Source organism: Canis lupus, chromosome 38, assembly GCF_011100685.1.
Source record: "Canis lupus familiaris isolate Mischka breed German Shepherd chromosome 38, alternate assembly UU_Cfam_GSD_1.0, whole genome shotgun sequence".
Lineage (NCBI taxonomy): Eukaryota > Metazoa > Chordata > Mammalia > Carnivora > Canidae > Canis > Canis lupus.
This window is the reverse complement of record NC_049259.1, coordinates 20,947,765-21,000,987: the sequence shown is the minus strand read 5'-3', so window position 1 is coordinate 21,000,987 and position 53,223 is coordinate 20,947,765. Positions and strand designations below refer to the sequence as shown.

Genomic DNA, 53,223 nt, shown 5'->3' with positions numbered 1-53,223 from the left:
GCAGCCACTCTGGAAAACTGTGTGGAAGTTCCTCAAAGAGTTAAAAATAGATCTGCCCTACGACCCAGCAATGCAGTGAAACACCAGGACACCTGCACCCCGATGTTTAGAGCAGCAATGTCCACAATAGCCAAACTGTGGAAGGAGCCTCGGTGTCCATCGAAAGATGAATGGATAAAGAAGATGTGGTTTATGTATACAATGGAATATTCCTCAGCCATTAGAAATGACAAATACCCACCATTTGCTTCGACGTGGATGAAACTGGAGGGTATTATGCTGAGTGAAATAAGTCAATCGGAGAAGGACAAACATTATATGGTCTCGTTCATTTGGGGAATATAAATAATAGTGAAAGGGAATAGAGGGGAAGGGAGAAGAAATGGGTAGGAAATATCAGAAAGGGAGACAGAACATGGAAGACTCCTAACTCTGGGAAACGAACTAGGGGTGGTGGAAGGGGAGGTGGGTGGGGGGTGGGGGTGACTGGGTGGTGGCCACTGAGGGAGGCACTTGACGGGATGAGCACTGGGTGTTATTCTGTATGTTGGCAAATTGAACACCAATAAAAAATAAATTTATTATTAAAAAAATGGGAAAGGCACCTGAATAGACATTCTTCCAAAGAATATATACAAATGGCCAACAGGTACATGAAAGGGTGCTTAACATCACTAAACATCGGGGAAATGTCCATCAAAACCACAACAAGGTGTCACCTCACACCCATTAAAAGGGCCATCATCAAGACACATGATGACAAATGCTGGTGAGTATGTGGAAAAAAGGGAATCCTTGTGCACCATCGGTGGGAATGCAAATTGGTGCAACCACTCTGGAAAAGAGTATGGAGTTCCCCAGAAAGCTGAAAGTAGAACTACCATATGATCCAACAATTCTACTTCTGGGTATATGTCTGAGGGAGATCAGTATATTGAAGAGACATCTGCACCCCCATGTTCACTGCAGCCTTATTTACAGTACCCAAGACATGAAAAGAACATAGGTGTCCGTCAAGAGATGGCTAGAGAAGATGTGATATACATACACATTGGAATATTGTTCAGCCATGAAAAAGAATGAAATCTTAACATTTGCAACAACGTGGGGTATTTGAGGGCATTATGCTGAGTGAAATGAGTTAGGCAGAGAAAGATAAATATTGTACGATTTCACTTATATATGGAATCTAAGAAAAAAGCCTCGCCCAAAAGATCAGATTTCTGCTTACCAAAAGTAAGGGGTGGAGGAATTGGATGAAGGTGATCGAAAGGCACAAACTTCCAACTACAAGATAAGTAAGCACTGGGGATGTGACATATATAATATGGTGACCGTAGCTAACACTGATGTATGGTATATAGGAAAGAGTAGATCCTAAAAGTTCTCATCACAAGGAAAAAAATTTTTTTCTTTTTGTTTTTCTTTTCTTTTCTTTTTTTTTTTTTTTTGTATCTACGAGATGGTGGATATTAACTAGACTTACAATATATGTAAGTTAAGTCGTTATGCTGCACACCTTAAACTCTCACAGTGCTGCGTGTCAATTATGTATCTCAATAAAATTCTTCCAGTAAAATTAGAAGAAAACAGAGAGAGACAGTCCTACTTAGGTTCTCTATGAATTCTCATTTCCTGGGTCCAGTGATTTCTTAGGTGGGACTACTCTCTTGCTTTTGGGCTTTTTGTCATTTTTTAAAAGATATTTTATTTATTTATGTGATAGAAAGAGAGAGGGCACAAGCAAGGAGTGGCAGTGGCAGAGGCAGAGGGAGAAGCAGACTCACCACTAGCAGGGAGGCCTACTTGGGGCTTGATCCCAGGACCCTGAGATCATGACCTGAGCCACCCAGGTGCCCCGCTTGTCATTTTTTTAAAATTTTATTTAAATTCCAGTTAGTTAACATACAGTGTAATATTAGTTCCAGGTGTACAGTATAGCGATTCAACGCTTCCATATAACACCTGGTGCTTATCAAGACAAGGGCACTCCTTCATCCCCATCACTTGTTTCACCCAGCTCCCCACCTACCTCCCCTCTGGTAGCCAGGGTTAGGTTAACTAGTTAACTAGACTTAAGAGTTGGTTTCTTGGTTTGCCTCTCTCTTTCTTGGGCTTTTTGTCATTTTTAAAATTTCCTTTTTTTTAAAGATTTTATCTATTTATTCATGAGAGACAGAGAGAGAGAGAGCGAGAGAGAGATTGAGAGAGAGAGGCAGAGACACAGGCAGAGAGAAAAGCAGGCTCCATGCAGGGACCCCAATGCGGGACTCGATCCCGGGACTCTAGGGTCACACCCTGAGCCAAAGGCAGATGATCAACCGCTGAGCCACCCAGGCATCCCATTAAAACATTTTCCTTTTGTCATCAACTAACTGGCATCTGTTTTTACTTTCTACTAAAGATGTCAAACAGATCCAGCCACACAGGCAAGATTCTGATGTCAAGCCCAAGAGAACATGAAGCTAACATGAGTTACATAGTTACATGAATGCGTAGCCAGCCATATGGAAACTGGACGTCGGTGTCAAGGCCAGAGGATCCAGGTCATCATTGACCATAGCAGCATGGCACGTGCTTGTATCGTGCTTATCACATGATGCCTGGCTTGGGCAGACGGTGTAGGGCCTTCCTCTCAGGTCATGCCTGGTATCTTATTTTAGAACATAGCGCTCTGTCTCCTCCAATAGCTAACCCATCGCACCAGCATTATACTGAATGTGCTCTAAGGGGAATCCTAGTATTTCTGAACTCTCCCTGACTTTAAAGGCAGAACCAGCTATGTGAGAGACACATACTCCACGATGCCACATTTCTAGAAAATAAGGATGACTATTACGATATCTATCATATAGGGTTGTTGATGGGATTAAATGAAGATAAACACATAATGTGCCTGGCACATAGTTAGGGCTCAGTTGGCTATTATTGTTTGTATCTAAAAAATTCCAGACAAGACTGTTCATTCTTTTGTCTGGTATGTGTCTGGATGGGATGCCTGGACCTTTGGCAATCATCCTGGGACCATAGGAGTCAGGCTGCCTGCTGAGAAGGGCAGAGTGGAGAAAGAGAGAATATAGGTCCTTGACAATTGCACGGACTTGCTTTATCAACTAACTCAAGAGTTAGTGGACCTCCTCCTGTGGACCTTCAGTGGGGTAAGAGAATAAATTTCCTTTCTGTTTAAGCATTTGAGTTGGGACTCACTGTTGCAGCAAAAGGGATCCTAATACGCTGATGTATGGACATTAGATTTTTTAATTAGTATGAATACTTTCTCCATTGATTTGGGGATTATAATTATTTGTCTCTAATTGTAATTAATTACCCACTGGGATATAATTACTCCGTCTACTAATAGTGTGTCAACATTTCCACAACAATGTTGAGCTTCCACTACTTTTTGATGTCCTCAAACCTTGGCTTATCATCCTTCCTGCAGTCCCCCTACCGCAGATTACCCCTCATTCCTCCTCCCATCAATCTTTAAATAAGTTTTTACTGCCTGTGTCTCTGCCTCTCTATCTCTCTCTGTCTCTCTGTTACTATCATAAAAATAAATTTTAAAAAATTAAATAAGTTTTTAAAAGCCGTGTTATAACTATTGACTATTAAAAATAACAGCTTGGTATTAAATTAATATAAACACACCTGTAATGCACAGGTAAACTTCTGAGCCATTTAATAGGTGAATACAGGGGGTCCACTTGACCCTTGCACTACATGGGTTTGAACTGTGCTGGTCTGCATACACACACAATTTTTTTATTGTCAAAACAGTACAATGCTATAAATCAATGTATCTTTGCTTATGATTTTCTTAATAACATTTTCTTTCCTCTAGTTTACTTTATTGTAAGAATATCATATACAATACATACAACATACAAAGTATGTGTTAATTGGTTGTTTGTATTATAGGTAAGGCTTCTGGTCAACCATAGGCTATTAGTAATCAAGTTTTGAGGGAGCCAAAATCTATGTGGAGATTTTGACTGCATAGGGGAGTGTCAGTACCCCTAACTCTTGTGTTGTTCAATTGTCAACTGTATATTTGCATCTCAATGCTTTAACTCTTTTATATGTCAGAAAATCATTTTTGTATGCATCGCTTTATTTTAAAATTGCAATATTCAGGAGTAAACAAAGAGAAAAAGAAATCCCTAAGAAGTGCAAACAAAAATCTCAAAAGGGTAAATCTCAAATATAAAGAGTAAACTTGGGGCACCTGAGTGGCTCAGTGGTTGAGCGTCTGCCTTCGGCTCAGGGCGTGACCCAGGGTCCTGGGATCGAGTCCCACATCGAGCTCCCCACAGGGAGCCTGCTTCTCCCTCTGCCTGTGTCTCTGCCTCTCTCTGTGTCTCTCATGAATAAATAAATGAAATCTGTAAAAAAAAAAAAAAGGTAAACTTGGTGATTATAAATTTTAGGAGAAGATATGATTAGGAAGTTTGCTCATTAGGCAAGTAAACATTAGGTAGCTTTATTTTTCTTCCCCATGCAGTTTGCTTTAAGTGAACAAGCTTGAGTCTTGTTAAAACCACATGAAAGAAACTGAGGTTAAAATCCTTTTCCTGCAACAAGGCTTTGTTGCTGGGCTAATTCGCAGTAAAGAAGTTTGAACTTTCCAATGTAAAGGCAGGTGAGTGGAGAGAGAAAAGTTTAGGGTATCTACTTCACCATCCACAGGAGAAACCTGGTTTTACTTCCCGAGGGAACCAGACTTGTTAGGTGTATTGGTTTCTCATTGCTGCTATCACAACCACCAACTCAATGGCTTAAAACAACACAAATTCATTATCCCAGTCTCCTTAGGTCAGAAATCTGGCAGGCTTGATTGGGTCTCTGCTTAGCTTTTCATAAGACCAAAATCAAGGAGCGCCTGGGTGGCTCAGTTGTTTGAGCATCTGCCTTCCGCTCAGGTCGTGATCCCAGGGTCCTAGATCCCGCTGCCTGCTCAGCGGGAGCCTGCTTCTCACTCTCTCCCTGCTCATGCTCACTCTCACTATCTCTCTCTCCGTCTCAAATAAATAAATAAAATCTTAAAAGAAAAAAAGACTAAAATCAAGATATCAGCCTGTGTTCCTTCTTGGAGGCTCTGGGAGGGAAGTCTATATTCCTTCTCATCCAGATTGTTGTGGAGTTCGGTTTCGTGCAGTTGTAGACCTGGCAACCCACTTCCTTGTTGGCTGTCATTGAGGACTATTCCCAGATTCTAGAGTTTTTCCACATGTCCTGGCTTGTGACCTCTTTCCTCCATCCTCACCATCAGCAATGGCGGCTCTAGTCTCTCCCACACTTCAAACACTCCCCCCTGCCTTTCTCCTCTGATCTTTAACCACCAACTGTGTTCTACTTTAATGAATCGCTGGGACTCCTTTGGATCCATCCAACAGTCCAGGATAACCTCCTTTTTTTAAGGTCAACTGATCAACGATCACTCTTCATTCCATCTGGAAAGTTCCTTTTGTCAAGTAACGTAACATATGCACAGGATCCAGGACTTAGGAGGGTTGTTAATTCAGTTTCCCCATTCGGGATGTGGGAAGGAAAAGCTAGAATTGAAAGAAGTTTCCAAGGCAAATGTCGGTGACCACGAGAAGAAAAAAACAAAACGATGGTGGTTAAGTGGTCAGCCTGAGGAAATGGCAGATCTCTGCCTTGCTGCCCAGGCATGTGACAGGGTATTGTCTCCTCTGTCACCTTTTCAGTCGTGTTTCCTGGCTCAGCCCCTGAGATGGGGAGCAGTGATGCACCCCCAGAGAAATCTCAGCAGGAAGGCAGTTATAATTATTGGCCATAGAGGCCATATAATTATGGCCTAGAGAGGCCCCCGTTTGTTCTTCTCATTTCCAGCTCTGGCCACAGCACACAGCTGTGAGTGCTGGTGTCTGCCTGACATTGCTCAGGGATGGGGTGTGTGTAGCAGCAAGAGATGGTCTTGCCAAAGTTTATCTTCTGTGTTTACAAGACACATAATTTCACAAACGGAAGCCCTCCTGCCGTCAACGGGAGTCTGCGGGAGCCAACATCTCTTCCCCAAAGGCTCCTGCAGGAGAGTTGGTTAATAAATACCGTTACTTCTCGAGATTTCTCTCTCTTACTCTCATCAGACCAAAAGAAAAAAAGCAGGAAACTTCAGCCTGAGTGATAATGAAAGAGCGTGGACCTCAGTTCTGCTTTGTCCAGCACAGAATTCTAATTGTGTTAAAAGGGCTCGCATCACTCTATAGCCCTCTTTCATTTCACTCTGGGGGGGGGGGGGGCATAAGAGACATTAGTGACGACAAGCTTGGGGACTGGATGACTCTTATGAAAACGGCCCCTCCGTTTCACTGACATGGCCAGTAGGGCCAGAATGCTTCCTGCATAGACTTCTCGTTTCCTCCCTATATTCATTTCTTAGGGCTACTGTGAGAAAGCACCAGAAACTGGGTAGCTGAAAGCAGCAGAGATTTATTTTCTCGCAGAAGCTAGAAGGCTGAAACCAAGGTATTGTCAGGACCACGATCCCTCTGAAACCCATAAGAAGGGTCCTTCCGTGTTTCTTCTAGCTTCTGGTATTTGCCAGAAATCCTTATCAGTCCCTGGCTTATAGACACGTCACTCCAAGCTCTGCTTGTCATCCACGAGGTTCTCCCTGTGTGTTTTCACACGGCATTCAGCGCCCTGTGTCCCTTCTCTTCTCCCTGTAGGGACTCCAGTCATGTTGGCTTAAGGACCCATCTTACCCTACTATGACTTCATGTTAATTAATGGCATCTGCCGTGACCTTAGTTCTACATAAGGTCACATTCTGAAGTTGCACCCCAGATATGAATTTTACTTCCCTCCCTCCAATTCTTTCACCTCCTTCTTCCTCTTCTAAACCTCCAGCTGACTTGAGATGAGCTCGAAATAAAAACTGCAGCAGTGAATCCCGAGGCCCCCAGAGAAACTCCAGAGCAGAGAAGGGATTCATCTCAGTGACGAAAACCCACGTACAGATGGATCCTGGCTGATGGCTGAGCGACTTCAGATAGATGACCTGTTTTTCCCTTTAGTTTCTCAGGGGCTGGAATTAGAAGAGTCTGCAGAACTGTCTGGAATCTTTACTGTTTTCTTTTCCCTTCATTTCTATTTCCTCTTTTTATGGGATGGCCTAGAGAGGCCCCTGTTTGTTCTTCTCATTTTCGAGACACTATTGCCTCCCACAGGTTGGCTAATAGGGCCTCCAGTTACACTGGAATCCACCATCTTTGTGAACAGGGCCTTAGTGTTATCCTAGAGGGTCTTTGAAGGAGGGAGGAGGGTGGTCTGTGTCCTGGGAGGGGTCCGTCCTCAGTGACTCCTCAGTCTCTGCAACCTGCACCAGGCTCACACCTGCACAGCCTTAAACCCTAAAGACAATAATATGTCCCGTCATCCCGGCCTGGCAGCTTTGTGCAGGTAACTGCCCCTTCTAGCATCTCCTGGACCCCTGAGAGAAATGCTCTGAGAAAGCATGGAGAGTGTGGAGAAGGGGAGACACACACACACACACACACACACACACACACACACACTCTGCAGGAGTGCTCTGACTTCACCCCAGCACATGCGCACACGCACACGCGTATATCCACCCTCATACATGAGTGCTCTGCGGTCTCTCTGCTTTCTTTCAGATTTTAAGGCACTTGCAGGTACCCACAGCCCAACGATGTGGATTCTCCTGGGAAAAGTGCTTTTATTCCTTGTGATCCTGGGTGTCTTAGGAATTTGGCACACCCAAGTGTGATGCTGTTTGAAAATGTAGTGTATTAACAGAAGAGCGAGATTCAGTAAGGCTCATAGATCGGAAGATGATTGCAGTTGAAAAAAGTTGATCACTTACAGTTCCTGAGGAGGGGTCATGCCACTCCACGGGAGACAGAGAAGGGGACACATGGAAAAGCACTGTGGTAGGTTATGGGGTGGGAGAAAGAGAGGAACCCCAGGCCAGAGCCTTTATTGTGGTTTCTTTGGGAAGGGACAGGCCAGGCAGGACAGCAGGTTTGGGATTGGTTAGTTTGAGTAATGTCAGCGGCTCTGAGGCAGAAGGGTTGTCAAGAGTTGCCTGATACCTGGTCCTGGGGTGATTAGAGCTGAGGTGAGATCAAGGAGGGTGTTGGGGGTGTGGGTTATGGATTGGTTGGTTTGCATTTGAAAAGCAAGGCAAGCAGTTGACTACCTCTAGGAATTGGCTAGTCCTGGGAGGGGCAGTCACTCCAGGATCAGAGAAGCCCCTAGTGTCAAAATATCAGAATACAGAAAATGAAAAGACATGCTTAATGCAGGTGTTCACCAAATCTGCTTGATTGACGGGAGGCAACAAGTGATCAGCGAGATGAGTTCTAAGAGGTCTCCTGGATATGAGGCCATTGCCTAATTTAGTTAGTTACTCAATCTACCCAAATGTACTAATAATAGTAGGAGGCTAAGGGGTTTCTCCCACGTGTAAAATGATGTTTTTCTTGGGGGACTTTGAGAACAATGTAGCTGCCTGATTGGCTGACATAGGAGTAAGTGGAGTGCTGTGGAGTGTGACACAGCTTCCAGTGGACCCCACCCCAGTACCTGAAACTTGGGTGGAATGACCTCATTTCTGCAAGTCCATGCCTGGAAGTAACTCCTGTAATGATTCTGTAAATTCTTAGGGACTTACTTTCTCTCAATCCCCTTGGTCTTTAAACTCTCAGTCGGTGCTCCCCATCCTTCCCCAGCCCTGCCTGACATGGCCCCAGAAAATGACCTGCAATGCGTTTGCCAATGCCCTTCCCTGCTGAAATCAAAACTCACTCAAAGAAGGGATTAGTGAACAAGGTCAAATTTACTGAAGATTTGGCAGAGGAGGTGGAGGAGGAGATCTTTGCATCACATACTCCACAAGTAACAGAAACCCATTTAGATGTTCTGATTCCCCAGAGTGCCTCTCCCCCAGCCCAGCCCTCAGGCACTCTCTGACCCCCCTTCCTTATGCCCAGTGATATGCAAATCGATAATTAACAAACAAGCAAAGAAAAACGGGAGAGAAAGGAGACGAGGAAACTCAAAAAAGATGACATTGTTGGAGCACCTGGGTGGCTCAGTTGGCTGAGCATCTGCCTTTGGCTCAGGACATGATCCTGGGGTCCTGGGATTAAGCGCTGCTTCCTCTCTCTCCTCCCCACTTGTGCTCTCTCTCACTATAGTCTGTCTTAAATAAATAAATAAAATCTTTAAAAAAAGAGAGAAAAAGATGACATTGTTGAGGTGCACATGAAATGCGGCGAGGATATATTTAATATTTTGAATAGTGCAAATTAAAAACAGGGTGGCATGAATGACTACTCTCTAAAACTTCAATCAGGGAAATCCCCCTAAATTAGAAAGATTTATCAAGAGTTGGATAATTGCAACGCTGGTGAATATGAATTATAAACCCGCTCATGCCAGCGCCGTGTTGTGGCATTCCATTAGCCAGTACATTAAAATATCAGCCATCACTTGCCAGTAGCCATACTTTGTCATCCCCCTGTCTTGGTTCTGTACGGCTGCTATAACAAAAATGCCATGGACTGGATGACTTAAACAATAAACATTTTTTAAAAAAGCAATACACATTTATTTCTCACAGATCTGGAGGCTGGAAGTCTAAGATCAAGGTGCTGGCACATTCAGTGTCTGGTGAAAGCGCTTCCTGATTCACAGACAGCAGTCTGCTCAACTTGTCCTCACAAGGGAGAAGGGGCAGGAGCTCTCTGAGACCTTTTATAAGGCACAGTAATCACAGTCCTCACCCCCTCATGATCTAATCAACCTCCCAAAGGCCCCTACTCACATGAGGGGTTAGGATTGTTAGGATTTCAACATATGAATTTGGGAGGACACACGCATTAGTCCATAACAATACCATCGTGTATGCTAGTTTGTTTTCAAGAGAGCCACCTTCCCCTCCTACAGGAGAAAGCCATTCCCCCATGGAGAGGAGGAATCTCTTCCTCTGCTGTTCATATGAATGGAATGTGGCTGTTTTGACAACAAAATACAGCAGAGGTAACATGGGGTGACTTCTTTTTTTTAATACATTCAAGATTTTATTTATTTATTCATGAGAGGCACAGAGACATAGGCAGAGGGAGAAGCAGGGTCCCTGCAGGGAGCCTGATGAGGGACTCAATTCCAGAACCCCAGGAACACAACCTGAGCCAAAGGCAGACGCTCACCCACTGAGCCACCCAGGCACCCCACATGGGGTGACTTCTGAAGCTAGGCCAGGCCATAGGAAGCTTTGCAGCTCCCAACTAGATCTCTTGGAATATTTGTTCAGGAGGTACTAGTCACTGTGGAACAGCCTGGTGTCCTGAGACTGCCATACTGTGAGGTAGCCCATCTGCATCACTGGGAGAGAGATGCTCTCAGCTCCAGCTGTTGCCTATCAGAGAGAAGAGAGAGGGAGCTTTCAGAAGACCCCATCGTCACCTTCCATCTCATTACAACCATATGAGGGACCCCAAGGAAGAACTACCCATCAACCCTCAGAACCACCAGAAGTAATAGTACATTATTGTTTTAAGCCCATAACTCTTATGCAGTACGTAGCATCTAGCATATTTTGTGGATGTTGCATACACTGTTAATTGCCTATTGAATAATGCTTCTCCCCCTCTTCCTTTCTAACAGAAACTTGATTTTTTAAAAAAGATTTTACTTATTTATTTTAGAGAGAGAGCAAGGGAGAAGGGACAAAGGGAGAGGGAGAGAGAAAGATCTCAAGCAAACTCCTTGTGGAGCCTGACACAAGGCTTGATCTCATGACCCTGAGATCATGAACTGAGCCAAAATCAAGAGTCAGATGCTTAACCGACTGAGCCACCCAGGTGCCCCAGAAACTTGACTTTATGCAGGTAAGCAATACGCAGGTCCCAGCGGACGAAACAGACCTGGTCTAAATCAAGTACAGTAATATCTTTCTTTAATCGGTGATTGGCTCATAAGTTAGTTTTAGCCAATTGGACAAAAACATTTTATTCCCTGATAGAGAGAGAGTTTTGAAAGAGTAGCCTCTGACTGCCTTGGCACATCCCTACCACCTGCTTTTGAATGCTTCCATGGAAAGATGTGCCCTGGAGATGTAGGAGACTGACATGCAACAAGCCCAAGGGCAAAAACTACACTGAAAACACCCAAGGGGATATGGAGGGAGCCCAGGACCTTGATACTACATCTGAGCAACTGAATCAGCGCCAGCAGCCACCTTTACAAAATTATTTATAATAAATACCATAAAATTCTTTTCTTCCTTAATCTGTAATCATTCAGATTTCTTGTTTCGTGTTCTAACATAGTTCTTTATGATGCATTTTTATTCCTACGATTTTACTTCAGCATGTACTATTTTGCATAGTTCAAAATATTTTAAGATCTTCAAACATCCATATCTTTGTTCAATAGTTTGCGCCAGAGTAAACTGACCCTGAAAAACTGGTCACTATGAGGAAGAAATTGGTAGAGACAAAGTAGTACGGGCAAGGCCAATCAGTGTGATAAAAATACTTTTGACTTGGAAGTAAGGACTCTACTAAATTCTGCAGATAATGATGGCAAAAGACAAAGTGATCTTAAAGCAAAAACACATTGTGGGAGTTGTGGGTTTATGTTCTCTAGATATGTATAATCTCACTTTCCTTTTATTTCTGTGGGAAAAGGAGTGTCAAATAATATGACTTTTAAATTGTGCAAGTCTTATCATTATAGATCTGTTGCATATATATACATATAATAATTCAAAATTAAGATTAGCTAAAATATGCTTTAAATGTTCAAAGAGACTATAAAGAGCACTTAAAATATGTAAAAATATTCAGAAAGGAATAATCTGTTCTATTGCTATGAAATAGGCCAAAATTTGTGATATTCATTAGAAACATTAATTCCAGATCGAAGCGGCAAAAAGAAGTAAAAAGTCATTACACATATGTCAGTAGGGAAAAAAGCAAATCAAAGGGTCTTGTTGCATTTCAAGTAATAAGGGAAGTCAGGTTGTATCCAGTGATTGATCGGCAGGCGAGGAGGTGGTGGAATGCAAATCTACCATTTTTCGCTGCACACCAGTCAGGTTTCTTTGCTTAAATCTGATCAATACTTTATATTATAACACAGCTCCAGCATAACCTACACAAACAAATCCCTCAAATTGCTAATCTCTCTTTGCATCCATCCCTCGCTCTCTCTCTCTCTCAAATAAATAAATCTTAAAAAAAATATGGTACTCATGTAATATTAGGACATAGTAACATAGTAAGGATCAGTGCCATGACCTCATACATGTGCCCAAGAAGCAGAAAGGATTTAATGGAAACTTGCTCAGGCTGTAAGAGCCAGAACAATCATTCGTAAGTAGAATCTTACATTTTCAGGGGAAAACTCTTTGAAGTAATAATAACGGTAATAAATAGCTCTTAGTGCAAGCGACTGCTCATGGCAGTTACTTTGTGACACCAGGCAAAATAGTGACAAATGTTGACTTAAGATAATCTGGACTTAGGTATGTCTTCTGTGAACTTTCACTACGTTGAGGTCAAGAATAAAAACACAACACTTGAAGCTAGAGACAATTCTTGATTGTATGTAATGGTCGTGCAGTTTCTGGACTACCGAGGATCTCCTTTGGTTGGGCGGCTCATCTCTTCACTGTTTATTAACACTCCCAGAAGGCGGAGAGCGGAGAGGTTAGAAAGTCCACCTCCTGCACACGTCACTGTGATCGGGGCTTCTGCTCATGCACCCTCGGGGCTGAGAGAGAACAGGAGCAAAGGAAGGCCCTGAGACCAATGGCCTGATCTGCCCAGACCCCTCTTCCTTGGCCTCCTCTTTCCCAACCACCTTCTCTTCCCCATCTCTCATCCTGCAGTGTCCTTCAGTCCTTTAAGAAATAGTCTCAGTCCAGGATGGAGGATGAGAAAATCTCACCGGAGCCTTCCTTGCTGGGGAGAAGCTATAGTCCTGGGGGAGGCGGGGTGGGTGGCCCTGGCCTGGGGCTTCCCTTCAGATGCTACAGGTGCTTGTGCTTGATCTGCTCGACAGCAACGAGGCAAACCAGGACTGTGGAGCCACACAGAGAGAAGACTGGGTGCCTGGGTGGCTCTGTCGGTTAAGTGTCTGCCTTTGGCTCAGGTCATGATGCTGGGGTCCTGGGATTGAGTCCCGCTCTGGATGGAAAGTGCATCTCCATCCCCACTCGGCCCTCCAGCCTCTGTCACCTGAGAATCGCTTGTGTAGGAAATTCTCATCTCAATCAGGAAGCAGCGGGAGGAGATGAAATAAAGCCTCTGAGCTAAGAGGAGACTGAACTTTTCCTTGGGGCTCTTGCTTATTCTTTTGCAACCCCAGCAATAGGCTGAGCACTTTTCTTCCTATAAGGCAGGTGGATGTTGCTGAGGTCAATTTCCCTGTTCCTTCTGTTCTTTCCCTCTCTAGAAGTTGACTTCCCCAAATTCTTTTTCTACTCTTCTTTCCTTTTGAGGACATAATGCCTTTGGTTAAAGTCCACCTTGGGGTTTCTTCATTTCTGCCTTTTGATTGTCATCTTTCCATTCACTGGCCTCAGTTTGGTGCCTCCAGAAAAAGAAAAGTAGGCAGTTTTTTTTTAAATTTTTATTTATTTATGATAGTCACAGAGAGAGAGAGAGAGAGGCAGAGACATAGGCAGAGGGAGAAGCAGGCTCCATGCACCGGGAGCCTGATGTGGGATTCGATCCTGGATCGCGCCCTGGGCCAAAGGCAGGCGCCAAACCGCTGCGCCACCCAGGGATCCCAAAAGTAGGCAGTTTTAAAAATATTTATTAATGGGATGCTTGGGTGGCTTAGGGGTTGAGCATCTGCCTTTGGCTCAGGTCATGATCCTGGGGTCCTGGGATTGAGTCCCACATTGGGCTCCCCGCAGGGAGCCTGCTTCTCCCTCTGCCTGTGTCTCTGCTTTTCGCTCTGTGTCTCTCATGAATAAATACATAAGAAATCTTTTAAAAAATATATTAAGTATCTAATACATGCCAGACCCTGTTGCAGGTCCTGGAGATACAGTGGTAAACAGACATAAACTTGTCCTCATCAAGGTTACACTTTAGGCAGAAGGATCTACTATTAAGAGAAAGAAAGAAAGAAAGAAAGAAAGAAAGAAAGAAAGAAAGAAAGAAAGAAAGAAAGAAAGAGAAAGAAAAGAAAAAGAAAGAGAAGAAAGAAAGAGAGAAAGAAAGAAAGAAAGAAAGAAAGAAAGAAAGAAAGAAAGAAAGAAAGAAAGAAAGAAAGAAAGAAAGAAGCAGGCAGCCCGGATGACTCTGTGGTTTAGCGCCGCCTTCAGCCCAGGGCATGATCCTGGAGACCCGGGATCAAGTCCCACATAGGGCTCCCTGCATGGAGCCTGCTTCTTCCTCTGCTTGTGTCTCTGCCTCTCTCTCTCTCTCTCTCTCTCTCTCTCATGAATAAATAAACAAAATCTTAAAAAAGAAAGAAAGAAAAAATATACTGTGCCAAAAAAAATGCTATGGATAAAGATGAAAGCAATGTAAGGGAAGGAAGGCATTGCTAATCTGTATTTGGGTGGTCAGGAAAGGCCTCTCTGATTCAGTGACATTTAGGCAGAGACCTGAAAGGAAAGGGGGAGATGTCTGAGGGAAGATGGTTCTAGGCAGAGGGCTGGGCAAGTTTCCTTCCTGAAGAAAACAGAAGCTTGTTGTGTTTGAGGCTAGTGTGTTGGGGCCAGAATGGACAAGGGGGACAGTGGGAGGAGGGGAGGCTAGAGAGGTCAGATGGGGTCTAAATCACATAAAGCTTTCTGGTCCATTTTATGGATTTTTTTTGCTTTCATTCTGAGTGAGCCGAGAGAGCAAAGGCACGGCTGGACTTGGCTTCTGTTCTAACCAGATCATTGGTGACAATGTTGAGAGTAGACTCTAGGAGGGCAAGAGACACCAGGTAGGATGTTGTTTCAATCTAGGCAGGAGGCAGGGGGAGCTCAGACCAGGGAAGAAAAAAAGAAGAAGAAGTGGCTGGAATCTGAGTGTGTTTTGAGGGTGGGAGAAAGAGAGGAGTTGAAGGGGATCTCGGAGACTTGGGGCTGAGCATCTGGAAGGACTGAGTTTCCATTAGCTGAGCTGCACACGGCAGTGGACAAGGCAGCTGGGGAGAAGGATCAGGAGTATAGTCTCATATATACTAACCAAATGCTGACTCTGATGTCCTCCAGGAAGAGTTTCCAGGACGAATAGTTCCCGGGGCCAGTTGACAAGTGCAGCACTGAGACATTCCCGCCTTCCTCTGGCCTTTCCCCAACCGTGTCTTGAGTGCAGAACTGCTGCTAAATGTCATCAGAGAGCCCACCTCAAATCCAGCTAAGAGATAGATAGTGACCATTCTAGGTAAACCCACCTTCCTCCTCAGCAGGCTTTTTAGGGAACGTATCCGCTCTTCCAACCCCCAAACTCCCCTCTCTCTTTGATGATGTCCTTAATGGACAAGTTTGGGATCATGGGCGCTTCCCAGTTCATCAGCTCACTTCCCTAGAGTCACCATCTTGTGATTCTTCAACCTCGGATGATGAACTTTCCCTTCTGTCTAAGCAAAGTCCTTCACCTTTCAGAGGGGTCCGTCTCCTTCACCTGACTGAGTTCTTTGCTTGGTAAAACCTAATGTTTCTTTTTCTTTTTTTTTCTTAAAGACTTTATTGACTTATTTGAGAGAGAGCGAGGGATGGGGGCAGAGGGAGAAAGAGAAGCAGACTCCCCACTGAGCAGGGATCCCAATACAAGGCTGGATCCCAGGAGCCCAGGCTCACGACCTGAACCAAAGGCAGATGCTTAACCGACGGAGCCACCCAGGTGACCCCAATTATTTTTAAACATTTATAAGTGAATAAATGGTTTCAAGCTCCTGGGTCTTCCAGCTTTCTGGATTTGGGTCCCACAGTCCTCTCTGTGAAGGTCCAGACTGGACTGATATTTCCATCAGTGCCTTGAGGAATGAGTTTTCCTAGCCTTTAGGCCCACCTCTATTACCAAGTGCCTACTTTTCACATAAGAGCTCATTGGAGGATTTCATGACCTTTTCTTTGTGACCTCCATTTCTGCATCTCTGTAGGAACATGATTCCATAACATGCTTTGTGGCCTCCAAACTCGTTGCACACATATTACCTTATTTTTTTTCTGCCAGAAGTAATAAGTGGAAAAGGCATAGCTATCTGTGATGCTCCCTCTTCCTTTCCACCCCCTCGATTTATTTCTCGGCCTTTCCATCCCGAAGCAGTTTGAAGGAAAAGGCTTCTCTGTTTAGTTTCACCATGCTTCTTTTGGGAAGATAGCCACACAGGGTCATATAGGGTCGTAGATAGGAAACAATACTTTTGTATAGGGTTCTATAAAGATCTACTGTCCATGGAAGGCCCTTCACCACGGAACAGCTCACAGAAAGCTCTCTGTCAACTTAGTTTCCATCTTTTCTCGAAACAATGTCTCCCTTTCGATCCCGATTCATCTTCCTCTCTTCAAGTCACTTGACCCCTCCTTGGGCTCTGATGCTGCAGCCCCATCAAGGGACCTGCCTAGCTCTCTTGTGCCTTATGGCCAAGGACAGTGATCCCTGGATTAGATGCAGTGAGTAAGCCACCCCCTTTACACCCTGGAGAAAAAAACAAAAACAAAAACAAAAACAACCTTCTTTTCCTTATAGCACTCTAAGTTTGGGAGCCTAATTCTGCAGCATTTGCGGACTCGCCTCTAGGCCCTCAGTGACTGTGATGTCCCCATGCAACAGCAGAGGGAACCAGTGCACTCCCTAAGCGAAACGCCAAACTCCTCCCGGACCTCGGGTCACCAGGAGTCTCCAGGCATTACGATTTCAAATTCACCCTTCTGCAGGTGGTGGGATACCCTGTCGAAGTGGGTCCATCCTGACTTTCTAAAAGGGTCTGCAAGATGAACTTCCTGCACCACGTGTTATCCTCCTCCTTTGGATAGAAGAAGGAGGGATGTAAACTTGTGCATGGAAAGGAAATATGATACAAGGTCCCTTAGGTACCACAAGGGGGCAGAAGACCTGGAGGAAATATTTAGCAGTAGTGGCGAGGGACACAATTTTCACGTGTGGCATCTCCGCAGTCCCCTGAGAAGGAGTCAAGATAAGGTGCTATTTTGTTCTGATGGGCTAAGTCCAAGCATGGGATCATAGAATAAGTGAAAGTGATGAGAGAGCAGAAGGCTAGTCAAGGGCAAAGCGCAACCGCCTCCCCCATTCCTGTGTGAGATAGGTGTGACCTTCCCCCAGGAAACTTCCAACTATCTTAATGGTAATGCTTTGCTAGAGGGAAAAACTACCTTAACTTGATAATAGCCAGGCCTCCGGTACCCTGAGGGTCTTCCTTGGCGTACGAGAAAGTGAAAGTCCTTTGGGACACCTCCCTTTGTCCTTACCTCCCCCAACCCCATAGTATATAATTAATTGCTCCTCACTACCCCAGGGCAGTTCTTTCTGCCCACAGAGCCTGTCCCTGGGCTTTAATAAAATCACTTTCTTGCACCAAAGATGTCTCAAGAATTCTTTCTTGGCCGTGGGCTCCCGACACCACCTGCATTCAACATCAAAAGGAACAAATCTTACTGAGTGTCCACTGTGTGTCCTGAGATAACAACACATGTGTTGTTTTACTTAATAACAAAACAGGTATTTCATCCCATCTTAAAATCAGCCAAAGAAACCAGGACCAGGAGAGTTTGGTTAATTTCCATGGGGTCACATAAGACATAAGTGGTAAATTGAAATTAGGTCTGACTCTCAAGCCAGGGCTTGATCTCCACAACTACAGAGAAATCACCAAGAAACCTGGTTCCACCTCTTTCTAAAGCTGCTTCTGACATTAAAGGGGATGTAGGAATTGAAAAGATGGGAAACCTGACAGACCCCCAATTGGCTCACCTACCTGAAGGTATAGAAGGGACTAAGAATAAAGTCTCTGAAAATAGGTATTTCCAATGCCAGGAAGAAATGGATTCTCTGATAGACATTCTCAGTAGCCAAAGTTTTCTTGTGCCTTGGTCAGTTCAGGCTGCAAACTACCATAGACTGGGTGGCTGAAACAACATTTATTCCTCATGATCTTGGGGGCTGGATTCCGAGATCACAGTGCCAGCACAGTCGGGTTCTCAGTGAAGGTTCTCTTCTTGTTTACAGATTGTGCATGCACACACACACACACACACACACACACACACACACACAGGAATGGGGAAAGGGAGAGAGAGGGGGAGAGAATCCCAAACTGACTCCTGCTGAGTGTGGAGCCCAATGCAGGCTTCGATCTCACAACCCGAGATCAGGACCTGAGGAGAAACCAAGAGTCAGACACTCAACCCACTGAGCCACCCAGGTGCCCTGCTCTGGTACCTCTCATGATGGAAATAGTCCCATCATGAGAGTTCCACTCTAATGGCCTAATTACCTGCCCAACTCTCATTTCCAAATATCATCATATTAGGGATTAGGGTTTCAACATATTAATTCTTTTGGAAGGGGTCACACAAATAATCAATCTTCAGGAGAGAAGAAAGAATGGGTTGGAGAGGGGCAGTGAATTCCTTCCAGTTAAAAAGTGGAATTCTAAGCGATTCTCTGCTGTTTCCCAGCCAGGTGGAAAGAAGAGGATATAAGCAGAAAGACGACTGGAGTGAGGGAAACTAAAGGGAAGAAGGAAATCTACCAGGTGATCTTGCAAGAAAACTTAGAGAAAATAAAAATATCTAATAAAAGTATGAGAAAAGTATGCTCTAATCGTAACATAAACTATCCAAATATCATTTTTTGCTTATAAAATTGAGACAAAATTTTAATAACAATGCTTTATGTTGATATGGGTATTGGGAGTCATGTACTCTGCTAATTAGAGTATAAATGTATGTAGCTAGTCTACAAAGCAATTCTGTAATAATGTTAATTTTGCACATTAATTATTTATTCCTTTCTAGTTTATAGTTTTTTATTGCTACATTGAAAAATTACTTCCAAGGGCTCAGTGGTTGAGCATCTGCCTTTGGCTCAGGACATGATCCCAGGGTCCTGGGATCGAGTCCTGCATCGGGCTCCTAGCATGGAGCCTGCTTCTCCCTCTGCCTGTATCTCTGCCTCTCTCTCTCTGGGTCTCTCATGAATAAATAAATAAATAAATAAATAAATAAATAAATAAATAAATAAAATCTTTTAAAAAATTACTTCAAAATGTAGCAATTTAAAACAATAAGAGGGACGCCTAGGTGGCTCCGTGATTGAGCGTCAGCAAGGGAGCTAATGGGATGACCTTCTAGGGTAAGAGAGGTTGGGAAAGCACAAAGAAATACAACCTTACAAGAGATCGGGTTCAACCTGGTAACTTCTGCTTGTAGCAGTCGGGAGAAGGGCTTATATGTGACCAAGATAGGGCTTATCACAATGGCTATTCTTCACAAGGAGGACCTAGTCACCTACAAGCTCAGCATTTACTCTCTCTATGATTACAACACAGTCTTTCAACAAGATAGATTGGAACGAAATGCTTTTTACTCACACTTTTCTAAGATATGGGTTGCTTAGACTTCTACAGGGTCCTAGCAATTTATCTTCATCTCCTTTAGAGCATTTTTACCTGTATGCCTAGGATCATACTGATATGCAGGTCTAATACATTCTCTGCCCTTCAAATTACTTGAAATCTGAGTTCATTTTGTCTCTTTTCTCTAATCAGGACCTAAATTTTCTCTCCCCGCTCTCCAGTTTTCCTACTTCACCTTCCCTTTATATAAGCAGATAAATGCCTGCGCTCATTGCCTTAGAAGAGCCTGTGAGTTTTAATTTTTATATGCCAAAAGCCCAAACTCTCTGAGAGTTTATTTATTTTTATTTTTATTTTTATTTTTTTCCTCTGAGAGTTTAGTATTTACTTCAGGCATAGAGGAAAATGCTTGTTAGAAACAGCAGGAGAGGGCAGCCCGGGAGGCTCAGTGGATTAGCACCGCCTTCAGCCCAGGGCCTGGTCCCAGGGACCTGAGATCAAGTCCCACATCAGGCTCCCTGCATGGAGCCTGCTTCTCCCTCTGCCTGTGTTTCTGCCTCTCTGTGTGTGTGTGTGTCTGTCATGAATAAATAAATAAAATCTTAAAAAGAAAAAAGAAACGGCAGGAGAGGGGTGGCTCAGTTGGTTAAGTCTGCCTTTGGCTCAGGTCATGAATCACGGGTCCTGGGATGGAGCCCCACATTGGGCTCCCAGCTCAGTGGGGAGTCTGCTTCTCCCCCTGCCCCTCACCCTACTCATGTTCTTTCTGTCTCTCAAATAAACAAAATCTTTATAAAAAAAAAAAAAGTAGGAGAATGCACAGAGCTCTTCCCAATCCCAGACTCGGATCATGTAGACATAAATAAGGCACATCTCAGCAGCAACAGAGCAAGGTGATGAGCCAGGATACCGGAGAGCAGATGGCTCCTCAGCTTCTGCACTTTGCACCACCGGTTATCCCACCTGCCTGGGGACTTCAACGAAACCGGAGGAAAAGCGGGTGGGGGCAAATTGTCTGACACTAAATTTCTGCCCCCCCCCCATCCAAATGGAACTGGAAGTAGGTGAAATGGAAGAACAGAAAAATAAGGAAGGGCTATCCTTATTGCACACCCCAGCCTGTGGACTGAGATTGCTGTTGGCTGCATTCGTGACTCGGTGAACGTTCACGAAACGAGCAGAAATGAATGAATACCTGAAACCTACAAATATGAAAACTGGGCGAACCACGGTCGCCCAGGGCAGATGCATTTTGACGAGGCCGCCACAAACTTGGCGGGGGGGGGGGGGGGGGGCTGGGAGCACAGAGGCGGGGCCTCCAGGAGGAAGGCTGGGGGCATCTGCGGGCATCTGCGGGCATCTGCGGGCAACCCCGGGCGGGGGCGGGGCCCTTCCTGCAGCACCTGCGCCCTCGCCCTGGGGAGGCCGCCTGGGAGGGATGCAAGGCTGGGCTACACTGTCCTAGGGCCTCGGTGCTGAGGGCCGCGCCTCAACAAGGAGAGCGACCAGCCTGAGGTTCTGCGGACGCCCGGGGCAGCACCTGGCGCCGGCCGGGTGCAGCAGGTACCGCGCGCAGGCTGGGAGCTCCCGCTGCGCGAGCCCCAGTGCTGGGGGCGGCCCCGCCCCCTCCGCGTCCGCGGCCACGCCCCCTCCGGGCCCGCGGCCCCGCCCCCTCGGCCCCTCAAGATTGATTGGCTCTTCCCCCACTTCCGGCCTGGCGCCCGGGGCGCTCGGGGCTTCCGGTGTCATGGCGGCCTGAGGTCCCGGCAGTCGGAGAGGCGGCTGCAGGCCCCTCCCTGCGGAGCCGCTGGTCCGGCGGGCGGGGATGTGACCGCGGGCCCTGCCGGCCTGCCCCGGGCGTCGCCTCCGCTCCCGTGCCAGTGCCCTCCGTCCACGGCGATGGCGGGATCCGGCTGCGCGTGGGGCGCCGAGCCGCCGCGGTTCCTGGAAGCCTTCGGGCGGCTGTGGCAGGTCCAGAGCCGCCTGGGGAGCGGCTCCTCGGCCTCGGTGTACCGGGTGCGCTGCTGCGGCACTCCCGGCTCGCCCCCCGGCGCCCTCAAGCAGTTCTTGCCGCCGGGGACCACCGGCGCCGCCGCCTCGGCCGCCGAGTACGGGTTCCGCAAAGAGAGGGCGGCGCTGGAGCAGTTGCAGGGTCACCGGAACATCGGTAATTGCGGCCGCCTCGCTGCCCTCGTTGCCGGTCCCGGCGCAGCCACGCGCCCCCGGCCCCCCTCCCCTGCCCCCCTCCCCTGCCCCCCTGCCCCGGCCTGGCCTGGCCTTCCCGCGGCAGACGTGGTCGGGCCCCTCTCCCTCGCCCCCCCCCCCCCCCCCCCCCCCCCCGTCTGCAGTGGGGCCGGGGTGCTGGTCCGCTCCGCCCCGTGTCACGTAATAGATGCTCACTTAAGTTCTGTTTTTTGGTTTTTGGTTTTTTTTTTTTTGGCTTCGGGTCTCCTCGGGGAGTGCCGCAACTTATTAGCCCAGAGTTAACCTTTTCCAGGGAAAGGAGGCCTATCTCTGCCACCACCCGTGTCAGGCCTCGTCTGGAAATTGTGAATCTTTTGCGATCCAGTGGGAAGTGAGGACTCCCCACTCCCCTCCCCCTGCCCCCTGCCCCAGGGCTTGTGATCACGCTAGTAACTCAGTACAGACGTTGCCTGGTACCCAGTTAGCGTGGATTTGGGGGGGATGACTCAGTATTCACATAGGAGTCCCTCTAAAAGCGTGGAAGTGAGCAACACTTTATACTTTCACCCTGGTAAGACTATGTTACGAATTTCAGATATCCACAATATGTGATAAAAATGATCAATTACGCGTGATCGATCTGTGCAGTCTTCACTCATTACACTGAGTTTATACTTAGTTATAGCTTTTGGCTAATAAGGAAATGTCTTGCTTCCTGGCCAGCATAATCCATGTGTAATTTGAAGAGTGGCTTTTTTTTTTTTTTTTTTTAATTACCACTTTGGAGAAGAATTTCTTAACCACTGGTATTATCTATTTTTTTTTTTTAAAAGATTGCTGAATGATGTATGTAATCCTGGTATTTAAGAGCAAGATTTTTTTTTTTTTTCAGTCTTGCAAGCTTGAGGACTTGTTGAATTTCTGCAAGATTAGGTTAAGTTGTCATCTCAAAAGTCTGAATCTTGTACTATTTATTTATCCCCCCCCCCCCCGCTTTTAATATTTAGGTAATAGAATGCTATTTTGAATCAAGAACCAATTTTTGGGCAGCCCGGGTGGCTCCACGGTTTAGCGCTGCCTTTGGCCCAGGGTGTGATCCTGGAGTCCCGGGATTGAGTCCCACGTCAGGCGGCCTGCATGGAGCCTGCTTCTCCCTCTGCCTGTGTCTCTGCCTCTCTCTCTCTTTGTCTCTCATGGATAAATAAATAAAATCTTTAAAAAAAAAAAAGAACAACAAAAAAGAACCAGTTTTCAATTTTGTTTTTGCATGTTGTGACATCCATCACAAGAGTCCATAATATCTGGATTTTATTTTTAATCATTTTTTTCTTCAAGGAAAAAAGAATTTGCACCGAGTGTGTATATTCACCCACCACTGAATGCTTAGTGAAGTACAATTTGAATTATTGTGCCATATTTAATATCTTTGACTGGTAATGAGCTGTGGAAGGTTTTCTCATCTTGTTTCATTAAAATAATCCAGTTGCCAAAAAAATCTTACTTTTGGGAAAAATAAATTACAGTGGAAGTGTAATTGCTCATCCTTGTTATCCTTGTCTAGAGTATCCCAAATTTGCACTACAGAGTTATCAATTGTAACTTATTCTGAATTTTAAAGCATTATAACTCGTTTCTTTTTCTAGTGACTTTGTATGGAGTCTTTACAATCCACTTCTCTCCAAATGTGCCATCACGCTGTCTGTTGCTTGAACTCCTGGATGTCAGTGTTTCGGAATTGCTTTTATATTCCAGTCATCAGGGTTGTTCTATGTGGATGATACAGCATTGCGCCAGGGATGTTCTGGAAGGCCCTTGCTTTTCTTCATCATGAGGGTTATGTCCATGCAGACCTCAAACCACGTAACATATTGTGGAGTGCAGAGAATGAATGTTTTAAACTCATTGACTTTGGACTGAGCTTCAAAGAAGGCAATCAGGTAAGAAATGCTTTAATAAAAAAGGCGGGGGGGAGGTGCTGGGTGGCTCAGTCAGTTAAGCGTCTGCCTTCTGCTGTGTCAGATCCCCAGATCTGTGTCATGATCCCCATTTTCTCGAATTGAGCCCTTGAGTCCCAAGTCAGGATCCCTGCTCAGCAGGGAATCTCCTTCTCTCTCTCTGCTCCCCCTGCTTAGCTCTCTCTTCTCAAATAAATAAAAATCTTAAATAAATAAATAAGTAACAGGAACGCTTTGGTAGGCATTTAGAGATATTTCTATTTAAAATACTGAAATATGGGGCACCTGGGTGGCTCAGTGGTTGAGCGTCTGCCTTCAGCTCAGGGCGTGATCCCGGAGTCCTTGGATCGAGTCCCATATCAGGCTCTGCCTGTGTCTCTGCCTCTCTCTCATGAATAAATAAAATCTTTAAAAAAACAAAACACTGAAATACTCAAGGATGAAGCAAGTAAAAATTTCATTGCCACCATGTATAAAAAGATGCACGTTTGGGTTTGGTAGGATAATCTAGTTGGCAGATAATTACTATTACTGGTGCCCTCCATAGTAGTAATAGTTGGTGCACTATCTAGTGGTAAAACACATGTAACGGTTCTGATAAACCCTCCAGTCCCCATGGTTTGTCGGCTCTTTGCCGAGTGTCCTTATTTATTTATCAGCAATGCCTAACAGTCGAGAGACAATCTCAAGAAATGAGGCAGCTGTATGGAAAGTGTACAGCTTGCCTGTGAGAACTGCCCAGTTAATGAACCGAATAATTACGGTAGCCAAGGGCTAGGAATCCTTTGGCATTCAGGTTGGCAGTGGTTTATTACGCGTGAAGAGAAGTGAATACACTGTGGAGGTGGAAGGAAAGTGAACAGTGCTTTCTTGGTTGTAATATTTACTCGTCTTCTTTAGGACGTGAAGTATATTCAGACAGACGGGTATCGGGCTCCAGAAGCAGAACTGCAAAATTGCTTGGCCCAGGCTGGCCTGCAGAGTGATACAGAATGTACCTCAGCTGTTGATCTTTGGAGCCTAGGAATCATTTTACTGGAAATGTTCTCAGGAATGAAACTGAAACATACAGTCAGATCTCAGGAATGGAAGGTAAACTGTACCAGTGCTTTTCTTTTGTTTGCAGTTCTTAATTCTGATTTAAGAATATTCAATTTATAGTGATTCTCCCTGGGGACGCCGTTTACTTCCATCTCTAATACTCTTCCTCCTTGCATCTTTGGTACCTTAAATGCTGCTATTAATGTTCATAGCTAGAGTGCTAGTGAGTACTGCATACTTACTGATCTTAGCCTAGGGCCTGGTGTGTAGTAAGTGGTTGATAAAATGAATAAATGCATTTTTCTGAAACAAGTGATTTAGTTATACCACATTCTAAAATATTACCAGTACAACAATATAAGTTTAATAATAATCTTTACATAAGGCTCTGCAGGTAACACTTTATAGTTAAAGTATTTCAATGTACAGTCTCCAGGAATTTCCTAACAATTCTATGAGGATCATTAGAGCGTGTATTGGTTATTCTTTTACAAATGAAAAACTGAAGGCACAGATATTCAAGCCACTTGCTCTGGATCATACCACTGGATGTACCAGACATGGGCCCCATATTCTGTTCTTCCTATTCAGAGTTTAGTGTTCTGTCCAAGTTCCGCAGTGCTTTATATTAATTTATATTCCATATTTGAATCCTCCTGGTAAAGTGAGTGCTGCTTATGACACTATTTCTGTGGGAACATGAGGTCTAAATTCCAAGTCTCTGACGGAACAATGAACTTTTGTATGTTTGTAACTTAGGAATTAACTATATTATGTTTCCAAACATATTATGGGGCCTAAATGTTGTGATGGTATCAGTATCCTTTAGGCTAGAGGTTTGAGAAATAATACAGTGTTTAGGGTTGTTTGGTTTTGATATTAAGCAACACGTATTTTTTGAGCATCTAGTAACATACAGTTTGTGTATGGCTGTTGTACCATGTAGAGTTTTATTTCTTTTCGGCCCTTAGTCCTCTGTTTCTGGAAGTATTCCTGGAAGGAATGCTTTAATAGTCTTGTGGGTGTACCTACTGCTTGCTTTTGGCAAAAAATGCTGCCATGCAAGCAAAACCAGTGTCATTATTCCGCATTGGTACTTTCACACAATGAAGCGGCTAAGTATTCTTTTTTCAGTGCTAATCCAAATACAGATCAATTAGTTGCATTTACTTTGCCTGTCTTTGAGACCTTTGGACTGTATCTGCTTGGCCCTGAGCTGATCAGAACTAGGTCACATTCAGGCGTTTTGTCTGTAATTTGGAGGTATGATGTGTATTAAATCCCCGGTATTCACTCTTCTAAATAAAAACAGTATTTTATATTTTAATCACCCTTGTGGAGGCAAAATTGCCAAGTGAGTATGAGTATAGGTTCTGAAGTCAAACCGCTTGAGGGTTCATATCTTGGCTTCACCTCTTACTAAGTTATTTAGGGTCACTGAACCATGGTTTACTTTCTCTAAAATGAGGATAATAGCATTTTCCTCACAGAAGTATTGAGGTTAAAAAAATAAATGAGAGCATCTGGGTGGCATCTGCCTTCATTCAGCTCAGGGCGTGATCCTGGAGTCCCACATCGGGCTCCCTGCAGGGAGCCTGCTTCTCCCTCTGCCTGTGTCTCTACCTCTCTCTCTTGTCTCTCATGAATAAATAAATAAAATCTAACTGATCAACCAACGTAGTTCTTAGCATAGCATGTGGCCTGTAGTAAGTATTCAGAAAATTTTAGTGATAAGGATGGTGTCTGGTCTTTTTACTCATGGACATTCTTCCACATTCTGAGAAAGCACAGTACTCAGGGAGAAAGCGTTATGTTCCATAGGATTTAGAGCACGAATAATGTGACGGATGCTTTCTCTGTAATAGTTTATTCCTATCTGAAAACCAGTTGAAGACTCCTTACCAAGACTCAGACTTCATTGCCACACATTCCTTTTCTCACTTTGTATTGTATTAAACTACATTTTTATGGGCTTGCTTTGGTATTCTTACTCATTCATCTCATCTAGTAGATATTCATATAAAGTGCCAGGTACTGTGCTAGGTGCTGAGGATAGAGAAAAAAAAGTTTCTCCTCTAGAAGCTTAGTGTTAGGCACATAATCTCCTCCGGTAAGATTGTAAACTCTCAAAAGAGAGTGTTTACTGTTGCATTTTACCTACCAAACTACAGTGCTATGTGCCTAGTACTCATTAATACAGAATGAATTGAATAACCAAAGGAAGACTTTTCTCCCTTTTTTTAGGCAAACAGTTCTGCTATTATTGATCACATATTTGCCAGTAAAGCAGTGGTGAATGCCGCAATTCCAGCCTATCACCTAAGAGACCTTATCAAAAGGTAACACCATGTGTACTTTAAAGTTTCTATGTGTACATTTATTATGTAACGGTTATTTTTGTTTTGGTTTGGGTTTTGATGTTTACCGAATGGATTTATGTTATTTCTGGTGATCATGTAGAGGTTCCTCCTGGCAGCTGTACCCTTGGCCTCTTACAGCTCTGGCAGTCCTATATACTTGATGGAAATGAGGTTTTTGTGTTTGTTTCTTTTAGAGTTTTTTTGAAGGCACATTTTTAAAGAGGGTATTTATTGGGACGCTTGGGTGGCTCAGTGGTTGAGCGTCTGCCTTTGGCTCAGGGCATGATCCCAGGTTCTCGGGATCGAGTCCCACATCAGGTTTCCTGCATGGAGCCTGCTTCTCCCTCTGCCTGTGTCTCTACTTCTCTCTGTGTGTCTCTCATAAAAAAATAAATAGTATCTTTTAAAAAAATAAATAAAGAGGGTATTTATTAACTAAAGTCTGAGTTTGCTTTTGGACTACCAAAAAAAATTTTAAATAAGGTAGATATATCTATATATATATAAATAATTATTTTAAATAATTACTGCTGGAAACTCTGGGGACAGATATAATGTTTCTGACTTCTGAGTGGGTCCAAACACATTAGATATTTTAAAATAAGACATAATGTACATTATTAAATAGTTGGGTTTTCACATTTCTAGCATTATGGGCCAGAAATGAGTAAAATAATTACTATGTTGCAGGAAGGTAGATCTCTCCATTAAGTCAGAATATTATTCTTTCTTTGGAATATTGACCCTATAAACCTTTAACTAAGTTTTGGGTTTTTTTTAAAGAGATTTTTATTTTTGAAATAATTACAGATTCACAGAAAGTTGCAAAAATGTTACAAAGAGGTCTATGTACCCTTCACTCAGTTTCCCCTAGTGGTTACATCTTACGTAACTAAAGTACAATGTCAAAAATGGACATTACAAGTGGCATTTTACATGGAAAAGATGGCATTGTGAAATTATGTAATGGGTTCTAATTTGGAAGTCAAATCATGTAAGTTCTGTATTGACTTTGTTATTTCGGACTTTTTCCCCTTTGTGCAACTAACTAATACTAAATTTGGAAGCTACAGAGAATTATGATCAGCAAAATAAAAGTTATAAACCTACTCTCTAGTGTTAGCACTTTGGTGAATTTCTTTTCAGTATTTTGCCATGTATGTATGCAAATTATTTGAACTTTTTTAATTGTCGAATAAAACAGATACTGAAAACAAATGTGTAATTTAGTGAATCCTTAGGAATATTCTTGTATTTACCATTCAGGTCAAGAAATAAAACTTTGCCAGCTACCCTAGAAATCCTCTGTGTCCCCATCTTAATTTTCAGCCCTTCTTCCTCCTGAAAGTAGCCACTGCCCTGATTTTTAGGGTAATTACTTCCTTGTTTTTATTTTATTTTATTTTATTTTAATTTTTTTAAAGATTTTTATTTATTTATTCATGAGAACATAGAGAGATAGGCAGAGACTCAGGCAGAGGGAGAAGCAGGCTCCATGCAGGGAGCCCGATGCAGAACTCGATCCCGAGTCTCCAGGATCCCGCCCTGGGCGGAAGGCAGCGCTAAACCGCTGAGCCACTGGGGCTGCCCCCTTGTTTTCATTTTAGCGTGCATCCTTAAACACTATGGTTTAGTGTTGCTCTTCTAAACAAAAATCCTTTTAAATTTTAATCTGAAAGGTCCTTTTCCATTTCCTACCCTGCTTTTCCCTTGTTTACTTGTTGAAAAACCTGGGTGGTTCGCTATACGTAGCTGTTTGCAGTCTGAATTTTGCTGATGGTGTTAATCCTGGTGTAGCTTAACCTATTTCTGTGTTTTCCTTATACAGTGGTAGTTGTATCTAGAGGGTTGATTTTTTTTTTTTTTTTGGCAAGATTATAGATAGTATTGTGTTCTTTTATAAGGAGGCACATAATGTAGCCATCTCTGTTTTATGTGTTAGTAATTGTTAACATTCAGTGCCTAGATTCATTACTTAGTCAGGGGCTGTAGAAGGGGGATGTTCTCATCCTGTCTTTCAACTTCATTTGGTTAACCAAAGACAAAGTAAATGCTTAATTTTCTCTCTCTCTCATAATGAGTTGATTCCCTGTCATACCATTCCGTTTTGAAAGTTCAATGTGCTTTGATTTGGTAACTGCAACCCATCGCAGTTCGTATCCTAATTGAAGCTAAAATTGCCCCATCTTTGATGAATGTGACCTTGTGTAAGTTGGTTTTGGAGGATCTTATTATCATTTACAGCTTCTTTGCTATCTGGTGTGACAGGATGTTCCCAGTTCATTTTACACATTTCCTGTCCCAGACCTGGATGTAGCCATTTCTCCAAGAAGCCTGATTTCTTTTAGTAGGAAATAGTAATTTTAAAACACAGTCTGGGTTTTAGGAATACTCGTTATTGGGACATTGTTTTTAGGCCTTATTTTAAGTGAACAGAGTTTCATACTGATATTTCCAATTCAAATTCAAGACCACAAAGTTTTTATTTAACTTCTGTTTCACATCTCTTTCTCCAATGCCAAGAATTCTGATTCTTAAGGACAAGGGGAATGCTAGAATTAGAATATTTTATAATTACTCATTTGCTTTATTCCACCCTACATTAAGACAAGTCTCAGAATAATAATACTTTAGGAAGATTACTGAAAATGATTATTTTTGCATGTGCTTTTCCCATTCTTCCTCTATTTGAAAAATAGTTGTATTTGCATCATCATATTGTATAACCATCACATGCTATACACTCTGTTTTAACACTCGCATTTATTCGTAGATCTGCATGTAAGTTGTATGTTACTGTTCACCACTGGTCCTTGTGGGGCTGTCGCTCTCATCATTTTAGTTTCTGAAGCTTGATCTCTAGAGGCCAAAGGATTAATATTCTCTGAGCTCTTACACTGCCAGTACTAAATTGTGCTTATTACATTTAAAAGTCGGTTCATCTGGATATGAAAATCCTTGGCATACTTTTTTTTTCTTGAGTGTCTTAAACATGTTACTCCATTTTATTCTGGCATGTAGTATTGCTGTTGAAAAGTCTAAAGACACTCCTAATTGTCTTTGTATTAAAAATGCCTTTGTCTTTTTTATCTAGGTGGCCAGACGATTACATCTTTTTGAAAGTCTATTGATTTTACCAGAATATATCTTGATTTTGATTGTTCTGGGTTGAAATTCTCAGGAGAATAAGTAGCTTCAGATCTTTTTGCTTGCTTGTTTTAGGAAAGTGTTCTTAAAGTCCTGTTTTTAGTATTCATTCTCTTGCTTTGGCTTTCTCCTTCAGGCACTCCTATTCTACATATATTGGATTTTTCTTTGACAGTATTCATTATTATGACTTTCTCTTGGATCTTTTCTTTTATTCTTTTCTATTTTAAAAAATGTTCCTTTCTCACTTGTGTTTATCTTTTTAAGATACTACCTCTTGTGTTTGTTCATCGTCTAGCTTTGTTTTATGAAATGATTTTTTATTTTATTTTGAATTCTTTCTTGAGTTCTATTAATTATTGAGATTTTCTAATTTTGATTTATGTTTCTCTTTCATATCTTTTATCACTTAAAAAATGCCTTTTTCTCCTTTTACAATGGTAGGTTATAGTGTCCTATGTTCTGATCATGTCTTTCTAGGAAGCATTCATGGTCTCAGGACTGTCATTTTGTAGTTCTCGTTTCTTTGTGTAATAATTTTGTTAATAGGGATTCCTGAGTGGCTCACTGGTTGGGCGCCTGCCTTCTGTTCAGGGGGTGATCCCGGAAACCTGGGATTGAGTCCCATGTTGGGCTCCCTGCATAGAGCCTGCTTCTCCCTCTGCCTGTGTCTCTGCCTCTCTCTCTCTCTCTCTCACTGTGTCTCTCATGAATAAATAAATAAAATCTTTAAAAATAATAATAATAATTTTGTTAATAATGCTTTTATGTGGTTTGTTTTTATATGAAATTCATTTCCTAAACTTTCAGGAGAAGGTGTTGGGATGGCTTTTCTAATTGCATAGGGCTCCTATTCAATTTTTGTATAATGTTAAAAGGTGGCGGGGAGTGATTTTATTCTGAAGTCTCCTGCCTCTACCCCTCTACTACTTTTTTTCCTGGTGTGTCCCGCCTCCTGCCACCGCCCCCCCCCCCAACCCCAACCTACTTGATTTGGATTACATTTTCAAGATTTCTGTTCTCTGTAGGACTTTGCCCTGGGTGGGAGCTTCAGCTAGTTAGTTTTGAGAAGTGGTAATGTGTAGGTTATTCCAACCCCTTCAGATTTCCCAGAGGACTCCCTTGCATTCAGCTGGAATTAGAATGTATAATCCCTTCTAGTGCCGGTCAGCTTTCTGCAGTTGACTTAGTATGCTTTCCAGTGAGTACCTGTTGGCAGTTTTGGGTTATTTTCTCTGGTTCATCAGATCATCTGGTTGCTTGTCTCTGCTTCTTTCCACACAGAAGTTGATATGGTACAAGGTTTACTACTATTGATGGTTTGTCCCTAGCCTCTTGGGTTTTGGCATTTATTGGGGTTACTTAGTTTTGTTGTACATATCATCCATGGGTTTTTTATTTTGTTATCAAGTTATGCTGTTATTGGGGAGATTTGACAGAAATCAGAAATAATCTCACCACTATCCTCTTCTTCCTTTTTTTTTTTAAATTTGGATTACCCTAAATTTATGTCTAGTTTTTTTTTCTACTTAATGTTATGTTAGTATGGATCACTTTCCCATGTTGCATTTATTAATCAAAAATATTATCTTTAATTAAAATGTAATATTGTGCCATAGGTATGTATCATGAGTTAACTAAACCATTTACTCAGAAATAGCATTTGTATTTTTTTTGTGGATGAATGGCCCAGTAAGCCATGCTAATATAATTAATGCTGCGCTGGACATTTCGACATTTAAATTTTCTTTAATGGTTTCATTTTCAAAAGATTTGACGATAACTATAGATACCTGTTTTTGTGTTTTAGCATGCTTCATGATGATCCAAGCAGAAGAATTCCTGCCGAAATGGCATTATGCAGCCCGTTCTTTAGCATTCCTTTTGGTAAGTTGTATACGTCTTTATTTTTTTCTTGGTTGTTTAACAATTAAATAAGACATCAGAGGTCACTTATATTCCCATGCTCCTGTGCCTAGTGTTCGTCCATTTATTTTGGTGAGTTTACATTTAACCGTGTTATAATGAACCTTAACAGCCCCTCATATTGAAGATCTGGTGATGCTTCCTACTCCAGTGCTAAGACTACTGAATGTGCTGGATGACGATTATCTTGAGAATGAAGAGGAATATGAAGGTAACTGCTTCCTAAATTGTATTTTAATGTCTTTCGTAGCTAATTCTAAAGTAGACATATCAATTCATAAGATGTCTATTCTCCTCATTTCTATATTGAAGATATTGAGCTACATGATTTCTAAAATACCACTTTTTGATTCCTGTTGTAGATTGAATGTGTCTCCCCAAAATTCAGTGGCAAAGCCCCTATCCCAAGTGTGATAATATTTTGAGTTGGAGCCTTTAGGATTTAATGGGGTTAGGTTACGTCATAAGGGGGGGGGTTGCCCTCGTGTCGGAATTAACGCTCTTAAAAAAAGAGGAAGAAACAGGAGAGCTCTCTCTACCATGTGAGAATATGGCAAGGAGGCAGCCATGGACACCGGACACGCATCTGCCTGCACCTTGGTGTGGGAATTCCAGCCTTCAGAACTGGGGAAATAAATGTCTGTCGTTGAATCCACTCAGTCCATGCACGCTAAGGCACTTCCTCAGGCCCTTTGGACTCCTCTACATGTCATAAGCCTTTCCTGAATTAATAAAGATTAGTTTTCCTGGCATGTTCTTTCCATCTGTTCTTTCTAGTCCTGCCCTGTGCTTCCTTACTCCTTCTAAGCTCTTGTTTTTGCTTTTAATAAATTCATTTCCTTGAGACGTGTTTACTGAAAACTGGCTTTGTACTTGGCACTGTGGGATTATTCCCTGTCTTCAGTGTAGGAGAGACTGTTTTATCAACAAACAGGTAGAGTTCTGGTAAATCCGAAAGTAGATAATACTCAGAGGCAGAGAAGAGAGAGACTCCTGCTAAGTGACACATGAGGGTGGCTCTGTGGCAATGCTGTTTGAGCTCTGTTCGTAATGAGTTGCTTGGCTAAAAGCTGACGGCTGGGTGAGGAAATGTCAAAGACACCAAGATGAGAGAAAGTGTAGCATGTTCCGAGAATAGTGAACTGTTCATTTGTTATGTTAAAGAATTTTATTTTATCCCGGAGATAGTAACACTGCAATATGACACAAAAGAACTTTATATCAGGGATAGTCCTGGCTTCTGATCTAAGTATTCAATAAATATTTGTTCTTTGTTGAATGCAATAAAGAACCATGAAAAAAAGTAGGAGAGTGATATAGTCAAACTTAGGTTTTAATAAGAGCATCCTGAAAGAGTGGTGAATGGATGGAAGAGAACGAAATTTAAAAATATCAGTTGCTTAGTATTAAACATTTCGTAGTGAAAAATTAAACCATTTCCTATAAACCTAACTTGACCCCACTATCTTTTATTTATTTATTTTTTAAAAGATTTTATTATTCATGAGAGACACAGAGAGAGAGAGAGAGAGAGAGAGGCAGAGACACAGGCAGAGGGAGAAGCAGGCCCCATGCAGGGAGCCCGATGTGGGACTTGATCCCGGGACTCCAGGATCACACCCTGGGCTAAAGGTGGCGCTAAACCTCTGAGCCACCAGGGCTGCCCCCCACTATCTTTTGTAAGGGTAAATTATTTTATGTCCCTGAGCTTTGTATAGTTATCTGACAAATAAAACAAACATAATTTCTTTGAATCTGTAATAGTTGGAACAATCTGCAACCTCAACTTTTCAGCATGCCTGTTTATTTGAAATAGTAGTCTTGCCCTCAGCATTGTTTTAATCAGGTCATTATGGGCTCAGAGGTCCTAAATAATCTCTTGGCAGTACTACTTATGTCCTTGAAATCCATCTACGTACTGTCTTCATCACCTAATTCTGTTAATAGTTTTTATCTCTATAAAATTCAAGCTTGGGCTTTCTTGAGTAAACCTTGGGCATACTATGCCTACTCCTTTTTTTGTATATTGTTATAAAATGTTGCTTTTTTTTTTTTTTTTGGCTTGTAAATACATTGAGTATTTAATGTTGCTATTATTCTAAGTGTTTAAGAATCTTACATGGGAGTGCTTTTGTGGCTCATTCAGTTAAATGTTTGCTTTTGGCTCAGGTCATGATCCCAGGGTCCTGGGATCAAGCCCCACATCAGGCTCCCCGCTCCTTTGCATGTGCTCTCTCTCGTCCTCTCTCAAATAAATAAAATCTTAAAAAAAAAAAAAAAAAAAAAAAGAATCTTAAATGAACTGGAGCACCTGGGTGGCTCAGTCGGTTAGCATTAGACTCTTGGTTTCACCTCAGTTCATGATCTCATGTTTGTGGGATCAAGCCAGCCTCCCCACCCCGACTCCACCCTCCAGCGAGGAGTCTGTTTTTTTCCTCCCTCTCCCTTTGCCCCCTCCTCCTCACACGAGTGTGTGCTCTATAAATAAATAAATAAATAAGTAAATAAATCTTTATAATAGAGAATCTTACATGAAGTAAAGTGCAACAGACAATATAGTAGCATTCAGCACCTTTGTTAGTTCTGATTAGCAAGGTTGTCATCAGATAATGCTTACTAGTGTTAGGTGAACTTGCTTAGCTAGAAATCATACATGTTGGGATGGCTGTCTTGTCATCTTGGTGGGGATTCATACCTTCCATTTCAGACCAAAATAGATTGTAAAGATTAAGATCAAGATTCCAAATCAAGAGAATAAAAGGGAAAATTATTCAACTTTATAGCTCTTAACTTAGAGCCCTTACAAATCAACTCAGTTAATAGTGGGTAAAGGGTGTAAATAGACAATTTAGAGAAGAGGATGCGCAACTCTGTCTCATAGACTTCATTCTCATTTATCAGAATGCTCACTAAAACTGTATGGTGAGATCTTTGTCCCCTAACATTTTTTTAAAAATTTGTGTATTCTTGAGAGACAGAGAGAGTCAGGCTCCCTGTGGACTCTGCCGATGCAGGACTCGATCCCAGGACCCCGGGATCACGACCTGAGTTGAAGGCAGATGCTCAACCACTGAGCCACTCATCACCCAACATTGACAGTGAAAATATTTTATAACTTTATGGGTAGAGTATAGAAAAATACTTTTTATACATCATTGGAGAGAGTTTAAATTGTTAAACTTTATGATAGGCAGATTGGTAATTCTTTTTTTTTAAGATTTTTTATTTCTTTATTCATAGAGACAGAGAGAGAGAGAGAGAGAGAGAGAGGCAGAGACACAGGCAGAGGGAGAAGCAGGCACTATGCAGAGAGCCTGATATGGGATCCAGGGTCTCCAGGATCACACCCTAGGCTGCAGGGGGCGCTAAACCGCTGCGCCACAGGGGCTGCCCCAGATTGGTAATTCTAACAAAATTACAAATTCGTATTCATTTTGTCCTAGCATTTCCACTTCTAGGTCAACTTGGAAATGGATAAGTGAAATGAGATATATACAGGTTTATCTATTACAGTATTATTTATAAGGACAAAACATTTGGAAATAGTTTAGTTAGTAGTGAGGGACACCATGGAGAATTTATTGACCACTCATTGAGTGAAATACTACCCAGCCATAAAAACAGATAAGAAAATTTCATGGAGTGGGCAGCCCCAGTGGCACAGCGGTTTAGCACTGCCTGCGGCCCAGGGCGTGATCCTGGAGTCCTGGGATCGAGTCCCACGTCAGGCTCTCTGCATGGTGCCTGCTTCTCCCTCTGCCTGTGTGTGTCTCTGCCTCTCTCTCTCTCTGTGTGTCTCTATGAATAAATAAATAAAAATCTTTAAAAAAAAAAAAGAAAATTTCATGGAGTGATGTTGAAGGATCTTAAAGATGCAATGTGTTTTTATGTGTTTATTTATTCATGAGAGACACATAGAGAGGGCAGAAGGAGAAGCAGGCTCCCTGTGGGGAGCTCCATGCAGGACTCGATCCCTGGAGCCAAATGTTCAACCACTAAGCCACCCAGGCGTCCCAAAGATGTACTGTGTTAATAAAGAGAAAGCAAGATAGGAATTTTTTACTTAAAAGCATTTATGATTTTTTTTGTAAGCTTATATTTATGGAAGAATACAAAAGAAACTGTTAATGTTTGTTGCCTTCAGGGAGAGAAAGAAAAGTGAGAAGAAAACTTTTTTTAAAATTTTGATCATTTGAGGGGATCCCTGGGTGGCTCAGTGGTTTGGCGCCTGCCTTCGGCCCAGGGCGTGACTCTAGAGTCCCGGGAACGTGTCCCACATTGGGCTTCCTTCATGGAGCCTGCTTCTCCCTCTGCCTGTGTCTCTGCCTCTCTCTGTGTCTCTCATGAATGAATAAATAAAATCTTTAAAAAAAAAAAAAAAAAGCAAGCATGACATTGAAGTTGGTCATTAAGTTTGTCAATTTGTTGAACTGAATTGGATACATCCTTTAAAAAAATTTTTTTTGATCATTTGAATTTTAATTATTCATATGTTAAATTTAACATATAAAAGTGTTTAAATGCATTGAATTTGGGATCCCCGGGTGGCGCAGCGGTTTAGGGCCTGCCTTTGGCCCAGGGCGCGATCCTGGAGACCCGGGATCGAATCCCACGTCGGGCTCCCGGTGCATGGAGCCTGCTTCTCCCTCTGCCTGTGTCTCTGCCTCTCTCTCTCTCACTGTGTGCCTATCATAAATAAATAAAAATTTAAAAAAAATGCATTGAATTTATATTATTCTTAAGCTTAATTTTAGAAGATGTAGAAAATGAGAATATGGATTCCTGCATTCTTTGATGCTTTAAAATTTTAAAATAATGAATGCTTGGTAACTACAGCAAAGTGGTTACTGTTCTGTTTTCATAATCAGATGTTGTAGAAGATGTAAAAGAGGAGTGTCAAAAATATGGACCAGTGGTATCTCTCCTTGTGCCAAAGGAAAATCCTGGCAGAGGACAAGTAAGTGAATGTTTCTATAATTTCAGAATTACCCAGAGGTTACTGAAATTCTAAGTAAATGTTTTAGTTCTACAGAAAGATGTACATACACAGAAATGTTGGTAGGAATGATAAATTTTGTATTGTGGATATTTTTATTTTCTTGTACTTTCCACTTTTTTAAAAAAAATTCTAGAATATATATGCATGCATTTTTTTTTTATGGGTTAAGATTTTTTTTCTTAAAAGGTGTTCTCTACATTGTGAACAGTGACACTAACAGTATCATATGCTAATTTAGGTCACGGTCAGCTGCAGAAATATTATGGCCTAGTTTTGTTCTAATTAAGTAGAGTTAGAAAACTATTTAGGTTAGATTGTCACTGTAATGGAATCATCAGTGCTAATTTAAAGAAGGAAAGTGTGCTAAGAATCCTGAAATTCGAGTTCCAGTCTCAGTGTGACTGGCTTTGTGGTGATGACCCTTAGTTTTTTACCTATAAAATATACAACCTCTAAAACTATTATTCTAAATTTCAGGGCAAAGAGTGTTAGAGAAATCTTTTGAAAGTTCATTTAAAAATCTTTTATCTGTATTATTTGGATTTTTCTGGGAACAATATTATTCAGGATTTCTCAGCCTTCACACTAATGACATTTGAGGTGACTCATTCTTTGTTGTGGGAGCGGTCACATGCATTTGTAGGTATTGAACAGCCCTCACACTAGATTTTATTTATTTATTTATTTTAAGATTTTATTTACTTATTCATGAGAGACACAGAGAGAGGCAGAGACCCAGGCAGAAGGAGAAGCAGGCTCCTTGCAAGGAGCCCGATGTGGGACTTGATCCCAAGACCCCGGGATCACGCCTTGAGCCGAGGGTAGACGCTCAATCACTGAACCACCAGGCACCCCTCATGCATCATCCTTAATGGAAATATTCACTAAGATGAGGAGTGAGCAGTCAGTTAGAGGCAGGGCACGGTACTTTGTTTACCTATTAAGATTCATTTAAAAAGTAGTTTATTTGGAATTATCTCTTCTTTTCATACCCTGGAAATTTTTTATTCCTTTTGGAAATGACTTAGGTGGGAGAAGGGCCTCTATGAAAGGGGAAGTGAAAAAGGAGAGTCTGCCTCAGAATTCTAGGTAGAACTGATTTTAGGGGAAGGTACAGCTTGTAAGCTGAGATTCTGGAAATTGATTTCCTTCAAATGATCTATTTTTGTTTCCCGTTGAAAGTCACAGTGTCTAGGGTGCTTGCACCCCATTTTGAAGACTGCTGACATCAAAAAAGAGCATGTAGCTGAGAAGGCTGAGGCCGTTGTTTTTCTGGTTCACAAGTTTATGGGTAACTGAGGACAAGTCATTTGAAATTATTTCCTCTCCCAGTAACTTTTGCTTTATTTTTTATTTTTTTAATTTTTAAAGATTTTATTATTTATGTATTTATTCATGAGAGATACAGAGAGAGCGAGAGAGAGGCAGAGACACAGGCAGAGGGAGAAGCAGGCTCCATGCAGGGAGCCTGACTTGGCACTCGATCCTGGGTCTCCAGGATCAGGCCCCGGGCTGAAGGCAGCGCTAAACCACTGAGCCACCCGGGCTGCCCTAACTTTTGCTTTAGATCAACAAAAGAGCATAAATTATGCTGAATCCTCTGTCTCAGGAATTCAGATACTCTGGAAAAGGAAATTAGCTAGTTTCAAACTTGTTCCCCAATGTAGTTATGGCTTCTACAAATCTTTTAATGGTATAAAACCCAGGGACCTTGACCGGTTTTTCCTCCTTCCACTTCTAAAAGCCTGGGCCATCGTTGAGGTGTTGTTGAAGCGCTCCTGCTTGCCAGGCTCTTTGGCCTTGTCTCTGGCAAGCGTCTAGAGCTGTCCACCACTCCTGTATGAACATGGCCAGCAGATGTACATTTTTCATCCAACCTGTCTGGATTTTTCAGAGTTCAGCTGAGTTCAGGAGGTATTCTAAACCTGGCTGCTCAAAAATGTGGTCCATGGACGAGCAGCATTGGTATCGCCTGGAAGTTTTTTTTTTTTTTTTTTTTAGAAATGCAGAAACTCAGGGCCCACCTTACACCTCCTGAAACCAAGTCTGTGTTGTAACGAAGGATAACATACGTATGTGTCCGCTAAAGTTGGAGAAACCTACTCTAAAACAGTCTTGATGGAAATGAAGTGACTTTGTTTTCTCTGTCCTCTTCCAGGTCTTTGTTGAGTATGCAAATGCTGGTGATTCCAAAGCTGCTCAGAAATTACTGACTGGAAGGATGTTTGATGGGAAGTTTGTTGTGGCTACATTCTACCCGCTGAGTGCCTACAAGAGGGGGTATCTGTATCAAACTTTGCTTTAATCAGTAACCTAAGGACTCTTTCCTGTTTCTCCTCCATTTCCTGGGTTATTGTATTCTATATCTGAATGCAGAAGTACCCCCTTACCATTTTAAGGGAATACTTTGTACATTTATTTAATCCTACTAATGTGCAATCATTGCTCAAGCAGTGGCTGCACTGCAAACGTTTGGCACTGAGTAGGACAAGACCTCTCAGCTATACATTGAGGGGTTTTAGAGCATCCATATGGGCAACCTTTTTTTTGTGCAGTAGGGCAAGTGCTGCTCTTCAGTATGTATCCTAAAAAGATATTAATTATTTCATGTGATCATGAAGCAAGGATGAATAATATCATGTCATAGTGAATATTAACAAATTTGTTAAGAGTTGGTGACATCCCTTAAGATTGCTCCTTTATGTTGTCAGGTGGTTCTTCTTTACCACTGATATTCATAGCTGGCACTGGATGCTCCCAGTCATTGTTAAGTAACTGTCAAGCAGCAATTACCTACTGTGTTCTTAACACTGAGTTATGAATTTTTTTTTAAAGGAGTACTGTAGTACTGAATATTCCTTTAAAGAAACTGCAGTGAGCCTATCTACTTTTTTTTTTTTTAATTAAGGCTTTTAAAATAGAAAGCTGATGCTTGATCTTGCACAATTTTTATGTCTAGTGTGTATGCTTGAGTGAGTGTGCAGGTATGAAAGGTTAGAGAAGATTTGAGTCAGCGTACTTTATAGTGTGAGTCTTGTGAGCTAATACAGTCTATACCTATCTCTTCCCTAGCTGTTTCACATCTGTCAGATTTAGGGTGTATGTTTTTTGAGAGTTGGTCTTTCTGAAAGAATGTAAATGAGAAAATAGTTCATTCCTAAGAGGCTCAGAACAAATGAGTCTAGGCTATGTTACACTGAAACTCTCTTAAAGCGATTGGAACAAAGCAAAAGTTTGCTACACATAAATTGCCCTGTCCTCCGATCTTTAGACCCTGTATTAACTCATCTTTTTGTACTGAATCTCCTGTGGTCATGGTAAGATTTCTCAAGATAGGGTTCTACCTACAGTGATGGAAATTGAAGTAGGTCAAAAAGAAAGATGTTCAACGAAGGGAAAAGAAAAAAATAGGCAAAGAGAAAGTGAATAATCCAGGATTCTTTTCTTTCTTCTTTCCTCTATCTCTGTCACCCCCTTCCCTCCACTACTCTTCACCCGTTCTCTGCCTGTCTCTAGCTGAAGAGAATCTAGAGGAACAGCATCCCAGATGGTCTGGCGTGTTTGACTGCAGGGAAGCTAAGAAAGATGTAGCTGTAATAAGATGGAAGTAGCAAGGAAGAGAAGCTCCTAAGAATTCTTAGAAGGATTCCCAGCAATCTAATGTGTACCTGAGCACAGGATGCTGGTATGCCTGAGTTCGTGGACATGGTTGATCACATGATGTTAGGAATTGTAATCATGGATTCCTCCCATTTTATGGTAGATTGACTTCAAAGGTTTAAAATAAGAAACCTTTATAAAGCACTGATTATACAAAAAAAAAAAAAAAGAAAAGTTGTATACAGATTACAAATCTTTTTCTTGTTTACTTATCCAAATGAAATTAAAATTTTTTTTTTTCCTAAGGAAAAAGGCTTTTATATCTTTACCTGCTGGAAGCCTCCTCATATAGTCTTTCTTTATGTGTGCCATGCAGGTTACTGAGAGCTTAGCTGAGAATTTACATTTTAAAGGATGAATTATTTTACCCTATTCAAACAATTACTATTTAACATTTGAATTATTTACAGTTACATTATTCAGGACTCTTCCGTAATATTTATTATGAAGCCAAATTTAGTGTAAGGAGGCTGATTTATGAATTGCCAAAAGGCCTTGTGGCGTGGTCCTAAAGGGGAAATTTTAGGTGTCTAGAATGTGCCCTTAGAAGGAAGAAGTGTTACTTTTCATTTGGGCCCTCTCAGAAACTGATTAGCTGGTTTGTTTCCAAATAAAAGTTCAAGAGAGTATAACCAGTACTGAAGCTTTCCTAGAACATAAATGTTAGTAGGGGTAGCAGCTTCCATGGTGATTAGAAAAACCAGGTTCTTCCATATATATTGATGAACACAGAATACATGAATTCTTTTAAAGGGAGGTATTCTAGGTTAGCACGTGTACCTTTTCTCATTTCCCCTCCCACCCCCACGAAGAAGAAACCCTTACAAATAAACTGCAGGTAGGCTTTCGAGCTTAGTGATGCAGTATGCTGCTAGCATCTTGATGCTGAATTTCACAGCTTTCTTTGTCTTCTTGTTGCTGTTGTATTCATACCTATATGTAGTGTTTAACACTGTAGAATTTTATTATAGAAGATGCTAACTAGGTTTTGAGGGAGCTAAGGGACTAATTGATGAGCCTAAGTAACCATGCATTGAATTAAATATTTTATATTAAAGCCACAGAATTGAAAAAATGCCTCCTGTGATTTAAATGGTGACTTTATAGCTTTTAGCCCATTACTACCAAAGATGACATTTGCAGATTCTCTTTCCCTCCTCTGATATTATAAGAAGTTTAGTCTTACTGTCTTTCTCAAACTTGAACCAAATATTATCAAAAGATGCAATTTTTATGATTCTTATAGGGTGAAATATATATACAGAAATTTTGATTCCTTGAAGTTACTAAAAACCTAGGAACTTTCTTTTTGAGAGGCAGGGTAAAAATAAAGAGGCAAGGGGTTTTTTCACTTAAACCTTACTCTTTTGGATAAATTTTATCTCAGGTAGTTTTTTTTCCCTCCCTAAGTTAACATCCATGCTTCCTTCCCTCTTGCCTTTCCAGTTTCCTATTATCCCATGGTATTGTCATGGTACATTTTTGGCCCAGAAAAAACATATAAATGGATTATTCTATAAGAAATTTTGATTCTTTGGAAACATTGGAGGAGGTGGCTAGCTGGCCACTTTCAAAACTCAAATGCCCCATTTTGAGAACAGGTGGAGTTGGACTCCTCAGTAAAATGTAGCACTAACTCAGAGTAAAACTATTGGCTGCATTTTAAAGGACTAATAAAACAATTATCCTCTTGCAATAAGAGATTGCACTCACTGCCACTGGATGTCTTCCTTTAGTTTGTGGCCATCAGTATAGCAATTCTTTGGGGGGAAATTCCCTCTCTGCTAATGCCTTGAGCCAAAACTGGCTGCTTTTAGAACAAAACCATAGAGTTTTACTTGTCCTTTCCTTTGTTTTCATTGAGGCAAGTATTGCCTTCTTTTTGGTATTCCAGCTGCTAAAGCATGCTGAGATATGTTAACCTTTAAAAAAAAAAATCCTGAATTCTTATTTAACTTGCCTTCTAGAGTCATGTTACTTCTACTTCTATTTTAATCTCCAAGCACATTTGTAATAAGGAATGCTGCCAGAAACAGTGCTGCCATGTAGACGAAGTTGAAGAGAAACTGGGCATAAGGCATGTTTCTATTCTATTTCGCTGGGCTTTCACCCTGCCGAGGGCATCAGTTATCCTTCGGGATAAACCCGAGTCCAGTTTGAGCGCTCACATGCTGTTTCCCGGCTCCTTTGCACTTATTCATTAGATGCAGGTAACATTTTGTCTTCATTTTCTTCTTAGGTCTTGCATTCTGACTTGATAATTTCTGCCATTAGTTTTACTCAGCACATGACATTTTAGTTTTTGTAATTTAATGAAAATAAGCACCATCTAACTGATGGTGATTACAATAACATAGTTACTGGGTGAGGCTGTGGGCGAGACACTCAGTAACTGTGTTTTACCTAGAATTTTATGCAAGGGTACATGCTAGGTGGCGTTATTCAGATTAGGGTACAGATGGAATCTCATCATGACTAAATTTTAGTCTAGGGGATGTGGAGACAGTCAAAGATTTAAGCAAGTGCCTTGTGTTTCCTCAAAATACTAAAACTCATTTGGGTGAAAGCTCCCAGATGATGATAATTTATTGCACCTCTGCCTTTTTCCTTGGAATAACTTTTGGATTGAGTCACATGTATAAAAGTCCAAAATTTCCTTCATTTATCTTTATTTTGTATATGTAAAACTCTTCATATTTGATTTTCCCCCCCCAGTACTACATATGATGGAAAGCCAGACTTATTTGGCGGAATCAATTCTTCCTGGAATCTAGTTCCATTTTTAATACTAGATTCCTTCTTCAAATTTTACTACTCTGGCTCTCTGCTACAATTTATTTTTATTTATTTCCTAGCAAATATGGTCATATACAAACCAGCTTTTGGTCGTCATTAGCTCAAGAGAATTTTCCATTTCTTCTTAAGGTGCTCAATAAATCACCTTTACTTGAGATGGTGTGGTCTTTCCAAGTTAGTATTACTAGTAAGCTTTTTCAGTGAATATAAAGATGTTGAATCTCTATCATGTGGAACTCCTCTGAACCTCTTGTGGGATATTTGGATAAGTTACATTTTCTTCGTTACAGAGGGATGTGCATATTTCAGTTTTTAAAGTCCCTAGAAATCTAAAGAATTTGTTTTGTTTTGTTTTGTTTAAGGGTAGCTGCTTCTCTGCCTGATGTCATAGGATTTTGTGCTTTGTTATCCTAGTCACCTCTCCCACCTCAGTGTTTGTCAGTTTTTTAAATTGTATGATGACCAGTAGGTAGACACAGTGGCATGTAATCCACAAGGCTGTGAATATTTAAGAAGGAGGTAAACAATTTTAACTATTTTTGCTGCAATTTTATAGGAGAAATGGGCTATAAATGAAATATCTATAAACCAGAGAGCATTTAGGAAATTGTATATTTTATAGGTGGTAATTAAGGTGATGTTCAGAATATAAGATATAAAGTTTATACAACCTTTGTTTTCCTGATAAAAAGTTTTTATTCATCTTCCTACAGCTCAGCACTTTTGTTGTTCCTTATATTGTTTATGAGGATTGATGTTTTAAATTTGCTCTATTTGCTTTTCAGAGGGCGGTCATAATCATGCGGTTATGTTTATATCACAATAAATGCTGGAATTCACGGGAAATTTATCAGATGATTGCCTGAGTGTTATTTCCCATTAAAGAGAGTAGCTTCCACAGTGTCCTAAAGGAAACTCATCTATGTTTTATGACCTAAGTTCATAGTATTTTAATTTAGAGGCAAAGAGAAGTCTTCTATCTTTCTTGCCTTAACCAACCATTAATCCTTGTGGTACAGTAAAGAGTTTATTTTGTTAGACTCTTGATTGTCAGCAAGAGAATTACATGTAGTTACACCCGCCCCCTGGTCCCCGCGCCGGTTGCAATTCCCCTCCCCTTCTAGGCTATCTTCTTACTGGTATTCACCATGTCAGGAGTACATGGAAAGCAGACAAGGTGAGGTGTTCTAAATCATGCATACAATTTGGTTATCTGAATTATGGATGGCTGTATTATTTTGTTAGCATGGGTTGTCAGATATCTGCCAAACTTAATAGTAAAGAAGAGAAAGAAAAGTAATAAAATAGAGAGGTGAGGGGAGGAAAATAGCTTTCTTACTGGCATTAGTGACCTTCCATCTGGTTTATGATCAAAAAGTGGTAGTTTATTTGCAAAAATCCTGATGTGGTACTTATAGTGTAGAACATTGCCTTTCCTACACATTCCTCATCATTGTTTCCCCAGAAAATTATTTTACAAGTTTATGAAACCAGATTAAATATCCATATTCAGTTTGACCTAATTTTTAAAAATAAATATTTAAACTCCAGTTTTGTGCATTTGGTGTGCATCAACACACTTATGCAAATCAAGGATCAGAAAGAAACTGGAGATTTGCCATCCCCGGGTTTCCCTTTGCACATCGAGTACAGTGGGTATTAGTGTGCACTAGCTGCAGAGTTATAGCACCTTACAGAAGTAAGTAGTGTTTATTTATTATAGTTTAAAAAGTTAAGCTGCATCTCTGTGAAATATTTCCTTTGCAGAGTGTAAAGCTGTCATGTCTTTTCCAGCAGGATTTACTCCTTCATTTTTAATTCTTTGTTGAGAAAATCTTAAATGATTTAACATTCCTTTATATCCTCTTAACAGTGTCAAATCTGGGGTAGAAGGGATATTTTTTCCCACAAGGGCTCCATCTTTGTTACCTTTTTGATCACTCTTAGAAATCCAATTATGATCAATAGATTTTAACAGGTCATGGCTTCCTATATTAGCACTGGAGAGGTTGGTTGTGAAGATTGAAATCTACTATTCTTTTCCCTCAGTAACATGTAATTGCTATGTTTTTGATAAGAAGGTATGGTTAGAAAAAATGTGAAATATCCCTCAAACCAAAGCCAGTTATAAGGAGTAATTCTCTCCTGTTGGTTTACCTTCACCTCAGAACTACAAGAATATTACAGTACACATTGAATAGTCTGTGACATTTCTACCAGTTGTTTCAATAGCCTATTGGTCTTGGCATTTCTTGGCACTATGGTTCTCTGTTCTTGGTGATGTCTTATTGTTTGTGAGTTTTTGTTGTTTTTTTAAAGTAACTCAATGGGACTATAAATGTAGATGTGTATCAATATCAAGAAGTTCTTTTCTGAAATCCCTAAATTCCTGATTCCTATTCAAGTCTTTGAAACTTGTTTTCTCTTGCTAAGTAGCAAAGAACTTTTATTTTTCACTTTCCTATATACCTAAAAAGTATGGACACTGCGTTTCAATGGACTGTATTGCGTGTAGTTTTTTGCTGAAAACTTTTTCTGTAAACACAATTGCCTTGTTCAGTTTTGTTGTAAACTGACTTAAACCATAAGATGCACTGTTGATATGCTTTCTGATGTGTGTTTCTTAAGGGTGATAAAATAAAGCTTAAAAATAAAGGAGCTGTTTTTTCATTTCAGCTATTCTTGCATTTAGTATAAATATTCAAGTTTAGATAACAGGTACGTATACCTTTCTTTGTGATTTGATTTTTACCAAAAGCTACCACTGAAAAAGGTCCATGTGGCCTCAACCATCCATTTCTAAAGAATACAGTCTTCCGTTGATGGAGGTAGTGCATCACACTGGCAGTACTGAAATGTAACTTTTTATTTTGGAATGAATGTTCTTGATAATATAGAAACAGACTTATCTAATGAAAAAAACGGAATTCATAGTTGGGAGATTTATGTTCTAATCTTGGTTCTTTTCTCAAGTTAGATGGCTTTCATTAAGTGACAGGTGACTTAATTTCTGACAGTAGTAGTATTTCTATACTACTATTTTTACACTAGAACCAAATGAGGTAGTAGGTTCAATCGTGACCATGAGCAGTTCTTAAACACGGAGCATCACTGATGGTACTGTTTTAGGTAGTTTATAGGTGGAGCCTCAGGCCCAAGTCGGGAACAGAAACTTGCCCAGTTTCTCCTACGACTCAGAAGTGGTAGTCATACACTGGTATGTCTGGGGGCAGTGTGTTTTCAGGAAGCCTCCAGACTGGACTGGTCTGGATGAGGAGTTCAAGTGATAGGTGGTGGTATGAGGCACACCCTCTGGATGTGTTAAGAGCTCAGACCAGAGAAAACGAAATCTTCAAGTCCTCAATTCTCACCCTTAACACTTATAACGTGTCACCTGGGAGGGCTTATTAAGAGTACAGATTGCTGAACCCAGCCCTAGTTTATGACTGTCGTTCTTGGGGTGGCCTGCAGATTTGCTTTTCTAACAAATTCCCAGGAGACGCTGGTGCTGATGTGGAGACCACGGGGCTGAACAAAGGGCATTGGTTTAGGATTGAAACCAGACGTAGGCCAGATTCAAGAGCTGCTTGGGAATCCTCGATCCCCCACCTTCTCCCCGAAAGCTGCAATAATCATAGTAACTAATTGAGCACTTACTTTGTGTCAGGCTCTGCACTAAATACTTTTTTGTGTGTTACCTCCTCCCCCCACATACACACTTTGTGCTCACAACTCGCCTGTCAGGATAGTACCTAGTGTTTACTCCACCTGTATGGTTGTGGGGATGGACATCTTACTCCTTGGGGTTGGTGGGAACACCCCCTGCTAGGTTACCTTCCGGTCAACCTGGAGATTCCTCTGAGATCCTGCTTTCTTTCATTTCCTCTCCTACCACATCGTCTAGTCCTTGATCTGTCCCTCCATGCTGGAGCTTCTTATGGGCTCCCCATGTCTGGTCTCATGTGCTCCATAGATCTGCATGATGAATAATGAGCTGGATCATACTATTCCCTGATCCCCTTTGTCTTCAAAAAATACCTTAGATTGGCACCTAAAATGTCACCATCTGGTTCCACCTATAAATCCTACTTCATTTCCTGCCTCTGTCCCTATTCATACTGTATGCTTCATCTATGCCAAACTACCCATAATTCTACAAATTCCATGTTTTATGCTGGATATTGAGCCTCTTACTAAAATGCCATCTCTGTCCCCACATCTCATACGCATGATGATATCCTGTTCATCTTTTTTTTTTTTAAAGATGTTATTTATTTATTCGTGAGACACACACACACACACACACACACACACACACACAGAGGCAGAGACAGAGGGAGAAGCATGCTCCATGCAGGGAGCCTGATGCAGGACTTGATCTCCGGACCTCGGGATCATGCCATGAGCCAAAGGCAGACACTCAACCACTGAGCCACCCAGGTGCCCCGAAATCCTGTTCATCTTCTAAAACAGCTCAGTTGTCACCTTTACATTTCCTTCTGCATAAAGTTGCATATCTCAACAATCAAAGTCCTGGAGTCCCTTCTTAAAATGAGTGTATTGAATTCGCTAAGCAAATTTCCAATTTACAAACACAGGTGTTTCATTGTACTTCATGGTTTTCTCCACCATTCTGCAGTTTCTAATAAGAATTTTTGACTCATAGGTTGGACTGTGAGGAGGCTTACAACACATAATCATTAGACCATTTCCAAACGTCCGTTTTCGGTGTATTGTACTTATGTGCATTAGTAAATCATATTTGCTTGTATGTTTTATATATTACATATAATGTCTATTATGCTTCAATATCTTTACTTACATATGACATAAAAATAACACTTAGGTCAATTAAAGGAAAGTAAGTGACGAAGGCAGCATATTTAAATACCACCTAAATCAAATGTCTCCCAGAGTTATGAAGATCTGGCAAGAGGCTCTGAAACAAGGACCTCTGAACAAATGTGTTCGATTGAGATTGTAAAGCAGTGAGGCATATTATTGATGTTTCTGTTGGAAAATATTCACCAGACCAGAAGCAAAAAATGCCTTATAATTAGAACATCTACATTGTTAGGACTACAATCCTTGAGAAGGATATGAGTGATAGATTAAGGAAAATAAAGTTGAGATTTTGTAGTAACCTTTTGAAGATGAAGCTCAAAAAGAGCTGGGTTTTAGGTAAAAATGGACAAAGGTCGCAAACACATTTGGTCACTGAGTGGACAGCAGTGTATCAGTTTTGTGCAGCGGCTGAAGAGTGCTTCTTGGGAGCCTAATATGCTATTAAAGTTTTTTGGGTTTTTTTTTTTTTTTTTTTTTTTTTTTGCTTAAAAAGGCACGCCATATATCTAAATGCATTTAAAAACATGTATAAGGGGCACCTGGGTAGCTAAGTGGTTGAGCGTCTGCCTCTGGCTCAAGTCATGATCCCAGGGTCCTGGAATCAAGTTCCGCATTAGGCTCCCTATAGGGAGCCTGCTTCTCCTTCTGCCTGTGTCTCTGCCTCTCTCTCTCTGTGGCTCTCATGGATAAATAAAAATCTTTAAAAAAAAAAAAAAAAAAAAAGGAATGAAAGCCCAAAGATTAAGCAGGAATTGAACAAGCCAACCTCAGAGCAGGGTTTACTCCCTTAAGAATGCTTAGCCAGCATTCTCCAAACTATCCTTGGAGCACTCGCATGCTGCATGGATTCAGGAGCAGCTTCGGGGAGCCAGGTAGGATGACAATACCCCGTGGCGGAATAAGTTGGAAGGCCTGCATGCTTTCCCCCAGGTTCCTCCGAGCAGCATGGCACAGAAGCCTACTTAAATGAAGAGTTGGAACAAATCGTCTCAATGCACCCTTCACCTAGATTCACCTGTTGTTAACCTTTGGCCACATCTGTTGTACCTCTTGCTCTTCCCTGTTTATAGCCGAAGATAAAATGTAGCCTTTTTTTCGAACTGTCTGAAAGTTCATGACATTGGACCGCTAAGGACTCCAGAATGCCTTTCCTCTGAATAGACGATGCCCTCCGGAACGATGATACCTTATCACACCCTCGGAATTTGGTGTTGATACAGAAGCCTCCAGTGTGTAACTCAGGTTCAGGTTTTCTCCATTGCCTCAGTGCCTTTTATGACCTCCCCCCTCTGGATCCAGTCAAGACTCTTGTATTTAATGTCTACTTTTTAAAAAGATTTTATTTATTTAGGGCACCCAGATGGCACAGTCAGTTAAGCCTCTACTTTCAACTCAGGTCATGATCCTGGGGTCCTGGGATCGAGTCCTGCGTCTCCCTCTGCCTGCCACTACAGTCCCCCTGCTTGTTTGAGCTCTCTCTTTCTCTGTCAAATAAATAAAATCTTTAAAAAAGAAGATTTTTATTATTTGAGAGAGAGAAAGCACATAAGTGGGAAGGGGAGAGGGAAGAGGAGCAGCAAGCAGACTGCATGTTGAGCTCAGAGCCTGACATGGGGGCTCCATCTCATGACCTGAGCTGAAATCAAGTGTTGGATGCTTGACTGAGTGAGCCATCCAGGCTCCCCTTTAATGTCTATCTAAAATTTGTGATAGATTTGTGTTCTACAAAACAGTTGGGGAAAAACCGGTTCGGATGATACAACTAAATCTGTCCCTAGTCTTGCAATTTAATAAATGCTAACATTTCTTTTAAAGTGTATTTTCTTGGGGGAAACAGGATTGACTGTGTTGTCATTAACATCCATCAGTCATGATTGAAGAGGAAAGCAGAATTAAAATTCCTAAGTACCTCAACATGCCTGACCTAATAGTAAATATACAAAAAATCAACTCTCTTTAAAACTATGTCTCAAAAATTTGCTAATTGCTAACAATGTACAGACCCAGGATAGATTTTTTTAAATTCTGGTTTCTAATTACAGTTTTTCTTGTAAGTTCCATGCTCAAAGAAAATTTGGAAAAAAACAAAAAACAGTATGACAGTATGTTTCCTTGTCCTTTTTTTAAGATTTTTTTTTTTTTTAAACTTCTAAGTAATCTCTACACCTGATTTCACATCAAGAGTCACATTCTCCCCCAACTGAGCCAGCCAGGGGCCCCCTTCCTGTCTTTTTACCATGTCACTAAGTAATGGAGTTGGGGGCAGAGGAGTGGCATGCTGAATATGGCATATGTTTCAGGGCCCATACTCCCCCCAAAAATATTTTAATTGGAATGTGGGACTTTAAGAGGAAAACGAACGAGCAAATAGGATCCAAAGAACCATCATAACTGACAAATGTCCTAGTGATCATTTAATAAAAAAATAAACTTCTTTATTGCACAAAGTTCCATGACAAATAATGCTTAACACATGCTTGGAAATCATCCCAGACAAAACCCCAGGGCCACTGCTGATTTATGAGGTGTGGTCAAGCTTTTGACTCACTGAGGCGCTCTGGTCCCCATGCATAGCTAACCTAAGAAATAATTCCCAGTTTTTAATTAATTAATTAATTAATTAATTAATTAATTAATTAATTTACATTTTTAAAATTTAAACACAATTTGTCAACATACAGCATAACACCCAGTGCTCATCCCATCGGGTGCCCTCCTCACTGCCCGTCACCCAGTTACCCCATCCCCCTGCCTACCTCCCCTTCTGCAACGTTCCCAGTTTCTTTAGCCAAGTCCGTTGTCTTCTAGCCTGAGTTCCTGCATCCTGGGAAATAGGTGTCGGGGTCATCAGACCCCGAGTTGTCCACTAGGACCTGGTTTCTCCTGAACGGACGCGGAAGGCATGAGCAGGGGTATTCTTGTTCATCCGAGGATGATACCGCTGCACCAAATTCAGGGTGGAGGTTGCTCTCTAATAGTGTCTGCCATTACTCATTACTTCTAGTACTATTACATTAATTATAATGTTTATAGACCTCCATCATACTTAATGCTAAGAGCTATGGAAAATTCTGTTTTTAGCCATAACACCCAAGGGACCGTTTCTCCTCCCTCAGAAATAACAAGCCTTTAACTTTCCTCTGCAAGTCATTGTAGTGTCTAGATAGCTTCTCATTTTTTATCTCTTTCCTTGTGATCTATGTAGGTGACCGCAGCCCTTCTCACCCATTCGTACTAGCCCAGTTGAACAGAACAACCCAGGAGCATCTGTTGGAGGCCACGGTTTATGGAGTGCAAGGGTAACAATGCAGCCAAGGTCTCACCCAAGGGTAGGACCCAGAAACTGGGAAGTTGCCAGTGCTTTCTCTCTTTTCTCCTGCTCTGCTGCTTTGACAGTGTTCCTGCTTTATTCTCCGCCTCCTCCTGCTGGTGCTGTCACCGCGACTGTCTTCCCTCTGCATCTCCATCCACTGATGAGATGCGGCTACCCATAGTTATAAAGTTCCAGCCACTTTTAAAAATGCTGGCTTTCAGTAAGCCCAGTCACAAATGACCAGGAGACCGTGTTTAACTGGCACGGGGTTTTAAGTGTCCATTCTAGATCATTAAGATAGGATCAGATATTGAACCACACTCTACAAAGACTGTTATGGACTCTTCCTTTGCAGAGGGGACAGCGCTTACAGAAGGGCCCATTGCTCATTAACTAAGGAGACCTCTGACTATTCTCTTCTGCCTCCTGGGAATAGCCCATCCACCCAGTGACCTCATCAGAAATGTAGGAGACCTCTACTTCTTCTCTCTCACTGTCCACACACCAGTCAGTTAAGTTTCTGCCCCTCTAACACCTTAACTATCTCTTAAATTTTGCCCATTGCCAGCGGCATGTTTTGGATCTTCATAGGCTCTTGTTGTAACCGTGATAGCGATCTTCCCGCCCTCAAGCTCCACTGTCCCAACAGGAGTTAAAAATTCTGTTCTGATCAAGTTCCTCCAACTCTCGAAGCTTTTCAGTGGCTCCCCAAGTTTAGAGAGTGATTCCCAAATTTCTTGAGCAAAAAATTACCTGGGGTGCTGATTAAAAATGCACATTCCTTCTGGATCAGTACGTTTGTGTTAGAGCCTGGTGGTTGGTGTTTTTATTTTTTAATTTTAATTTTTTTTCTCTTCTTTTAAAAAAGGTTTTGTTTATTTATTTGACAGAGAGCACAAGCAGTGGGAGGGGCAGAGGGAGAAGGAGAAGCAGGCTGCCCGATGAACGAGGAGCCCGATGGGGGCTTGATGCCAGGACCCTGAGAACATAACCTGAGCTGAAGGCAGATGCTTGACCTACTGAGCCAGCCAGGCGCCCCTCATCGGTGTTTTTAACAAGCATTGCAGTTGCTTCCCATGTTTACCAAACCCTCCTCTGTATGCCCTGTGCCCTCCTCTCCAGCTCTCCCCGGGGTGTTAGACCCGGCATTACAGCGTCTGCCTGGAGTTCTCCCTCTGTCTGTGCATCACTGCTTGGTCAGCAACTGCTCATCCTTTCAGAATCAGCCCATGTACCACTATCTTTGTAAATGTGTGGTTACTGGGCTGAGTCAGCTACTTCCTTCACACCCCACCGACTCTTGTGCTCCACCTCTGTTAGCATTTCTTCACACTAAATAACGTTCCTCTGTCCCTTCCCATTCCCACTGTGAGACCTCTAAGAGCAGTGACTTATCTTACAGCAGGAAGGACGTATGTTATCATAGGAATGCTGTCCTTATTTCTG

General features: G+C 41.7%; 1 protein-coding gene across 1 annotated transcript; it reads left to right on the top strand.

Moving 5' to 3' along the window:
- The first annotated feature begins 21,285 nt into the window (after nt 1-21,285).
- UHMK1 (U2AF homology motif kinase 1) lies at nt 21,286-46,277 on the top strand. Its single transcript, XM_038586255.1, is given in 10 exon segments — nt 21,286-21,718; nt 23,379-23,542; nt 23,544-23,672; nt 24,591-24,782; nt 26,976-27,070; nt 32,049-32,125; nt 32,277-32,375; nt 37,033-37,121; nt 39,322-39,443; nt 40,680-46,277. Coding segments are annotated over 10 exon segments (1,239 nt in total). The 5' UTR covers nt 21,286-21,450; the 3' UTR covers nt 40,684-46,277.
- The last annotated feature ends 6,946 nt before the right edge of the window (nt 46,278-53,223 follow it).